Below are 72,089 nucleotides of genomic sequence, written 5' to 3'. Positions count from 1 at the left end.
CTCCCTCATAGTTAGTCCTTGGAGTTGAATTTGTTATTTGATACTTATAGAAAACTGAATGACTACAACTTGTCGTTACATCCATATTACGTGATTTAAGGGGTGGATTTAAATCACAAGTTCATACGAATGCAATTGTTTAAGCCATTCATTTCATCACATGAAGTTAATCCAATGGGTTAAACATGTTCCATTTACATTTAATGATTTAAGGGATTGAAATCACAAGCTTGCAAGACTATGAATAAGATTTCGAACCTTCATTGGATCACCTATAATTGATCGAATGAGTTTCACATTTCATTGCGTTTTCACTGGTTGAATTAAGAAATTGAAATCGCAAGTTTGAATGAAAGGGATTGCGATTAAAGCATCCATTTGATCCCTTATTGTTAATGCAACAAGTTAAACAAATTGTTACGTTTATACTGAATGATTTGGGGATTGAAACAACGAGCTCGTATAAATGTTAATGAGATTTAAGTCATTCATTTGCTCCCTTATATTTAATAAAGTGGGATCATCGACTTGTCGTTTCATTCACATTGATTGGCTAAGGGGATTAAAATCAAAAATTTACGTAACTACAAATGGGATTTAAGGCATTCATTTGATCTTTTGTACTGAATTCAAAGATTTAAACTTGTTATTTCTACATCGAATGATTTAAACGATTGAAATCATAAGTTCGTTCGAATCCCAATGAGATTTAACCGTTCATTTACTCCCTTATAGTAAATCCAATGAGTTGAACTTGTTCTTTGATACTTATAGTTAATCGAATGAGTATGACTTGTTGTTACATCTATATTACGTTATTTAACGGGTGAATTTTAATCACAAGTCGATATGAACACAATTGTTGAAGCCATTCCTTTCATCATTTGAAATCCAACACATTAAACATGTTATCCAATCCCTTGCAGTTAATCCAACGAGTTTCAATCGTCCTTACATCTACATTGATTGATTAAAGAAATGGAAATCATAGGTTCACGTGAATTGGAATGGAACTTAAGCCATTTATTTCATCACTTATAGCAAATCCAACGAGTTAAACTGGTCACATTTATATTTAATGATTTAAGGGATTGAAATCATAAGTTTGTAAGACTGCGAATGAGATTTAAAACATTCATTTGATCACCTACAGTTAATCGAATGATTTTAACATTTTATTGCATTTGTACTGATTGATTTAAGAAATTGAAATCACAAGTTTGAATGAATACGGATGAAATTTAAGCATTCATTTCATCCCTTATAGTCAATGCAATGAGTTAAACATGTTGTTACGTTTATACTGAATGAGTAAAGGGATTGAAACAACAAGTTCGTATAAATATAAATGAGATTTAAATCATTCATTTGCTCTCTTATAGTTAATCAAGTGGGACCAGCTTCTTGTATCATTCACATTGATTGGCTAAGGGGATTAAAATCACAAATTTACGTAACTACAAATGGGATTTGAGGCATTCATTTGATCTTTTTTACAGAATTCAAAGATTTAAACTTTTTATTTCTACATCGAATGATTTAAACGATTGAAATCATAAGTTCGTTCGAATGCCAATGAGATTTAACCGTTAATTTACTCCCTTAGAGTAAATCCAATGAGTTGAACTTGTTCTTTGATACTTATAGTTAATCGAATGAGTATGACTTGTTGTTACATGCATATTTCGTTATTTAACTGGTGGATTTAAGTCACAAGTCAATATGAACACAATTGTTGAAGTCAATCCTTTCATCATTTGAAATCCAACACATTAAACAAGTTATTCGATCCCTCACAGTTAATCCAATGAGTTTCAATCGTCCTTAAATCTACATTGATTGATTAAATGAATGGAAATCATAGGTTCACGTGAATAGGAATGGAACTTAAGAAAATTTTTTTCATCACTTATAGCAAATCCAACGAGTTAAACTGGTTACATTTATATTTAATGATTTAAGGGATTGAAATCATAAGTTTGTAAGACTGCGAATAAGATTTAAAACATTCATTTAATCACCTACAGTAAATCGAATGATTTTAACATTTTATAGCATTTGTACTGATTGATTTAGGAAATTGAAATCCTAAGTTTCATTGAATACGAATGAGATTTAAGCATTCATTTCATCCCTTATATTCAATGCAATGAGTTAAACATGCTGTTACGTTTATACTGAATGAATAAAGGGATTGAAACAACAAGTTCGCATAAATATGAACCAGATTTAAGTCATTCATTTGCTTCCTGATAGTTGATCAAGTGGGACCAGCTTGTTGTCTCATTCTCATTCATTGGCTTAGGGGATTAAAATCACAAATTTACGTGACTACAGTTGGGTTTAATACATTCATTTGATCTTTTGTACTGAATTCAAAGATTTAAACTTGTTATTTCTATATCGAACGATTTTAATGATTGAAATCATAAGTTCGTTTGAACGCCAGTAAGATTTAACCGTTCATTTACTCCTTCATAGTTAGTCTAATGAGTTGAATTTGTTATTTGATATTTATAGAAAACCAAATGACTACAACTTGTTGTTACATCCATATTACATTATTTAAGGGGTGGATTTAAATCACAAGTTCATATGAACGCAATTGTTTAAGCCATTCATTTCATCACATGAAGTTAATCCAACGGGTTGAACATCTTCCATTTACATTTAATGATTTAAGGGATTGCAATCACAAGCTCACAAGACTATGAATAAGATTTCGAACCTTTATTTGATCACCTATAATTGATCGAATGAGTTTCACATTTCATTGCGTTTGCACTGGTTGATTTAAGAAAATGAAATCGCAAGTTTGAATGAAAGGGATTGCGATTAAAGCGTCCATTTGATCCCTTATTATTAATGCAACGAGTTAAACAAGTTGTTATGTTTATACTGAATGATTTTGGGGATTGAAACAACGAGCTCGTATAAATGTTAATGAGATTTAAGTCATTAATTTGCTCCCGTATAGTTAATAAAGTGGGATCATCGACTTGTCGTTTCATTCACATTGATTGGCTAAGGGGATTAAAATCAAAAATTTACGTAACTACAAATGGGATTTAAGGCATTCATTTGATCTTTTGTACTGAATTCAAAGATTTAAACTTGTTATTTCTACATCGAATGATTTAAACGATTGAAATCTTAAGTTTGTTCGAATGCCAATGAGATTTAACCATTCATTTACTTCCTTATAGTAAATCCAATGAGTTGAACTTGTTCTTTGATACTTATAGTTAATCGAATGAGTATGACTTGTTGTTACATCTATATTACGTTATTTAACGGGTGAATTTAAGTCACAAGTCGATATGAACACAATTGTTGAAGTCATTCCTTTCATCATTTGAAATCGAACACATTAAACATGTTATCCGATCCCTTGCAGTTAATGCAACGAGTTTCAATCGTCCTTACATCTACATTGATTGATTAGAGGAATGAAAATCATAGGTTCACGTGAATAGGAATGGAACTTAAGCCATTTATTTCATCACTTATAGCAAATCCAACGAGTTAAACTGGTTACATTTATATTTAATGATTTAAGGGATTGAAATCATAAGTTTGTAAGACTGCGAATGAGATTTAAAACATTCATTTGATCACCTACAGTTAATCGAATGATTTTAACATTTTATTGCATTTGTACTGATTGATTTAAGAAATTGAAATCCCAAGTTTGAATGAATAACAAGTGAAACACATTACACATATAATAACAAGTGAAACACATTAGATTAAATATAAGGGAGCAAATTAACGACTTGAATCTTATTCATTCTCATACAAACTTGTGAATTCGATCAAATAAATCATTCAAAATGGATGTATTAACAAGTTAAAAACATTCAATTAAATATGTGTAATCAAATGAATCGCTTAAATCCCACTCGTGTTTATACGAACAACTGATTTCAATCGCTTATATCGTGTAGTACAGATGTAAGGTCAAGTTGAATTCTTTCGTTTAAGTACTAGGGATGAAACTAATGCATAGATTCCATTTTTAACTATATTAACTGGTGATTTCAATCATTTAAATCGTTCTTTATAGAAGTAATAAACAGTGAAACACATTAGGTTAACTATAAGAGATCAATTGAATGACTTAATCACAAACTTATGCATGAATGTGCTTAAACATGCATGTTGAATGATTTAGTGAAATGAAATCACAAGCTTGTACACATGTAATAACAAGTGAAACACATTAGATTAAATATAGGGGAGCAAATTAACGACTTGAATCTTATTCATTCTCATACAATCTTGTGAATTCGATCAAATAAATCATTCAAAATGGATGTATTAACAAGTTAAAAACATTCAATTGAATATGTGTGATCAAATGAATCGGTTAAATCTCACTCGTGTTTATACGAACAATTGATTTCAATCGCTTATATCGCGTACTACAGATGTAACGACAAGTTGAATTCTTTCGATTAAGTACTAGGGATGAAACTAATGCAAAGATTCCATTTTTAACTACATGAACTGGTGATTTCAATCATTTAAATCGTTCTTTATAGAAGTAATAAACAGCGAAACACATTAGGTTAACTATAAGAGATCAATTGAATGACTTGATCACAAACTTATGCGTGAATGTGCTTAAACATGCTTGTTGAATGATTTAGTGAAATGAAATCACAAGCTTGTATGTACGTAAAAGACATTTAAGTTATTTACTTGTTGTATTTCAGTTAATATAACGTGTTTCGTTTGTTATTACATCTATAACGAATGACTTAAATGGTTGAAACTAAAAGTTTGTTCGAAAAAATGAGATTCACATCATTCGTTTGATCGCATATCGTTAGCCTAATGCGTTTCACTTGTTACTACATGTACAATGATTGATTTTGTTGATCAAAATCACAAGTTCAAATGGATGTAAATGGGATCTACGCATTAGTTTGATCTCTTGTAGTCAGTCCAATGAGTTGAACTTGTAGTTACATCAATAGTAAGGATCTAATGAATTGAAATCACAAGTTTGTATCAATGCGAGTGGGGTTTAAGCGATTCATCTGAGCACGCATATTTTATTGATTGTGATTAACTTGTTGCCACGTCCACATTGACTGATTTAGTGGATTCAAATCACAAGTTTGCATGAAAATGAACGAAATTCAAGTGGTTTGTTTGCTCTTTTATAGTTAATCTAATGTGTTTCACTTGTTATTACATGTATAAGTAATGATTTAAATTATTGAAATCACCAATTCATATGGACACAAAGCTGATGTATACATTAGTTTGATGCTCGTAGTTAGTCAAATAAGCAGAACTTTTTGTTTCATTGAATTAAGTAAAAGGGGTCAAACAAAAGAATAGATCCCACTTGTATCCATATGAACTTATGATTTCAATCATTTAAATCATTCATTACACATCTAATAACAAGTGAAACACATTAGATTAAATATAGGGGAGCAAATTAACGACTTGAATCTTATTCATTTTCATACAAACTTGTGATTTCGATCAAATAAATCATTCAAAACGAATGTACTAACAAGTTAAAAACATTCAATTAAATATGTGTGATCAAATGAATCGCTTAAATCCCACTCGTGTTTATACGAACAACTGATTTCAATCGCTTATATCGCGTACTATAGATGTAACGACAAGTTGAATTCTTTCGATTAAGTTCTAGGGATGAAACTAATGCGAATATTCCATTTTTAACTATATGAACTGGTGATTTCAATCATTTAAATCGATCTTTATAGAAGTAATAAACAGTGAAACACATTAGGTTAACTATAAGGGATCAATTGAATGACTTGAATCACAAACTAATGCGTGAATGTGCTTAAACATGCATGTTGAATGATTTAAAGGAATGAAATTACAAGCTTGTATGAACATAAATGACATTTAAGTTATTTACTTGCTGTATTTCAGTTAATATAACGTGTTTCACTTGTTATTACATCTATAACGATGATTTAAATTGTTCAAACTAAAAGTTTGTACGAAAAAATGAGATTCACGACTTTCGTTTGATCGCTTATCATTAGCCTAATGCGTTTCACTTGTTATTACATGTACAATGATTGATTTTGTTGATTGAAATCGCAAGTTCAAATGGATGCAAATGGGATCTACGCATTAGTTTGATCTCTTGTAGTTAATCCAATGAGTTGAACTTGTAGTTACATGAATAGTAAGGATCTAATGAATTGAAATCACAAGTTTGTAAAAATGCGAGTGAGATTTAAGCGATTCATTTGAGCACGCATATTTCATTGAATGTAATTAACTTGTTGCTAGATCCACGTTGACAGATTTAGTGTATTTAAATCACAAGTTTGCATGAAAATGAACAAAATTCAAGTGGTTCAGTTGCTCTTTTATAGTTAATCTCATGTGTTTCACTTGTTATTACATGTATAAGAAATGATTTAAATGATTGAAATCACCAATTCAGATGGACACAAATCTGATGTATACATTAGTTTGGTGCTTGTAGTTAGTCCAATAAGCAGAACTTTTTGTTCGTTTCAATACGAGAACTGATTGAATTAAGTAAAATGGGTCAAACAAAAGCATAGATCCCACTTGTATCCATATGAACTTGTGATTTCAATCATTTAAATCGTTCGTTACACATATAATAACAAGTGAAACACATTAGATTAAATATAGGGGAGCAAATTAACGACTTGAATCTTATTCATTCTCATACAAACTTGTGAATTCGATCAAATAAATCATTCAAAATGGATGTATTAACAAGTTAAAAACATTCAATTAAGTATGTGTGATCAAATGAATCGCTTAAATTCCACTCGTGTTTATACGAACAACTGATTTCAATCGCTTATATTGCGTACTACAGATGTAACGACAAGTTGAATTCTTTCGATTAAGTACTAGGGACGAAACTAATGCATAGATTCCATTTTTAACTATATGAACTGGTGATTTCAATCATTTAAATCGTTCTTTATAGAAGTAATAAACAGCGAAACACATTAGGTTAACTATAAGAGATCAATTGAATGACTTGAACACAAACTTATGCGTGAATGTGCTTAAACATGCATGTTGAATGATTTAGTGAAATGAAATCACAAGCTTGTATGTACGTAAAAGACGTTTAAGTTATTTACTTGTTGTATTTCAGTTAATATAACGTGTTTCGCTTGTTATTACATCTATAACGAATGACTTAAATAGTTCAAACTAAAAGTTTGTACGAAAAAATGAGATTCACATCATTCGTTTGATCGCTTATCATTTGCCTAATGCGTTTCACTTGTTATTACATGTACAATGATTGATTTTGTTGATTGAAATCACAAGTTCAAATGGATGCAAATGGGATCTACGCATTAGTTTGATCTCTTGTAGTCAATCCAATGAGTTGAACTTGTAGTTACATCAATTGTAAGGATCTAATGAATTGAAATCACAAGTTTGTATCAACGCGAGTGGGATTTAAGCGATTCATCTGAGCACGCATATTTCATTGATTGTGATTATTTTGTTGCCACATCCATGTTGACTGATTTAGTGGATTTAAATCACAAGTTTGCATGAAAATGAACGAAATTCAAGTGGTTCATTAGCTCTTTTATTGTTAATATAATGTGTTTCACTTGTTATTACATGTATAAGTAATGATTTAAATGATTGAAATCACCAACTCATGTGGACACAAATCTGATGTATACATTAGTTTGATGCTTGTAGTTAGTCAAATAAGCAGAACTTTTTGTTCCATTGAATTAAGTGAAAGGGGTCAAACAAAAGAATAGATCCCACTTGTATGCATATGAACTTGTGATTTCAATCATTTAAATCATTCATTACACATCTAATAACAAGTGAAACACATTAGATTAAATATAGGGGAGCAAATTAATGACTTGAATCTTATTCATTCTTATACAAACTTGTGATTTCGATCAAATAAATCATTCAAAATGGATGTACTAACAAGTTAAAAACATTCAATTAAATATGTGTGATCAAATGAATCGCTTAAATCCCACTCGTGTTTATACGAACAACTGATTTCAATCGCTTATATCGCGTATTATAGATGTAACGACAAGTTGAATTCTTTCGATTAAGTACTAGAGATGAAACTAATGCATAGATTCTATTTTTAACTATATGAACTGGTGATTTCAATCATTTAAATCGATCTTTAAAGAAGTAATAAACAGTGAAACACATTAGGTTAACTATAAAGGATCAATTGAATGACTTGAATTGACAAACTAATGCATGAATGTGCTTAAACATGCATGTTGAATGATTTAAATGAATGAAATTACAAGCTTGTATGAACATAAATGACATTTAAGTTATTTACTTGATGTATTTCATTTAATATAACGTGTTTCACTTGTTATTACATCTATAACGAATGATTTAAATTGTTCAAACTAAAAGTTTGTGCGAAAAAATGAGATTCACGTCATTCGTTTGATCACTTATCATTAGCCTAATGCGTTTCACTTGTTATTATATGTACAATGATTGATTTTGTTGATTGAAATCGCAAGTTCAAATGGATGCAAATGGGATCTACGCATTAGTTTGATCTCTTGTAGTCAATCCAATGAGTTGAACTTGTAGTTACATCAATAGTAAGGATCTAATGAATTGAAATCACAAGTTTGTAAAAATACGAGTGAGATTTAAGCGATTCATCTGAGCACGCATATTTCATTGAATGTAATTAACTTGTTGCTAGATCCACGTTCACTGATTTAGTGTATTTAAATCACAAGTTTGCGTGAAAATGAACAAAATTCAAGTGGTTCATTTGCTCTTTTATAGTTAATCTAATGTGTTTCACTTGTTATTACATGTATAAGAAATGATTTAAATGATTGAAATCACCAATTCAGATGGACACAAATCTGATGTATACGTTAGTTTGGTGCTTGTAGTTAGTCCAATAAGCAGAACTTTTTGTTCGTTTCAATACGAGAACTCATTGAATTAAGTAAAAGGGGTCAAACAAAAGCATAGATCCCACTTGTATCCATATGAACTTGTGAATTCTTTCATTTAAATCGTTCGTTACACATATAATAACAAGTGAAACACATTAGATTAAATATAGGGGAGCAAATTAACGACTTGAATCTTATTCATTCTCATACAAACTTGTGAATTCGATCAAATAAATCATTCAAAATGGATGTATTAACAAGTTTAAAACATTCAATTAAATATGTGTGATCAAATGAATCGCTTAAATCTCACTCGTGTTTATACGAACAACTGATTTCAATCGCTTATATCGCGTACTACAGATGTAACGACAAGTTGAATTCTTTCGATTAAGTACTGGGGATGAAACTAATGCATAGATTCCATTTTTAACTATATGAACTGGTGATTTCAATCATTTAAATCGTTCTTTATAGAAGTAATAAACAGCGAAACACATTAGGTTAACTATAAGAGATCAATTGGATGACTTAATCACAAACTTATGCGTGAATGTGCTTAAACATGCTTGTTGAATGATTTAGTGAAATGAAATCACAAGCTTGTATGTACGTAAAAGACGTTTAAGTTATTTACTTGTTGTATTTCAGTTAATATAACGTGTTTCGCTTGTTATTACATCTATAACGAATGACTTAAATAGTTCAAACTAAAAGTTTGTACGAAAAAATGAGATTCACATCATTCATTTGATCGCTTATCATTTGCCTAATGCGTTTCACTTGTTATTACATGTACAATGATTGATTTTGTTGATTGAAATCACAAGTTCAAATGGATGCAAATGGGATCTACGCATTAGTTTGATCTCTTGTAGTCAATCCAATGAGTTGAACTTGTAGTTACATCAATAGTAAGGATCTAATGAATTGAAATCACAAGTTTGTATCAATGCGAGTGGGATTTAAGCGATTCATCTGAGCACGCATATTTCATTGATTGTGATTATCTTGTTGCCACATCCACGTTGACTGATTTAGTTGATTTAAATCACAAGTTTGCATGAAAATGAACGAAATTCAAGTGGTTCGTTTGCTCTTTTATAGTTAATCTAATGTGTTTCACTTGTTATTACATGTATAAGTAATGATTTAAATGATTGAAATCACCAACTCATATGGACACAAATCTGATGTATACATTAGTTTGATGCTCGTAGTTAGTCAAATAAGCAGAACTTTTTGTTTCATTGAATTAAGTGAAAGGGGTCAAACAAAAGAATAGATCCCACTTGTATCCATATGAACTTGTGATTTCAATCATTTAAATCATTCATTACACATGTAATAACAAGTGAAACACATTAGATTAAATATAGGAGAGCAAATTAACGACTTGAATCTTATTCATTCTCATACAAACTTGTGATTTCAATCAAATAAATCATTCAAAACGGATGTACTAACAAGTTAAAAACATTCAATTAAATATGTGTGATCAAATGAATCGCTTAAATCACACTCGTGTTTATACGAACAACTGATTTCAATCGCTTATATCGCGTACTATAGATGTAACGACAAGTTGAATTCTTTCGATTAAGTACTAGGGATGAAACTAATGCGTAGATTCCATTTTTAACTATATGAACTGGTGATTTCAACCATTTAAATCGATCTTTATAGAAGTAATAAACAGTGAAACACATTAGGTTAACTATAAGGGATCAATTGAATGACTTGAATCACAAACTAATGCGTGAATGTGCTTAAACATGCATGTTGAATGATTTAAAGGAATGAAATTACAAGCTTGTATGAACATAAATGACATTTAAGTTATTTACTTGCTGTATTTCAGTTAATATAACGTGTTTCACTTGTTATTACATCTATAACGATGATTTAAATTGTTCAAACTAAAAGTTTGTACGAAAAAATGAGATTCACGTCTTTCGTTCGATCGCTTATCATTAGCCTAATGCGTTTCACTTGTTATTACATGTACAATGATTGAAACTTTGTTACCACTTAGAAAGGTATATTAGTCATAACGATTTGCATATATAAACCGACAAGTTTCATTATTATCGAATCCTCAAATCTTCTTTTTGAAGTTCTTTTTGTTGTCCCTACAAAAAAATTCTTTTTGTATTAATTATGATTCATGAGCATTTTTGTCGTGACAAAATAGCGCAAGAAAATTCACACATGGGGGGGCGGCGTATACAACAAGCTTTGGTACTCTATAGGGTGAAAATTTATAATTATGGTTTTCAATATATTTCTAGCGCTCACCTATGTTCCTCTGGGTTACAAACTCCTGATGCCATATCAATTTGAGAACATTACAAGATATTACTATGTTCATTTTCATACCATATTTAGAGGGTAACATAAAAACACCATATTTTTGTTCAAGGAAATATGTGGTTGTGGACATGATTTATATATCTAACAATCAAATGCAGGAAATAATCACCTCACATTTGTTTGAAACAGTACCCTTTGAGCATTGAACTCTTGACCTTCCTCAACTCGGTTACCATACATCTATTTCTCTGTAACCCATGTGAAAAAAAAGCACCATTTTTGTTCAAGGAAACATGTATATGGTTTGTGGACACTATTTATGACAATCAAATGCTGGAAATAATCACATCTGTTTGTTTGAAAATTACCCGTTGAGCATTGAACACTTGACCTTCCTCAACTCGGTTACCATAAATCCATTTCTCTGTAAGCCATGTGAAAAGAGCTGGCCCTTCTGCAAACAATGTTGGAGGCACATGGTAGCTCGAGGAGGAAGGTGGAGGGGAGGACGATGGAAAAGGTGGTGGTGGTAGAGGAGCCCTCTTTGCTTGCCAATCGCCCCTTGTTTTCCAGCAGCAACACTGTCGTCCTCAATTTTTTTGCAGGATACCACTCAAATTCAACTCCAATTTCTCAGATGAGCATCACAAGGATGGGCGACTCCGATAGGATCACGTTTGGTCACCGGAACAAACTCAGGTGGCCGGAATTGTAGGAAATCACCAGAATCCCTTTTGCTCTGATTCCAAGTTGAGATTTTGGTGACTGTTACACCAATTTTACAATTAACTATGGCACACAAAAGATTACGTGGTTCGGCATATTAGCCTACATACACGAGAGAAGAGAAAAGTTCTTTTTATTGAGAACTTGAATCAATCAGAGACACAATTTACCAAACATCAACTGCAGCTGTACTTAAAAAATGAGTTAAATCCAGTGGTGGAAAGAGAAAAATCGCTCGTTTAGAAATACTCATATGTAGAGTATATATATATATATATATATATATATATATATATAAATATAAAGATGTCTTTAAAAACGGAAAATTAATTTAAGTCCACACGTGACTCCACCACTGTTTAAATCGGACGTTGGTGGAAAAGCAATTCAATTTATAAACCAATACATTAGCACTAGGTGTCATATGCTATTTCTTTTTAATATTATTCTTAAATGGTTTTGAAGGCTTTGTTACTATGGGTGAGCGTCGGGCCAGGCAGGCCCAGTAAGAACGGGCAGGATCGGGCCCAACAACACAAAATTTGGGCCCAGGCCCTGGCCAGATGTCCGAGTATTGGGTCCGGGCTCGCCCTGGCCTAGCCCAGTGGCAATAAAAAAATGTTTTTAAATTATAATTTTCTAAATATAAATTATATTTTAAATATAAAATATATATATTATTGATTAAAAAATAGTATTTACAGGCTCGGTCGACCCCTGTTGGGCCGACCTTGGCCACCATTGGTTCCGGACCCGGGCCCGGGCCGGGTACCGGGCAGAAGAAGGTTTGAAGTTTACAGGCACGCATGATTCAAAGCATGTTTTCACTCCAAAAAGGCAAAGAAGGGACGCAGTTTTAGAAGAACACGCGTATCAGCACCATAATGACCACGACCATCGACGGGTGAAATGACTGGTTTGAGCTCAAGGGGTCGTCGGGCGAAGGAAAAGAAAACCGCCATGGTGCATTAAAATTTTGGCCGGAGACGGCGACCGGCAAAACTAAGAGCAGCAGCAATGGAACTGACACGTCTGTCATCGTTTCTCCATCTTCACAGAGAGCTAGAGAGACAGGGAGAGACAGAGAGCGCCCGGACTCGAAGCAACGTGCTTGTGGTCTACATGTAAGGCCGTCTACCGAATCGGTGCTTTTGTTTCATTCATTCATATCCAGGACGAGGATAGGACAACACACATTTAAAAAAAAAGTAAATAAAAAAAAATGAAAGGCCCGGGGAAACGGGGGATGGTGGATGAGGGTGGCGTTCTAATAAGAAGCCCATGGTAAGTACTAGTAGCCAGGCTGAGTGACTCACATCACCTATCGCCATCAACCTCAACAGCAAAAGCAGCACACCCTTTCTCAAAGTGGTAGCTCTTAATTTACTCTGACAGGGTGTGACGTAATAAGGAAGGAGGAAGGTTTGAAGTTTACGGGCACCTAAGTCTACATAATCCAAAGCACGTTTTCACCGAAAGAAGGCACGCGGTACACGGTTTTACAAGCATTAGCAAGCAACAACGTCTCTCATATTGACTCATTTATAACTCTTGTTTAGCATCACTTCAGCACCAAATGGTCTGTGTGGGCAGTTGCCCACAGAGGCCCATTTGTGGCTTCACACCTGTCCCTTGCACTTAATCCAAATCTCATATGAAATGGAGTAAGAAAGCAAGATTTTGTCTCACTTACCTTTGTCAAAGAGACTCAACACGCTGAAACAAAAATAATGTTCGAGCACTTGAACTCAATGCTTTGGTGCCAAATGACTAAAATGCCTCACATAAGAAAGAGTCAATACTGCCTCCCATAAGGATAAATGTGGAAAGGTGAAACTTAATTGCCTTTTAAGCAAACAAAAATGCCTCCCCCCACAGAACCACATCAGAGCATGTAATTATGAGTCCGCCACTAATTTCAATAGTTTAACTCCAAAGGGTTATTGGGCGTGGATGATCCATGAATGGGCCCCAAAGAATATGGTAGATTCATATAATACTAATGGTCCATGAATATACTCCAAAGTGTTTTATGAATATTCTCTATTCATTAGGGCAGGTCTACGGAATATTCACTCCGTGTCACTATTGTCAAATGATTCCTAACATCAACAACAGTTTAATGGTTGACTAGTCTATATAACAGTTACAACTATTGTTTTGACATTGTAAACGGTGAGGCTTTTTAACTATAATATGATAAGCTTGAACAAAAAGGAAGAAAAGTGAGAAAAATACCATCGCAGTGCTCGTATATGGGTACGGATACCTGTCGCTCATCTTCGTCTGTCTCAATTTAATTAAACAATTAATTTAATTAATTCTATTCTCGTTAGAAGAAACAATGGAACATAATTGATTTGGTGGATATGCTTAAGCGAGTAACCTGGATGATGAACCATATGGCACAGCACAAAGTGTTGGCTGTAGCCAAGAGCGAGGCCAGCTCTAGGTTGCCCAGCTCCGGCAACCCAGCATGGCGGCGCACAAGGTGGGCATTAATGGACCAGAGCTCAAGTCTTGAGCCCTTGCAGAAGGTGAGTAGCGCAGCTCCACCCAACCCTATGAAGGTCCCAATCACCTTCGCCTGGCTTGCTCGGCTCCTCCTTTGAAGCTTCTCCAATTTGTTTCATATATATATATATATATATATATTGGTGGAGCTACAATTTTTGGACTAATAGGAGCACCATTTTAAAAGCTCTAATGTCTTAAGAGGCACTAATATATAAAAAAGAATTGAGAGAACTTATATAAAAGTAAAGGAAATTTGGTGGGCTGGTATGGGAAACTGCCCACACCAACCCCATATAACTCTGTTACTAATATACCCACTAGGTCTTATATGTTGGATTTGATGGGAATTGCTTGGCACTTGAGGAGATCTAACAATGGTGATTAAGTTGAAAAATAGAAACCCAGTTCTTGTGTCGTGAGACTATAATACTCCTCAATGGAGGAAACAAATGAGTTTTCTTAATTGAGTTTTTGTCACTTTTGAGGGGTATTTTAGTCTCTTAAACATATAACTAGGTTTCCATTTTTTTCAATTTAATCTCCTCCACTATCATCTTAAAATCAATTCCCCAGATAATTCCCATAAAAAATCTGTCATGTGGCAAAAAATTGAAATTCCATTGCTAAAACGCAGTCAGCACGGAAGTAATATTAGTATCGGTTTATAATGCAGCAATTCATAGCTTACAATGCAACAATTAATTTGCGGTATTTATAGCTACCATTTGTTGTGCCTTTAGTGACAGCTTTTTTTAATTTTAAGCATTTGGCAACCATACAACATCGGGCAGATTTGAAGCTTCCTATATATGTGCGCATCCAAGTAAGTGTGTGTGTGTAAGAGAGAGAGAGAGAGAGAGAGCCGATAAAATGGGAATTCATAGCAAAATTTGAGAACAATAAGTCCCCTAAGTACAAGAACAAACTGCAAAAACATAAATAAAAGATGAAATATAAAAGACAATCGCATAGTAAAGCGAAATAAGAGAGGTGGAGAGAGAGTTGATAGATGGAGCAGCACAGTCACCTAGCCGCAGACGGAGGACGGCGCTGTAGCCGAATAGCAAAATGGACATCCCTCTGTACAAGACGAGCCACAGCATCTGACGATGAGAAGGTGCTCCTAAAGACCCTCTTGTTGCACTCCTTCCAAATATGCCACTAAGAGGAAATGAGCCACAACCTCCAGACTCGCCCCCAAGAAGTAAACAAGTGGGGGGGAGGAGAAAAGAGAAAAATAAGACGAATGGAGGGTCGGTCTGAAAGGCTGGTAACAAGGAAAGACCATGCAAAGGCGAGAACACTAAAGAAGAAAGGACAAAAAGTAAAAAGATGGACCCGAGACTCAGCCGCGGTGAGAGAAACAGGACACTGGTTAGCTACACTGATGCCAAGACATTGTAAGTCGTCAAAAGTGTTGATGTGGCCAGTAATAAAAAGCTAGACAAAAGCAATGGCATGAGAAGAAAGGGATGGGGACCAAAGGGACCGGGGTGGGAGCGACGCAATAGAAGAACTAAAGGAGGCCAGGTAGCAAGAATAAAAAGTGAATTCCTGAGAAGGTGAAAGAGGCCAAGATGGAGGTGCAAATGAAGGGAGGTCAACAAGCCGGAGGAAAAGGGGAAGGGCAGAAAGCAGGTCACTCCAAAAGTGGGAGCGAGAGGTGTGGGAGATGGAACTATTCCAAACACTAGGGGAATGCAGGTCAAATTTGGAACAAATGAATAGGGTGATAGGAGAATGCTTAGTTGCTAGACATCACCACCAAGAACACAGGAAGGACTCACATGCCCGACTAAGGTTGGTAACCCCAGCACCCCTAAGAAGACGTGGAAGGGCAACCATATCCCAATGCGCAAGGCAATCCGAAGAACGATCACCATCCCAGATAAATTTACAAATAATTATATCAAACTTTCTCATAACAACCAAAGGAGGTCGAAAGTCCACCAAAGCATGGATGAGGACAGACAAAAAACAAGTTTAGCAAGAGTAATACGACCAGAGAGAGAAAGAAGCTTTCTTTGCCAACACTGAAGGCGATTCACAAGCTTTTGTTCCACTCCATTCCAAAAAGAGAGAGCAGGAGGCACCAGCGTAATCTGAACACCTAAGTAGTCCATGAGCAGGCAGGTCAGCTACCTTACACCCAAAGCAAGCTTTCGCAAGAAGCACCGTGGCTGCATCCACGTGAATGAGAGAAATGTGGCATTTAGAGGAATTAACAGAAAGACCCGAGATGAACTCAAAAACCAAAAAGATGAACTAAGTTCTCACAATTTGTTGGCGGGAAGCAATGCCAAACATGAGAAAGTCGTCAACATACTGAAGGGTGGAGAAGGCCTGTAAGTGGGGGAGTGAATGTGACGTAAAGAAGTTAACAATCGCAGCATGATGAAATAACGCAGAAAAGTACTTGACAACTAAGTTGAAAAGCAAAGGCGATAACGGATAACCCTGACGGAGGCCTCGACCGAGACAGAAGAAATCACCACACATCTCATTGAAGGAGACATCAAGCTGGGCCCTAGTGACAAGCGAAAGGATCCACTGCTAAAACGTTTGACCAAAAGCAAGGCGGGTGAGCAGGTCAGAAAGGAACTCCCAACTAGCCGAATCAAAAGCCTTAGAGATGTCCAACTTAATGATGAAGAAAAGAATGATGAAGGAAGGAAGACGTAGACAACATAGAGAGTGAACAACCTCATTGGCTAGGACAACCGTGTCCTACAAACGGCAACCCTTGATGAATGCAATTTGGAAGGGGTTAATGATAGTAGGCATAATAGGTGCAAGCCACAAGAAAAGAAATTTAGCAATAATCTTGTAAGGTGTGCCTAAAATGGAGATTGGGCAAAAGTGGTTGATGTCCTTAGGGTTAGGACACTTAGGCATCAAGACGCAGGTGGCTCGATTAAATTCCTTAAGAAAGATGAAGTTGGAGGCAAATTCATCATAAAATGCAAACACATCAGTGCTACAAGCCTCCCAAAAGGTGCAAAAAAATTGAACGGGGAAACCATCAAAGCCAGGCACCTTACCAGAGCCGAGGGCCCAAACAACATTCTTGATTTCTTGGTACATGAAGGGCTGCGCAAGAGAGATAGCATACGAGACAGAGAGGGAGGAGAGGTGAAAGTCTGGCAGTGGGGCACGAAAGCAAAGAGGCTTACAGTAGAGCCGGAAGAATGTCATCACCATGAAAAACCTTGTGCCCAATAACCATGGATTGGAACAACGTTTGACGGTGCCTTTGAGATGCGGCTAAATGAAAGAATCTAGAATTATGGTCTCCATACGAAAGCCAATCCAATCTAGAACGCTGCTGCCAGTGGATGGACTCCCTAATCTGCTACTCTTGATCCATGCACTAAAGACAAAGGAGGCGGGAAGACTGATCCGCAGAAAGATTGTCAGAAGAAGAATGGAGGGACAAGATCTCCTCATCCCAACCGGTCACCTCAGAAAACTTGCCGCTCCAGAAAATATGCTTTTAGGCAAAAACCTCCCTCCTGATGGAGTGTAACTTCTAGGAGAGCCTGAAAGCAGCCCACCTACCATTGATGGTGCAAGCCCACCATTTAGGGACACAGTCACAAAGGACTCATCTCGGAGTCACCAAAGCTCAAAACGGAACCTGGCGCGCTAGATACGAGCCCTACCCCGAAGAAGGGAAAGGAGCAGTGGAGCATGATTAGACAAGTGCCTCGGCCCAATAACCAAGGCGGATGAAGGAAAGGTAGAGAACAACTCAGGTGAGATCAAGACCCAGTCCAACCTACGAAGAATCGAAGGATTCCTATTGTTGGACCAAGTAAACTTGTCATTACTCAAGGGCACGTCAAAAAGACCGAACTCATCAATGAAGGAGCGAAAAGCAGACATAGACGGACCATAAGAGATAGGGGATGAAGAGTTGGCAGGGCTAAGCAAACAATTGAAGACCCCTACCAAAAGCCAAGGTGAGGAAACAAGCTGACGAGCATGATGTAGTTCATCCCAAAGTTGGTCACACAAGGCCCCAACGCAAGGGCCATAGACCACAGTAACTAAGATCGGGCCATTGGGCCAGAGACCATTGAGAATGACTGAGATAGAGTATTTACCAATATGCACCACAACCCCCGTAAGAGGCAGAGTCCAGGCCAACAAGATGCCGCCAGCAGCAGTATTAGTCGAAAGAAACCCAAATGACGGTTGACGCAACAAAGTACGAACGCAGGCGTGAGAAATCACAGACAATTTGGTCTCCTCACGATAAGCAAAGAAGGTCCATGCTGATGTACCCAAGAAGAGAGAGAGAGAGAGAGGAGACATTTAAATTCATTCACTAGAATTACATCGCAATGATCTAGCTTCTAAAACCAATTTATCATCATATTCTAGTATGTACTTTTGAAAAATGTCATTCTTTCAGTTAAGGTGAATGCATCTATTATTTGTGTACATTAACTTAGTTGATGTATGGGACTGGACCCATGCTAGTTCCACAGTATTGAAACACATCCATAGAGCTTGATCAGAGAGAGTGGTTATTACAGAAATCCAAAATCACATTAATTTAGTGTAGACCTTCCTGTCAGTGCCTGGGACAATTGGACCTAATAAGTGACATGAACCATTCTATCATTCTTTTACTAAAATGTAGACAAGAGAGTTTTTTCATGTGGCTGAAATGACATGCAAACTCAATGCAATATGCTGACCATTAATGGTCAAGGTTGTATACTCATTTCGGCGATGTATAAAGCAGCCCTGAACCCCAAGGGTAGGAGAAAAGCGGAACGGACTTTGACCTTTTTCAAGGTATCTCCTTCTCTCATTTCGGCCATATGTTTGCTTGATTTAATGTCACTATAAGTCTCAGGGCAAGTTTGATGGCTAGCATCAGTTATCCATGGTAACAAAATCCCATCCATAAGCAATTTGTTTTAAATTAATAGAGCATCTATTCGTGGTTTGATTCAATGTCGTGAATTGGCTATGGAACCAAATGGGTACATCAGCCAATTTTGTGATATGTTTATTATGATGATCTTATACAATTTGATCTATGGATTCAGCTAATTGTGAAAAATGTCTCAGACTTATGGAATCAAACAGCTAAGAATAGCTAATATTAAATTTTTTTCTGCATCCGATTTTTTCAAAACAGTATCATTGATCAAATATCTGATTCTAAATCAATGTCTCCACCTTGAATATTACTTCAAAGTTCGAACAGTAAAACAGGAACTACCCACTTCAAGTTCATCAATCGTGATTTTATTATCATCATTGAAATTGATTTCTTCATCAATGCCTTGTTCTCTGACCAGCTGAATCAGGGGATTAGTATTTTCCTTTTGAAGCATTAAAAAAAATCATAATAATAAGAACAAAGGGCTGAAATAAAAAACAAGTATGAATGGAAAGGATTTTTTACCAAACATTGACTGCACGCACAAACAAGAAAAGAAGTTACGGAGATCCTAAAAAAAAAGGTCAAAATAAGCCCTTTTGCAAAACAGGTACCATAGTAAGTTCCTCAATTCTTTGCGAAGAGAGCTAATTTCCTTTTAGGGTGTGTGAATGAGACGATGCAACCGGATATTTTTAGAAATTTTTTGAAGATTGTTGTGATATATTTGTCAATTCACTTCTTTATATATTGGTTTGAAAAATAAAAAATGACATGTTCAGTGCAAATTATTCTGTACATCAAGCATATTTAGGTGTTTATTGGGTTGGATATGTCCCAACTTCAAAAATAATAAAAATAATAAAACATCCCTCTAACGCCTCACCATTATAAAATGCATCACAAATCATCAAGCCATCAAGGTAGAGAGAATGAAATGGACAATGTGAGAGAGAGAGAGAAAGTAAGAAACAAAGAAAAAATAGAGAGGGACAAAAATAAATAATTAAAATAAAGATAACCGAGATTAATCAAATAAAAAGGGAAAGAGAGGTAGTAACAATAAAGAGAGATTATAAAAGGGAGAGATTAAAAAAATAAAGAGAGATTATAAAAGAGAGGGAGATATTAACAACAGAGATATTAATAAAATAAAATGAGAAAGAAATTAACAAAAGAGAGATTTCAAGAGAATGGCTAATGAAAGAAAAAGAGAAAGAGGGAAGTAAAAAGAGAAAGAGAAGTTAAAATGAGAGAAGCAGAGGTTAAAATAAAAGAAGAATTTGAAAATGAGTGGGAGAGTAATGTTAGCGAGAGAGAGAGAGAGAGAGAGAAATGAAGAGAGAAATAAAAAGAGGAGAGATCAAGAAGATAAATGAAATTATGAGAAGAGTGATTTAAAAGAGAGAGTCAGAGAATGAAATACATTTTAAAATATAGAAAAACAATTTAAAAAGAGCGAAAAAGAGATAGGTAAAAATAAAGACAGAAACATAGAAAGAGGGACAGGAAAAAGAGAAAAATAGAGAAATAAATACAAAAAGAAGCAAAGGGAACTTGCATTGGTCATGCTTTTAGAGCTTTAAGAAAGATGCTTACCTCCGAAAAGGTCTAGACCTTCATTAGCTTGGTATAAAGTAAAGAGGGAGAAGTTCAAATATAAGATAGAAACGTTAAAAATGAGAGAAAAATGAGTTGAAACAAAAAACAAGTTAAAAAAATGAAAAGTCAAGTTAAAAAGATAAAAAGATAGGTTAAAAAGGAAGGGAAAAAAATTAATAAAAAAATAAATACGTGGAGAATACTTGCTTTCAATAGAAGAGATAAGAGAAATCTAAAAGAAAAGAGATTTACATACCTTGAAAATAATAGATTAAAAGAGAGGTGATACCTTGGCCGTCCAGGTAAAAGGGGAATCTTTGACGGTGGCTTCAATGGATTAGAGATGAGTTCCTCAAGTCCTCATCATGCACTTCCAAGGTCTCCTTATAGGGTGTGTGAATGAGACGATGCAACCGGATATTTTTAGAAATTTTTCAAAGACTGTTGTGATATATTTGTCAATTCACTTCTTTTAATATTGATTAGCTAAGAGTGGTAAAGCCATGTCTGTAGATTTGGAGATTAATCACGAACGAGTAGGCGTTAAAAGCTTTCTAATTGACGTACATGTTGCGATCAAATTATGTATATATATAAACTTTATTCTTAAGTGTGCCTAGAACCTAACGAAGTCCGGATCACAAGTTAGTCTAAGTCCGCCCGGTTATATTGTGAATATGGTCAAGAATATGCTTTGCTTTTAGTTAGTTCAAATTGATTTGTTTTTGTCGGACTTAATCTGTATTAAATAAATACAAAAAGGTAAAATGGCTCAAATGGCAAGTTTGCCATTCTCAATTTGGCCGCCCCATTCCATTGAACACCTTAATTTCCCACATGAGAATTCAGAACAATCATTATCAGTTGTTTAATTATACATATAATTGGATGAATTAATATGATCTGCTGACTGAAAAGATTTTTTTTTTCAAATTAAGTCGAAGTTGTATAGTATAATTTCATTCCATATAGCCCCATAGATCGAATGTATGTACAAGAAAGGTAAAGCTATGATGGGTATATATATACACAAATAATAGATACATTCTCACCTTAACTGAAAAAATGACATTTTTCAAAAGTACATACTAGAATATGATGATAAATTGGTTTTAGAGGCCAGATCATTGCGATGGAATTCTAGTGAATGCATTTAGATTAGTATATCTCCTCTCTCTCTCTCTCTCTCTCTCTCTCTCTCTCTCTCTCTCTTACACACACACACACACACACGTGTTTGGATGCACACATATATGGGAAGCTTCAAATCTGCTCAATGTTGTATAAATGGTAGCTATAAATACTGCAAACTATTTGTTGCATTATAAGCCATGAATTCTGCGTTCCATCTAATAGCCTGCTGGAAATTTCATCTTTCTCCATTAATCGATCCGAACCCAATCGCAAATAAGTCCACTTTCCTAGCTCAGCCAACACTTTGTGCTGTGCCATATGGTTCATCATCCAGGTAATGGATTACTATTCCCTTAAGCATATCCATCAAAGCAATTATGTTCCATTTTTTTCTTCTAACAAGAAAAGAATTAATTAAACTAATTGTTTGATTAAATTGATCTCTAATGAAAAGTGAAGATGAGCGAGAGGTACCCGCACCCATACACAAGCACTGCATTGGCTGCAATTGCAGATGCAGATGCATCTCTCTCAGTATTGGCTGCAATGCATGTGCACTGGACGGCTGCAATCAGATTGAGTGACGCAGTGCTTGTGTAAGGGTGCGGGTACCTCTGGCTCATCTTCGCCTCTCATTAGAGATCAATTTAATAAAAAAATTAAGTTAATTAATTATATTCTTGTTAGAAGAATCAATGGAACATAATTGATTTGGTGGATATGCTTAAGGGAGTAGGAATCCATTACCTAGACCATGAACCATATGGCACAGCACAAAGTGTTTCCTGTAGCCAAGAGCGAGCCCAGTGCTAGGTTGCCCAGCTCCGACAACCCTGCATGCTGGCGCACCAGGTGGGTGTGAATGGACCAGAGCTGGAGTCTAAGGCAATTTATGTGGGCAATCCAATGGTCTCAGTGACAAATCTGAATATATTTAAGCAAATTCATTATATTTACCGTCACCAATGCTTGGAATCTTGCTTTTTTTAAGAAGGCTACATAAATTTTATTTTTTTAATAAAAAATTACAAACTATTTTAGTTTCTTTATGCAAATATATATCCTGATAAAATCAGGATGTTTTAAAGTAAAATGAAAATTCCTTGGCACCTAGAAGTGAGATAGAGAGAGAGGGTACTAGAGTACAAAAATATTGTAATTTCATTCCCATTATTGTTATTATTCCTGAGAATAGAGTCTTATTGTTGGCCAGTACTAGCTTGCTAGGACTTGAAGAAATGGCGCTCTGGTGTTTTACCTTATGCAAGCAGGCATCAAAATTCTTGCCCACCACGGTGAAAAGCAATGAATGGATAAATGGGTTGAGCAAGTGTGTTTGTGTTTTGGGTAGGTGAGAAATTTAACACGGGCAGATCCAAGGGGGGGCCCCTCCTGGGCCTTGGCCCCACTTCAATTTTTTTTTTAAATTTACCTGCTAATTTTATAAAAATTTACTTATCGTATATAATAATTTTGAAAAATGATATTTTAGCCCATGTCAAAATTTAAAAAAATTAATTTGGCTCTCTTCATTAAAATTTTCTGGCTCCACCCCTTACTACAACCATAATGTTATGAGAGTTTGAATTTTATGAAAGATTTCTTCGATCAGTATCTTGCTGCATGGATGGTGACATTTGAATATGTAACTTACATTATCATTCTCTACAGGGCAACACTGAATCAAATTTTCTACAAAATCTCAATGAAAATGACTTCAGCGACGTTCGTTTGTGCAATGGCCAACCTGCTACCTGCCTTCACCTTCATGCTCGCAGCCATGTTTCGGTGGCTTTTCACTTAATTCCTTATCTTTACCATCTTGTTCTTCTTTTTTTCTTTCATTCATGCCAATAAGGTTCTCTCTTGAATTCAATTAATTATTGGATAACTTCAAATCATCCTGGTTCATGGTTTCTTTTAAGTGTACGGATATATATATTTTTTTTGGCTGATTCGCAACCTGTTCAGCTGAGCCACTTGAATGGCCGGTTCATTAGTCCACCCTCCATAAAATTTAGAATCAATAAAAGAGCGTAGATTGAATGCACGGTCTTGACAAAGCATAAAAATAGATTATGTTCTTCTGTTCAGCATATATGATGGCCCTCTAATTATGGGGGAGTCGTTGGCCCTCATTTGATGGTTGTGACTGTAAATTGGCGACCCATTGCAGACAGGCTCTTTAATATTTTAATGAAAAAGTGTCAAAAAGTGTCCCCCCCTTCCCCTCTTCATTTTTCTTGCCTCAGAGGTTTAATTCTATGTCAGAACCTAGGTGTGTACGTTACACCCTTCAATTTGAGTGTCATGATTCCACCTTTAACGGTTTAAGAGAATAGTGCCCACAGGAATCGAAATGCAACATACATTATATATGTCCGTCTGTCCGACCAGCTGTGCTATGATGCCCTTTGAGGCAGCTTGTAATGTTTAATTTCTTCAGATGGATATTAATGAAAAATGAGGCCGCCTTGAAAATGATTCTGATCTCTAGCAGCGTTGTGAAAAGTGGCTTGAATCGATCGATTCGTATCAAATTAATGGCAGTCCAAACTGATTCAATTCAGTACGTTGGCCAATACAGAGATGCCATGTATGTGTCACACAGTATTATTTATCTTTTATTTTGTTGTCATTGATCCTACATGGTTGTAACTCTAAATAACAGGACCAATTTATTTAACTATGCCCTAAAAATTCTAAATAAGTTGAGGAAAGTCAATCAAGTTCCAATTAGTTGTGCTTCCATTCTCTCTTCATTTTAAAGTTCTTTATATGTTTTTATAAAATGATTCCTGCTTTACAAGAGTTGTTGTTACCACTGTTCTTCCATATGTTTTTGTTTGCCTTTGTCAACCACTCCCCATCAGCTATTAGCTCTTCTGTTTAAAACTTTCAAAAAAAGATAAAATGACAATTTCGCTCTTTGAAAAACAAAAAACAGTTTTACAAGAGGAAAGTTAGATTAGGAATCCTCTACTTCAAACTCAATTTGGCACTTAAAAAAAAACATGTTTGTTATTGAAAATATGTAGTTACTGTACCTTTATATACCATATTTGATGGGAATGATACCACTTGTCGATTCTAAGTACATCAAATGGTGGAGATTATGTTGAAAATATGGAAATAAAGTATTTTTTTCAAAATACTCAAATACTTCTCAAAAGAAGCAAGTGTTCTTTAATTATTGAAAAACAGACGTACATATCTGATACATATATGCATATAATTGGAAGCAGTCTCATATTTTAACCATTGCTTCAATAATTTCTACAGATAAATTCATTGTAGTCCAAATGGGTTTTTGAAAAAGTCACACTGTCCTTGAGGAGTTTAATGCGATGGATAGAGCAGGGCTATGTAGGCATTTCGAGCTCCTATAGGATCAACTCCAAGTGCTGCAAAAAGAGGGACACTAATACACAAGTTGAAACATAACGATAGCATCATCCAAGATAGTAGTGAAAGCAATTGCATGATTTCCTACAAAGATCAGAGAAGGGTGGATCTAGGGACAGAGCCAAGGGGGTAACCCCACCTCAAATTGTTTTTTTAAAAAAATTACATGTAAATTTTAGAAAATTTCACTTGTCCTACATTAAAATTTTGAAAAATGATATTTCAGCCCCTATCAAAATTTAGAAACTTTAATTCTGTCCTCCTTATGAAAATTTTCAGGCTCCACCCTTGGGTGGAACGGTTCTCAAGCCTGGCGATAGGATGAAATACTTTTCCTACTAACCCTCAAAAAATCATACTCTTTACAAGTTAATAATGAGCGTGGTTTTTATGATTACAACAATATAAATGCTATGATTTTGTACTTTTACGTATCTACGTACTACAAGTTGCATATAAGGAAGGGTGGAGGCAGGGTCCTTGGCCCATTCAAATTTAAAAAAATTCAAAAATTTATATGTAAATTTCAATTCCATGCAACATATATAAAAAAAGTTGAAAATTTCTATTTCAACCCTTATTAAAATTTTTGAAACTATAGTTTAGCTCCTGCAACGAAAATTTCCCAACTCCACTCCTACTTATATGAGTTAGATTTCAGTACATGAAAGCAACTCTACTCCTGAGCTCATGGATTCTTTACTGAATCTGCCACTGCATATAGAATCCAGTTGAGTGTGTAAGCAATACACGAGATATATGCTCCCAAACAATTATATCAGAAGATGGTCAACTTGGGAGTGAAGATCTGGATCCCCAAGGAGCCGCCTGTCAAAGGGACCTGCACCAACCAATGAGGAGTTAGAAGAACACTTATAAGCCTATATATACTTTACTTAGGCCGAAGCAGTCTTTCCATCTTCCAATTCTTCCTTGAAGAAGAAGAAGAAAAGCTTGCTGTAGTAGTACTAGTAAAAGGAGGAGAAGCTGACAAACTGTAGTAATGGAGTGGAAGGGGCGATGCCGGCAGTGGCCATGGTGGTGGTGCATGTGGCATTGGCCGGAATGAACATCCACTACAAGCTGGCAGTAGACTGAGGGATGAGCCACCTCGTGCTCATCGCTTACCGCTACATTTTTTGCTCTGCCTTTATTTGCCCTATTGCCTTCTTATTAGAAAGGTACGCTCATACATGTAAAATGGATTTCAAATCCTTGCTAGTGTTTAAACTGCCGATCTCCCAAAACACACCTTTTTATGCAGTCTTGAATCTTATATATTAAATGCAACCATAGTGTTTAGTTAAAATATAGACATGATTATGAATAATACTGATTTAATATATAGATATGAATTAAACGTGCTATAATTTAAGTTGTTTCATGAAAATTGTTGAATCTTTTTACTGCAAAAGTTTTGACGTTGCCAGAACAGTACATTATTTATCGTTTAAAGAATAAACCTGAACTTGAAAATGATTCATGACTTAATATATGATTCCTATGATGCACGCAGGGAGGGCAGGATGAAGCTGACTAGGATTGTACTTCTATATAGAAATGCAGTGGACTTTTTGGGTAAAAGAGAGAGAGAGAGAGCAAGAATGTGTGTGTGTGTGTACGCATGCGTGTTTAGGCCTCTCTTTCATGGCTTTGTTTGTTTCACTTCGGATTTGAAATATGCAGTGATCTTACGTTTATGAATTTAAGGTTCCCCCACCCCCACCCTCCCAAACCTGTGGTTTTTAACATGTACATGAATTTAAAATTCAGCTACCATGATCCTGAGTAAGCTTGGGCATCGGTTATGCCCAGGTCTAGTAGAGCCTGGGCCCGGGTCTGCCCGATTCGGTCTGATTTATTTTTCATATTATTTTTATTTAATAATATATATATATATTATTAAAAATATATTTTATATTCAAAAAAATATTTTTATATTTTAAAAAATGTTTTTTTTATTTTAACCGGGCTAGGCCCAGGTTCCGGTTTTAGGCCTGGGGCTTGGCTCGGGCTCAGGTTTCGGGCGTCAGGCCGGACTGAGCCGGCCCGATGCCCATGCTTAATCCTCAGTTTGTTTAAACTGAGGAACTTCCAAAATACACCCTTTTTATACAGCCTCGGATTCCAGATCTGTCAAATGCAAGCATAGTGATAGTGTCCTCAACTTGCTCAACGACTTTGTCCTTAGTTTCCTCAACCACAGGAATGCTCCGTTATTTACGCATTAGAATGCAGTCATGAAAGACTATGCTCCAAAAATATATTTTTCATGTTGTCAAATGCCATCTTAAATTATTCTCCATTCCTATTTGATAGATTTTACTTAATTTCTTCTCGGCTTCCTTATAACAGACATTCTGAAATTTCAACTTTATTATAAATAATAACTATAGGTATTTACGTTTTTAATTTACAGCATATATAATACAAGCATACAACCAGGGTTGGAGCCAGGGGGGTTGCATGTGCCTTGGCCCCAACTGATTTTTTTTTTTAATTTAAGTGTAAAGTTTAGAAGATTTTACTTGTCTTACATAAATATTTTGAAAAATGATATTTCGGCTTCTGTCAAAATTTAGAAACTTTAATTTGACCCAACCTCATGAGATGGTGATATATGAAGATGTATATATAATGTATGGTCATATATTATATTATTTGGTTCAAGTTATATGTAATATATGGTTCCAATAAAATAAAGTTACCAAGATGCAGAATGGAAATTTGAAATGATATGCAGTAAGCAGAAACACCTTGTGGTTTCAGTGTGCTTGATGCTAGATTGATCATCTTAGGACTGTACACTATGCTGTGGGGCAAAGGAAAAAAGGAGAAGGAACTTGTCCAGCTTCTGGCACACAGGTCTGCTGGAGAAGCAACTAAACTGGATTCAGATAGTAATTAAGTCAGGAGAATACAGCTCCCACAGACAGTTTTTCCATGCACTTAGAAAGAGTACAACATTAAGCATTAGCATGTAAGAAAAGTGTTGAAAAACAAGAGTCGTAAATGAGCCAATATCTTGTTTGCTTCTCAAAAGACTGAAATACTTCTCAAAAGAAGCAAGTGTTCTTTAATTATTAAAAAACAGATCTACATATCTGATACATATATGCGTATAATTGGAAGCAATCTCATATTATAACCATTGCTTCACCGATAAATTCATTGCAGCCCAAATGGGGTAAAAAAAAGTCGCAGTATCCTTGAGGAGGTTAGTGCGACGGATAGAGCAGGGGCTATGTAGGCTAGCTTCTTCATTTTGAGCTCCTATAGAATCAACTCCTTGTGCTGCAAAAGGAGGGACACCGATACACAAGTTGAAACATAGCGAGAGCATCATGCGAGATAGTACTGAAAGCAAGTGCATGATTTCCTACAGAGATCAGAGAAGGATGGATCCAGGGGTGGAGCCAAGGGGGGCCGGCATGGGCCCTATCCCCACCTAAAAAAAAAAAAATCACATGTAAATTTTAGAAAATTTCACATGTCATATATAAAAATTTTGAAAAATGATATTTCGGCCCCTTAAATTCTACAAATCAAACCTACAGCGGCTGCACCAACCTCGACTCTAGGGATCAAAATGGCACTAAATATGATTAACAAATTACATTTGAATATTGTACACTATATACAGAGCCTTCATCACCTCAGTGCAGCAGCCTGTCCACCCGACAGAGCGCACTAATCCTTCAATGGCATGAGACCAACCATGCAAAGATCAAAACGCGAGGTATCTCCAGCAGTCAGCCTTCATTTGGACATGAAATTAGTTAATGGAAAATTAATCATCGTCAGACAAGTATACAAGAGCAGCAGGATTTGCAGCCGATGGATAGGATGGCACCGGCATTACAGGTCTCAGATTCAGGCTTGTGCATGGCATCTGGAGTTCTCCAACACTTGGAAGGGGCACAAAGGAAGGTCCACTACGGCTATTTAATATTGGGTGTGTGTGATAAGCTGCAGAACCATATGGACCATTTCCAGATTGCTGGAACGGTGCTAGGGTGGAAATATTTCCTACAGCAAAAGAATAAGAGCTTGCCATTTTAATCATTTATTGCGCACCTTCAGTTTAATTTTTTTAATTTTAGATATGAACAAACACGGAAATAGAATGCATAAACCTGACCACATATTTAGAGTAAAGAAAACAGATCAAAAGTTTTCTAATGACCTGCCAGCACCATCGCTAAAAAGTTATTCACTAATAGCTCTTGAACTTCGTAGGTGAAACTTTCTTTTTATTGACGGGTCATTTTCATGCCGTCAGTAAACCTCATGTTCTTGTAGTGGTATATTTGTCATTTTGCCTGGTAGGTTGAATTGGGATTCAGATACCAGCAGTTAATTAGGAGTAATTAGGAGGTGGGACAGAACTGGTTTGATACATTAAGCCATGGGAATACATTTTAAATGGTGATCGGGTTAAGTATACTTATTACTGGTGACCTAAACCCCCAAAATACCACTTAACAAGAAAAAATGGAATCTCTCTCTATAAGAACAAAAAAGTAACTATGATCAGACGAAATCGATGTATGGGGCTCGAGAGGGCTCGAGCAAAAAAAAGGGGAGAACACTTTCCATAAGAACAAAATTAACAAGGGAATTAACACATGGCCTTTGACCGAGTTCTTGTATGATTTGTTGTTAATAAAAAAAAAGAAGGAATACATTTACTATAACCAATGTTTTTAATAAGGCGACATAAGTTTTATTTTTTTAAGAAAAAAATTACAAACTATTTTAGTTTCTTTATGCAAACATATATATCCTGATAAAATCATGATGTTTTAGAAAGAAAAATGAAAATTCCTTGGAACGAGAGAGGGTAACTAGAGTACAAAAATGTTGTAATTCCGTTCCCATTATTGTTGTTGTTATTCCTGAGAATAGAATCTTATTGTTGGCCTGTATTAGTTAACTAGGACTTGAAGACATAGCACTCTGGTGTTTCTCCTTATGCGGGCATCTAAATTCTTACCCACCTCGGTAAAAAGCAAAGAATGGATGAAAGGAGTGAGCAAGTGTGCAATGAGTAGGTGAGGAATTAAACAGGGGCGGAGCCAAGGGGGGCCCTCATGGGCCTTGACCCCACCTCAAAAAAAAAAATTTAGATTTACGTATAAAATTTTACTTGTCGTATATTAAAATTTTGAAAAAACGATATTTCAGCCCGTGTGAAGAGAAAATGAGTTAAATCCAGTGGTGGAGAGAGAAAAATCACTCATATAGAAATACTCATATGTAAATCAGCAAGATATATATATATATATATATATATATATATATATATATATATATATATATATATATATATATATATATATGTCCTTTAAAAAAAATTAATTTAAGTCAGACAAGTGGTTCCGCCACGGTTTAAACCGGAGGCTGGTGAAAAATCAATTCAATTCACAAACCAATATATTAGCACCAGGTGTCATACGTTGTTTAGGCTTTGTTATTAGAGGTGGGCATCGGGTCGGGCCGGGTCGAGCCCAACAACCCGAAATTCGGGCCTGTTCCCGTATCGGGCCCGGGCATGTTATTCAGGTATAGGGTCTGGGCCGGTCCTGACATGGCCCATCTCGGTTATAATAAAAAAAAATTATAAATTATTTTTTGAATCGAAATTGTATTTTAAATAATAAATATATATTATTAAATTAAAAATGTATGTTTTTAATATTATGGATCTAGCCCCATCGGGCTGACCCAGGCCGGCCCATTGGGGTTCGTTCTTACTTCAGCACCAATGGGTCTGTGTGGGCAGTTGCCCACATAGGCCAATTTGTGGCGTCCCACCTGTCCCTTGCACTTAATCCGAATTTCATATGAAACGGAGTAAGAAAGCAAGACTTTGTCTCACTTACCATTGTCAAAGAGAGACCACACGCTGAAACAAATTTAGTGTTCGATGCACGGGTGCCAAATGACTAAAATGCCTCAGATAAGCAAGAGTCGATACTGCCTCATATAAGGATAAATGTGGAAAGGTGAAAACTAATACTATGAATTGTTGGCTAAAATTTGAAAGTACATCCAAATCAATGAAATTGGGCAACTGTGCAAAAAAAATCCTATGCACAGAAAGTGAACAAAAAGTGCATGGAAATTAAGAAGGCTCTCTTGTCCTTTTTTTTAGCTAGCAAATTAGAGTTAGGCAGAACCCCCCCCCCCCCCCCCCCCAATTTATGCCAACATGGTGGCACCCATTGCAATAAGAATTGGTCCAAATCAGCATGAATTGGCGAAAAAAACTCAATCAGATGCAAGGGTCAAGTCCAAGAGTCCAAAAAATCCACCAATTTTTTGTAGAAGCCTGACTTGAGAGTCAATCAGCCAATCCAGAAAGAATCACCCATCATTTAGCCCAACTCCATAGATGCACTTACAACAGAAATTATAGTAGTAAGTTATTACGACAGAAGTAATACAAACATCAAATCATCCCATATCTTATAGAACATAACCTTTCCCGGCGTTTATTAAGTGCACTCTCCTGGCACCCCACCAGCATTGGCCATGTGCTGGTTTGGGAGGGACTTGAGTTTGGCCACCATTTAATATATGCCAATAAAAATAGCAGAAAGCACTATCTCCATTTGCGCAAGCTACATGTTGCTGCTGCCTGCAGCATATTGCCATTCGCAAAGCAAGTTTGTCCGCTTGTTAGAGTAACTAATGCATCGATCAAAGAGTTTAATACCTACCACTATAATGTTAAAAAAACAAGTCACTCAAGCATGCTGGAGTACTTTTAGCTATTTACCATGTCATGACTTGTTAATGAAGTAAATGTGAAACAATGTTTGGAATCAATACTTTGATCTTACGCAATTTAGTTACAACTTGATGATCTAACAAGCATCTTACTCATAACATGCATTTTATGATATTGATAAAAAAAAAAAAAAGAACATTACATACCTAAACAGATGCTTGCACTTGGTTTCATCTCTCTGCCCCTAATTGAAGTTCTTTCTTCACTTTCTTTCTCCTTCCTTTTATTTCTTTCCTGCCTAGAACGTGAAAGAGAAATGCAGGAGAAATATTGCACTCTAATATGGTTAACTATCTCCTAAGTAGGGTTTCTCTGTACAAAAATATCAAAACAGGTGGATTCTTCATGACACACCTTTTTATCTCATCACATTTCAACAGCTCAACCAACTAAAATCCTGTCAAAGAGAACAAAAGTACAAGCATTACTTTTCAAGAGAAAACCAGACCGTAACAAACATGTCAGTCAAAGGAGTTACCTCTCCTAAGGTGGTTGGGATGTTCTAGTATACTGATTTGCCGAAAGAGAACTACATGGAGAAGTAAACTTGTAGCAGTCAGTTCAGCAGATCCTATTCAAATCAGTACGTGAACTCCAACAACCAAAACCATGAAGAAAAAAAATTCCATGCAATTAAAACAGCTACCCAGTGCACAACACCATAGGCATAAATGTTAATCACGTCTTCACGTTCAATTGTTGGCTAAAGATGATATAGTAAATTCAAGTGTTGGTCAAACTGGTGCCCCCATCATCAAGTTCACACCTGAGAAGTTTGATAGTGGCAAAGGACGTCCCACCTTGTGGTCGATGTCCATGAAGTTGAAGCCGATCGAATGGACTAAACCTTCTAAGTGTTATCACCCCAAATTTTTCAAAAAAAAATGCCATTATTTTATTATTTGGATTTAAAGCAAATTTGTGACTATTCAATCCAAAATGAATTTGTAAACTAAGTTTAGATCCAAATCTAGCGTTTCAAACTCAAAATAAAAAATCAAGTTCAAAAAGACAAGGTCTCGTGCTATAAGCGTCACGCGCACGTGCACAGATCTTTCTCTTGTTTTATACTTTATCCTCGCACCAAAATATGTTTATGAAGCTTTGAACACGTCAGTGGCTAATTGAATCAAATCTAGATTCAAAACGAGCCCGGAGTAGCTCAAAATGGAGTCAGTTGCCCATTTTCAACAATAAAACCTTTTGTTTTACATTTTAAATAAAAATATTTTATGCTTCCTATATAAATAACAATTTTTATAATATTAGATTTTATCTAAATTTAAAAAAAAAATGATGAGGGAAGGAGCATGCGCCTGGAAGTGTGAGCGCTCGAGTAAGTGCTCGCTTGAGCGAGCGCTCGCAAGCGAGCGCCCGCTCACGCGCAGCGCTTGTGGCGTGTCGCACATTGACATGCTCTGCGCGTGGCATGCACCCTCCCCCTTCATTTTCATGCCTAAAACCACCCCTTGGAGGGTAGTTTTGGTATTCTAGGGTGGGCATTAGCCCTGCCCACACCCCAAAATGGTGTTTGTAGGTTTAATGGTCAATCCCACTTAGTCAAAACCTATTTTTCTGAAAAATTTTGAAAATAATTCAAAATTATTTGAAATTCAGATGAAAATGTTGTGAAATTCAAAAAAATTCAAATTTCGATTTTTGGCTCCAAAACTATAAAAACCCTCATTTCCCCCCCCCCCCCCCCCCCTTTTGGGCATGTGCTAGCCCTTGGAGAAGCTCTAGTACATTTTCACTTGAGGACTTAGAGATTTAGCTCTTTCCTCCATTTTCTTCTTCTTCTTTCCTTCTCATTCTTCTTCTGCTTCTCCTATTTGGAGCAAGGTTCATCAAACTACAAACTTTCAAGGGAGCACGAAGATCTCTTGGAGGCCTCCTCTTCATCATCTTAGAACTTCATTCAAGGTGAGGCTAAGATCATTCCAAAGAAAGGGTGATCATTTTTTCCTCAAATTATTCTCTATAGAGGTATGTAACTAACATCCTTCTCCATTCCTTTCATTCGTTGGCTATTCTTAAGTGCACCGAGAGCATGAGAAGGTGAAGTGATATTTCATTTTATGCTTAAATCATGTTATCTTATTTCTTGAATATACTCTTGTTTTGCTTCTCCTATTTTCTCTTCCTCATTTTCCGTGGTCATATGAGATAGCTCTCAATCTCTATTTTAGAGTCAAGGGGCTATGTTCAAGTGCGCCGGGAGCATGAGAAGATGAGATAATATCTCATTTCATAGTTAAGTCATACTCTCTTCTTTCCTTGAATATTTCTTACATATTATCCATGCATAGTTGTTCAGTTTTTCCTTCTTATATACGATAGTTATCAAAACAAAAATCTTAGATGTATGTTATGGTACGAATGCCCTTAGATGAATGTTATGGTAGGAATGAATCATTTTCCTTTCCAATCATATAGGATCAATGCATTTATGTATTTACACTCACTTGATATCACTTATGATCACAAGCACCTCTTCAACAGAATTTAAGCAAGATGAGATGAAGCTCTAGCTATGTAGTAACCGAATTAGAAAAAAACTCAAACTTACTTAAAATCTTAAGAGAACACTAAAATGATTTCAAAATGATTTCTCAAGCTTGCCACATGATATTTACAATGATTTCCCAATTCTAGTTTTCCCTAAAATAGTTCACATTCTCAAGTAATTGTTCAAGAACCTTTTTAAAAGTTTGAAGTATCAAACTTTCAATATTTTTCTACACTGCATATAAAATAGAAAAGATGTTCAAGCGAAAGTGAAATGCATCAATAATAAACATAGCCTTTGGGTGGATTATCCCTGGTCAAGGTGCCGGAAACGGTCGATCTCCGTACCAACGAGCGAGCCCTTTTCTCTCATTTTCAAAACAAAACTTCATTTTTTTGGAGCACTCCAAAAACCAAAACCAAAGAAATTTGGGGATGCGAACACTAAGGTGCCCAGCTATGAAACTGAAAAGGTGCTGTTGGATGATATAGAGAGTCCTGTGGTCAATGATTTGATCTCAAATATAGAAGTTTGGGTTGCCTACACTCAGGGGAATCTTAAGAATTTTGAGAATATTGGAAGCTCCTCAGTGGTGTGGTGTTGGGTTGCTTGTCTCCTTGCCAACATCGAGGCTAGTGAAAGAAACAATTATCATGGAGTTAGCCTTGGGGAGGATGTTTCCAAAAGACATAGCAATGGCTTTAGTATGACTCTATGCAGCTGCCAAATGATGGTTCAATCATGTGCTATACTTAGTGTCATCGTTGACGGCTGGCCCCCAACTACCTCAATACACCTGGACACTGAACCTATTTTGATATGTTTCAAAAAAGCGTTGGCTGATGCTGAAATTGAGACTGAGTTAATGGGATATTTGGAGGAACATAACAAATCACCTAGAGATGGTTTAGATGCTTATGTTGCCATGGTAAAAGACAGGTATGTGCTAGAAGTAGCAGAGGGTGTTCATGGGAAAATTTCTACAGAACAACAGCTTCATTCCACAAGGAGGGACACATGCTTTACTAGCCTAGGGACCATCCCTACTGTAGTGAAATCTTGGAGAAGTTCTAATGCATGATAGAATTTGATGGAAGTAGCATCAAGGCCTTTGGCTCCACAAGTGAATCCTCAAACATCAATAATGACATATGGCTATATTCACGTGCATATGGCAGACCAATGATTGAATACTATGAGGGAACCAAACCGGCACCTTATGTACAAGGTAGCTTGTTACAACCACCAACGTTAGGGGCATGCCACACTGCCTCCATATCTGTAGGATATATTTCCTTTTGGGGTAATGGAAAAGCATTCCCATATAAGCCCTATTGTGTTGGCGAAGAGGCCTTGTTCCTTATCTACATGGGATCAAGTGATGGACTGTTGAATGCTGATCATGACAAGTTTTAACTTGGATGCAGACTGACATACAAAAGAGTATTGCAAGAAACCAGATTGAAGGATTGTAACCAAATCCGTAAGGGTGTAAATATAGACATGATTGAACTCTTGCAGTTGAATTGGCAATTCCTTTTCACTCTAGTTGAGGTTAAGAAACCTGAGGCCGAGATGGCAGCAACTCATAATGCAGAACACCTAGGTAGAGTGAACATAGTTTCCCCTTTTCACCAGATGGAAAAGAAAGACATTGAGCCCCGTAGTGTTTTCAACATTACTTTCCTGGCCCTGAATTTTGTGGAGATGTGAAACTACATCAAGGCTGAGGCCCATAATTTTACTAACTATGATACTCAAAGCAGGCCATGTGAAGAAACTATGAAAGATATGGTGGAGGGTGGGACTGAGAGCCTCTAGGATTGGGTCCATGGGACTGACCTGGTATCAACTATAAAGGTAGTCGGCTGTTGTAATTAGGGGGCAGCACATCCATTAGAAGGCCATTGCTCTGGGAGGAAGGAACCCTAATCTAGGATTAGGGTTTGAGTGGGTGAGTTTGAGGAGTTTATGAGTGTGCTGTATCTTCTTGCATCTAACCTTGTAAGCCAGAGGCTAACACTAGTGCACTTCAAGAAATAATGTTATAGCAAAACCAAGGACAATAGAAGCAATCTAATGTAGAAATCTACTGCTTTACATGATCAGATTTTTCACTTCATTTTTCCAATATTTAACTTAAAGACTCAATAAAGATGAACTTCCATTAGATGAGAAATGGTTTCCAGTATGATGTTCTGGCTCAAAAAGTAAGAAACCAACAGATAACAAAGTGGCCCTTGACCTGTAATACTGAAGTACATGGAAGAACTGGTCAGAAACTTGTTAAGACTTAAGACCGATAAGACTCATTTAGAAGGATTTGCTTAGGACATTCTCTCAAAGGATGTAAAACTAGAATTATTAAGGGCCAAATATTCAAGCTGACAAACTGCATTATATTTAGTCTGATTCAAGAACAACCCAGGCATAAAGCATATCCCCATTTACCATCCATTGTTAAACATGGAAGGATGAGATTCTTAGAGTGTGATAATGTCTCATGAATGGAAGTGGAAGCTAAAAAATGAATGGTTACCCCTTCTTTCCGAAAAGGATATGATAATCTCCATGCCTGGCATGAAGTGTTTATGTGCAAAGTGTGAAAAAAGTCGGACAACAATACACTTTAAACACTATATTGTCTCAAATTTTCAAGACCCATTAACAGACCCTTTAATAGTGAAGAGTGCTAACCCTATGAACAAGCAAACAGTTAAAATACTTATTGAACAAAAGCATGGATAGCAGAAAAAAGGCCAAGACCAGCTATCTACTTTGCTATCTATAAAATTGTGGTAACCATAAGTGAAATTGGACGCATGAAGGAAATTTATGGCAAGTAAGAAATGTGCATTTCATGTGGAGAGGAAACTTCCGAGAATCTCGTGGTACCCAAAAGTTATAAAATTATAAATTTGGCAACTAATAATGGTATATGGTGCTTGCTGGATCTTCACCCCTTTTCTGAAGGATTTTACTGTCATCTTTGTTATTAGGAGAACTCAAACCACCAGAAATGATATAAAGCTTAAAGGAAATTTAGTCTTGAAAAGATCCTAATGTTTTGTTGCCATGCAAGGCTAATAAAACTCGCTGGTTCGGAATCATGTTGAACTCTTATCAAATTTAAATACCTGTTTTTGCAAACTAGCTGTACACCAGGACACAGCTTAACATCTTGCAGGTGTAGACCTTTATGGAGGAGAAACGTTTTTTCCGTTAACTAGGGGGTAGGGGCCTTGATCAAGAAAACAAGAAAGGCATACACGAGTATGAATTGGGTTCACGTTAGCTTTTGTTTGGACTATATCTACCATGTGTGAATTAACTAGACCAGATATGGTCCAAGCAACTGGTCCTGCCTGATAGTACCACCTCCACCTTATTGGGTAAGCTATAAAACATCATATCACAGAAACTTGAAAATTTTATCACACAATAAAGCGATATATGTTTAATGGCATAATAAAATAAAAGCATGAATATTTTGGTGACAGATACAGGGAAAGATCTGTACCATTTTCATAGTGGAGGCAAACAAATTTAACTGACTTTATTACCATATATATATATATATATATATATATGTTCAAGGTACCCCATTTTTTTTTCATTGAGCATGAAGTTTATAGTTAACAAATTTTCGATTGGCTTTGAGGTCATTAGTGACCTGAGTCGTGTACGACTGTCCTATTTAACTGGACCAGATTCACCCAAATTCAACCACTAATTTTAACTTTTATATAATGAGATCCGTGGGGCACATGCTCGCTCCACAGGGCCCCCACCTACCTACACTGTTTTGCTTATTAGTGCTCCTCGACCAAAAAATTTATGGCTGACAGCAAGCTAAGGTAAGCTCAAAAGAGAACCATGAATGGGCAAAACATGTGTTCCTGCCTGAACAAACAACCTGTCTTACACAGCACCAGATCTGGATCAGATCCTTCATTCTCGGCATGCAGCACAGCCACGTTCTCTAATACCGACGCAGCTCTAAACCCTATCTTAGTTCTCCTTCCACTCACTTGAACATCTCCAACTAGTTGGAGTTCAACTTTTCCGATGACATAAAGGTCGAAACTGATATTAAGTAGATTTGATTTTAGTTAACATTCAAATTCAATTGGACTTGTGTCCAACATGGTCACCGAACTACAATATCCACATATATTATCCAGCTAGGTTTCCATGGACTACACCTTACTCTGATAAATTCCAATGGCTCTCCTCATTGTATTCGGTGACTGCTAGTTAGAGAGAACCATGAATGCTTTGTAATCCACCAGCAAATTGATCAACAGCATCTTTTTCTTCCTTTCTGCTCTCTTCTGGCCTTCCTCCCGGAGGCTTTGGGTGCACACCATCCAAACCTGCTTTGGCTCCTTCTCCAGCCACTGACTTTTGTGTTGGAAGCCTACCAAGCCCCTCAATCTCTTTCCCTTTGCCCCACAACACAGTGTACAGGCCCATGATGATCAATCCGGTGCCCAACACACTATAGTCAATTAATCAAGATTATGATACAGTCAGTGTAAAACTCTAGGTGTTGAATATTGGTGATAAAAAGTAAGTTCCAGCAGTCTAATAATTGTGTAGTTTGTTGTGCCTACTTATAGGAGGCCGCAGTCAATCTTCATCAAATAAAGGAGTAGAGATGATAAGCACAAAGTTTTGGCTCAAATACTTATTTCTGATAGCTAGGGATGTTAATGTATCTCATTTTTATTGGATATCTGACCGAACCATTTCAAAAAATCGGATGTGGAAAAAAATTTATATCCGATTAAAAGTCAGATCAGATTCAGATTTAAGAAATGACAACATATGGAAGGATTTAGATTCAGATATACATAAATACTCAATTGGATTTGGGCTGGATTTACTATATCGAATGTTCTTATATTTTGAAAATCAGCCGGATTCGGTTCAAAAATTTGGATTTGGATTCAAAAATGACTTTTCCTTCATTATTATTTGAATCTGTATACATGCATATATGAAAAAGTAGATACAGTTAAGAGTATATCCGATTTGAATCTGAACATCCCTACTGACAGTGATTTTCTCATGTAACGATTCACAGTTTACCTTCCCAAATGAAGAGGCTCCTCAATCAATATGGATCCAAACAGGGTGACAATGATGAGAGGCAAGGGGGTAAACACAGAGACAAACAAATGTCCTCTCTTTTGGATGCCCCATAGCATGACTAACAGCACCATCCCTGATATCACAACCCCCAGCGAGCCCATCCACAAAATTAAGTAGAAAATATATGTAAATGGCCTAATTATGAATGGGTTCTTGCCTCAATGCATTCCCGGGGGAGGGGTGGTAACCAAGCTATGGTTTCGAGTATGAGAGCATGGTGTGGGTTACTTCAGCACCGTACCACCTGGTACCTGGCCCAATGTAAATATAGATTGAGTTTTTGTGCATGCAACAAGTATGTATGCGGGAGGTGTTTTGGTCGTTGCACACTCATATACATAATTTTTGTCGCAAATACACCAGCTTCTGTATAAATAGGTGGTTGTGATTAGATGAAGTTCAAGATGGAGAGAGGATTTCTGCTCATATATATATATATATATATATATATATATATATATATATATATATATATATATATATATATATATATAGATATATATATATACAATTTTTCTAAATAAAATTTCCATTTAATGAGAGGCCAAAGTAGAGAATTAGATGAGAAAAAAGCGGAAAGAAGGCATACCACGTAGAGGGCAGTGAAGAGATTAACATCCCAATGGAGCTTCCATGCAGATGCATCTCTCTCAGTAATGGCTGCAATGCATGTGCACTGGACGGCTGCAATCAGATTGAGTAACGTAGTGCTCGTATACGGGTCTGGGTACCTCTCGCTCCTCTTCCCCTGTCATTAGAGATCAGTTTAATTAAATAATTAATTTACTTAATTCTATTTTTGTTAGAAGAAAAAATGGAACATAATTGATTGATATGCTTGAGGGAGTAGTAAATCATTACATGGATGATGAACCATATGGCACAGCACAAAGTGTTTGCTGTAGCCAAGAGCGATCCCAGCGCTAGGTTGCCCACATTACATGGATGATGAACCATATGGCACAGCACAAAGTGTTTGCTGTAGCCAAGAGCGATCCCAGCGCTAGGTTGCCCAGCTCTGGCGACCCAGCCTGCCGGCACACCAGGTGGGCATGAATGGGCCAGAGCTGGAGTCTTGTGCCCTTTGCAGAAGGTGAGCACTGCAGCTCCACCCATCCCTATGAAGGTACCAATCACCTTCACCTGGCTTGCTCGGCTCTTCATTTGTAGCTTCTCCAATCTGTTTCAAATCATGGCCCCTTAACAATGAAGGTTATATATATATATATACATATATAAGATTCCACCCATGATAGCTTTACCTTACTTATGCATACATTCGATCGAGCAGGCTATATGAAATGAAAATATACTATACAACTTTTCACATCAGCAATTATACCGTACAACTTCGACTTAATTTGAAAAATATTTTTTTTCAGGCAGCAGATCATATTAATTCATCCAATTATATGTGTAATTAAACAACTGATAATGATTGTTCCAAATTCTCATGTGGTTAATTAAGGTGTTCACCTGAATAGGACGGCCAAAATGAAGGTGAAGGCAGGGAGCAAATTGGAAATTGCAACAGCAAGCATTGCAGAACCCATATTGACTGAGGCGATGTACAGATTCTGGTTCAGTGTTGCCCTGCACAATTCCCTCACATTATAACAAATTCATGTGGTCAGATGATATTTTAAAAAAGTAAGGCGTGCACATTCATGAAACAGTTTAACAAGTGTTTTATGAATATGCTTCATTTTTTCAGGGCACATCTTTGAGACAGTATCAATGTATGTGTTACTGTTGCTAAACTGCTCCTTAAAACACGTTATTATAATAACATGTGTTCCAAGAGCAAATCCATGTTGTGTTTGTCAAGAAACTTCTTAAAGATGGCTCGATTGAATAAAGATGGGAAAGACATGGGCCCGAGCTCCACAAAGAACGATGGAACTCATGAGCTCAATTGAATAAACTCAAGTCAAGGGGAGTGTGAACCAAGTGTAAAACAAATCAACGTATTTTTTTTTCAACTCCCCAATTGGGTTGCTTGAATGGTGTGGGTCTAAAGGCTCAGTGGGTGGAGGACACAAAAAGGAAAAAAAAAAGGATGGTAAATGTGAAGAGTAACAGCTCAGAGGAGCACTATTCACTAACACGAAAAGCAGCACTATTACTCTCTCTCTCTCTCTCTCTATCTCTCTCTCTCTCTCTGTATCAGTAAGGTACCAAGTGATGAATACCGCAACTGTGTGGTGTGTTATAGCCTCAGTTTGATTCTTGAAGGGTATTATTTTAATGGTATTGAGCATTAGTGTGGATATTCAGATTTGGGGTGTTATTGTGAGGCCAAGTAGGTCGGTTCTTGTCCCCCTCTCTTTTCCCCTCCTCTCTCTCTCTCTCTCTCTCTACATAAGGTATGTATGTGGCTCACCCAAAAAGGGAACAGCATAAAGCCTGGCCAAGAACAACCCAGCTCATGGTCGCCTGAATCTTCCTAAATTAAACAATCACATCAACCATTAAAGAAATTGTAGGTGCATAATTCTGACGATTGGAGCAGAAATCAAGCTTTCATATATATATATATATATATATATATATATAAACCAAACTGTTGGGTCAAGAATAAAAACTAGGCGTTAATCTTGATGTTTATGTTTTCTTTTTTTTTTTTGCAATTTAATTGCACTGTATGATCTAAGAATAGGTTGAAGCAAAACATATGTTAAGTTGATCATTTGTTAGATGGTAAGTATGTTTTTATGATAAGAAAAAAATGAATGGCCCTCATAACATCAGCATTTTGATAATAAATAAAATCTACATTTTTCCTAAAACAACTTAAATCAAAGTATGTTTTTATAAATATATTAATATGTTTATATTTTATTTAAAAATCATTCTTAGCAAAAAAAATAAAGGGTCTGGTTATCCCTGACCTAAGCGTCTAGTTTCTGCTAATCTCTCTCTCTCTCTCTCTCTCTATATATATATATATATATATATATGTATATATATATATATATATACAGAAAGCGACAGAGAGAAGTCAGGGATAAAGACCAGACCAATAATTTTTTTATGAAAATGTATTTTAAATAGAATATGCACATCCTAAAATTTCTGTAAATACTAATTTATCATAAAAGAAGTCTTAATTTAAGTTGTTTTTCAAAAAAATGTTTTTCTGCTAGTAAAATTTTGATGTTATAAAGGTAATTGATTTTTCAATTACTACGAAAGCACAATTTGACTCAAAAAATAATTAACTTAATATGTCTATTTCATTAAAGCCTTCTTTAGATTATATCATTGTGATTGGTTTGTGCAAAAAAACTCTAAACCATCTATTTTCAAGACTTTAGTTTTAGTTTTGTCCCTGCCCTAGTTGTCTGGGATTTATTAATATATATATATATATAAATATATATATATATATATATATATATTGTGTGCACCTAATAATTTATGCGTGTGCACATGCAAGCATTGTAGCTGAGCCAGACGTATAAGCGAGGAGTGCATATGTGATCTCTCTTCACTTTCCAAAACCTCTATATGTGAACACAAAGTTGTTAGTGCCCTTAGAGAGAGAGAGAGCTGATTCAAATGGACTCTCACTTTTTTGCGAAGAAAGCTAATTTCTTTTTAGGGTGTGTGAATGAGACGACGCATTAAGCATATCAGGTTACTTATTTTATCTAAAGAATAAATTCGCTTTCCGCATTAAGCAGGAATTCTAATTGGACAGTAATACCTTTCTACATTCACAGTCTAACTTCTTCACCTGGTTTTTCACTTTTTATTCTTGCCTTTCTTGGTAAAAGGAAATGAGAAACTTCACATTGACATTGGAGAATTTAATAATAGACTTCCTCTTTTCTCCAGTCCTCGTATTCATAGTAACAAATTGGAAAAGAAGAAGAAATAGGTTATGATTCTTTGACACGGAAAATAATTGTTCTGTTCCAACAATTAGATGGACAATCTGCAATGGGTTTTTTGTGGTTGTAGGAATAGAAATTTAGGATACTTTTAATCCAATAAAAAGGGTAGTTTTGGAGTAAAAGAGCAAGTAGAATTCGACAAGGGAAAGTGCACAATCAATCGTTTAAGCACAATCAATTCTTGGTATGGAAAATGGCAAATCAATTAAAACGAACTGAGCTAAACTGGCTTTTCAGTAGATTGTTTCATTTGATCCAATTCAAGGGTCCAGGTGACAAGAAGATAGGACTAATCGTGTAACATATAAAACAACCAAAAAAAATGTAAATTTCAAATAGGCGAATTATGAACTTAACCACCCAAAAAACAAAACTTCAATCATCAAATAGAACAGAACAAACATAAGGGGTAACGCCGTTTGCCATGGCACCGAGCACAGCAATGGTGTTCTCGTAGAGGAAAAGATTGATATTTCGAACCATTTCAAGTCATAAGATCATCGCACACTTTAACACCATAACGGGAAGGGGTTTCTCCGGCGTCCACGCTGCTAGGTGGAAGAGAGAGAGACACAGAGAGAGGGCTAGGTGGAACAGAGACACAGAAGCAAACCGACAGAGAGAGATTCTTGATTTCCGCCATCTGTTCATGGATGTTCACAAACCACCTTCCTGGTGACATCGACCGCTGCTTGCCGTTGGCCGGAAGACAACCCCTTCCGAGTGACATCAACAGACTGAAGAGAACCCCATTGCGGCTTACATCAACAGCTATTTGCCGTTGATAGGAAAGAACCCCATTTCTGAGGAAATAAATGGGCGAAGGGACTAATCGTTGGGGCAAGGGACGATCCGGCCTCCATAGCTGCAAAAGGGGGAGCTATGGAGTGATGGAACTCTGGGTGATGAACATTGGTGATAAAATGTAATCTCTGGCAGTCTAATAGTTGTGACCTTTGTTGTGCCTACTTATTGGAAGCTGCAGTCAATCTTCATCAAAGAAATAAAGGAGTAGAGTTGATAAGCACAAAGTTTTGGCTCAAATACTTATTTCTTTCTGAGGATGTTAATATATCATTTGAATTGGATATCTGACCAAACAGTTCCAAAAGAATCGAATGTGGAACAAATTTTATATCCAATTAAAAATCAGATCAAATTCATATTTTAGAAATGACAACATCTGGAAGGATTTAGATTCAGACATACATCAATATCCAATCGGATTTGGGTTGGATTTACTATATTGAATGTTCATATATTTTGGAAATCATGAACAGCATCATGAATGCTTTGTAATCCACCAGCAAATTGATTAACAGCGTCTTTTTCTTCCTTTCTGCTGCACAATTCTGGCCTTCCACCCGGAGGCTCTGGGTACACACCGTCCAAACCTGCTTTGGCTCCTTTTCCGGCCGCCCGTTTTGCATTTGAAGCCTATGAAGCTCCTCAATTTCTTTCCCTTTGCCCCACAACACAGCCAATTAATCAAGGTTATGATACAGTCATTGTAAAACTCTGCCGCACTCAATGTTCATTAAATAAAGGATTGTAGAGATGGTAAGCATAAAATTTTGGCTCAAAAACTTATATATCTCATTTGAATTGGATATCTGTTCTAAAAATCGGATATGAAAATAAATATACAGTGGGATTTGGGTTGGATTTACTATATCGAATGTTCTTATATTTTGGAAATTAACCGGATTCAGTTCAAAAATTTGGATTTGGATTCAAAAGTGGCTTTTCCTTCATTCTCGTTCGAATCCTAATACATGAATATTTGAAAAAGGAGATACAGTTAAGAGTATATCCCATTTGAATCTGATATGTTGACATCCCTACTGATAGTGATTTTCTCGTGTAACAATCCACAGTTTACCTTCCCAAATCAAGAGGAGGCCCCTCAAGCAATACGGATCCAAACAGGGTGAGGATGATAAGAGACAAGGGGTTAAACACAGATACAAACAAAGGTGCTCTCTTATTGATGCCCCATGGCATAAGTAGCAACACCATCCCTAATATTACAACCCCTGCAAGCCCATCCACAAAATTAAGCAGAAAATATATGAAAATGACCTAATTATAAATGACACAAAGGAGGAAAAGAGGTAAACCATTTAGAGGGCAGTGAAGTGGAGAGTTTAACATCCCAACGGCGCTTCCATGCAGATGCATCTCTCTCAGTAATGGCTGCAATGCATGTGTACTGGATGGCTGCAATCAGATTGAGTATCGCAGTGCTCGTATATGGGTGCGGGTCATCTTTTCCTGTCGTTATAGATTAATTTAATTAAACAACTAAGTTAATTAATTCTATTCTTGTTAGAAGAAAGAAATGGAACGTAATTGATTTGGTGGATACGCTTTAGGGAGTAGTAATTCATTGCCTGGATTATGAACCATATGGCACAACACAAAGTGTTGGCTGTAGCCAAGAGCGTGAATGGACCAGAGCTGTGCAGATGGTGAGTAGCGCAGCTCCACCCATCCCTATGAAGGTCCCAATCACCTTCGCCTGTCTTGGTCGGCTCCTCATTTGTAGCTTTTCCAATTTGTTTCAAATCATGACCCCTTAACAATGAGGCAAGATCATTGTGCCTCTAAAACCAATTTATCATCATATTCTAGTATGTACTTTTGAAAAATGCCATTTTTTCAGTTAAGGTGAATGTATCTAGTGTGTGTATATATATATATATATATATATATATATATATATATATATATCGATCATAGCTTTACCTTTCTCGTACATACATTCAATCTAGGGGCTATATGAAATGAAAATATACTATACAACTTTTCACATCAGAAATTATTCCATAGAACTTCAACTTAATTTGGAAAAAAAAATTCGGCCTTCAGATCATATTAATTCATCCAACTATATGTATAAATAAACAATTGATAATGATTGTCCCAAATTCTCGTGGAAAATTAAGGTGTTCCCCGGCCAAAACGAAGGTGAAGGCGGGGGGGGGGAGCAAATTGGAAATTGCAACAGCAAGCGTCGCCGAACCCATCTTGTCTGAGGCGATGTACAGATTCTGGTTCAGAAATTGATAATGATTGTCCCAAATTCTCATGTGGAAAATTAAGGTGTCCCCCGCCCAAAATGAAGGTGAAGGCAGGGAGCAAATTGGAAATTGCAGCAGCAAGCGTCGCCGAACCCATCTTGACTGAGGGGACGTACATATTCTGGTTCAGTGTTGCCCTGCAAAATTCCATCACATTATAAAAAATTTGTGTGGTCAGGGACAAAATCTAGGAGTTTTATTCTTGATGTTTGTGTTGTTCTTTTTTTTGCAATTTAATTGCACTGATATGATCTCAACAATAGGTTGATGAAAAACATATGTTAAGTTGATCATTTGTTAGACAGTAAGTATTTTTTTATAATAAGAAAAAAATGAATGGCCCTCATAACAACAACATTTTGATAATAAATAAAATCTACATTTTTCCTAAAACTACTTAAATCCAAGCATGTTCTAATAAATGTATTAATATTTTATTTAAAAATCATTTTTAGCGAAAAATTAAAATGTTTGGTTATCCCTGACCTAAGCATCCAGTTTCTGCTAATCAACTAAAAGTAATTGATTTTTCAATTACTAGGAAAGCACTATTTGACTCAAAAGAATAATTAACTTAATATGTGTATTTCATTAAAGCCTTCTTTAGATCATATCAATATGTTTGCTTTGTTTGTGATTAAGGACAAAGAAACCAGCCGGTGATTGCCAAAGGAACTAGAGAAGAAGATTTGAATGCTCTCAAGACTAGACCAAAGCCAGTATTTTTTTCTGATCGTTTCAGGGCAGCAACTTCAGAAGTTTGGCTTAGTCGACTTTGGGCATCCGTCTGCTAAGATCATTGAGTTTTTGTCGTCCAAGGGTAGCATAAAATTAATGACAAAAACGTCTACTTTTTCAATTTGTCAAAGTTGTCAATTGAAAAAAGCAACGCATTTGCCATTTCTTCCCCTAGATGATGAATATTATGAACCTTTTGAGAAAGTACATTGTGATCTTTGTGGACCAGCACCTCTTGATTCTTGTCTACAATTTCGATATTATGCTCTTTTTGTTTATCAACATTCTAGATATTCCTGGATCTATCAATTAAAAACAAAGTCTGATTTTAATACAAAGTTTATGGAATTTCATAAAATCGTGGCAATGCAATTCGGAAGATCTGTAAAAAAATTTTGAAGTGATGAGGGTGGAGAATTTAATAGTGCTGCATTTCTCTTATTCAAGAGAACATGGAATCAACATGTGAAGGCTTGTCTAAAACACTCAAACAGAATGGGTTGGTGGAGCGGAAACACAGGTCAATCACTGACTTGGATTAACTCTCCTTTTTCACAGTATCTTACCCGCAAATTATTGGGTAGAGACTTTTTCAATGGCTGTGTGGCTCATAAATCGGCTACCGATGTCCACGCTGCAAATGTAATGCACATATGAAAGCTTATTTCTAAAACCACCAGATTATTCGTGTCTACGGACCTTCGGGTATAGGTGTTTTTCCTACATTAAGAGTTACAACAAAGGATATTGTTGCCTCTATCCCCTGACAAATCATGTTTATATTTCAAGACACGTTGTGTTTGATGAACATTGCTTTCCTTTCAATCAAGGGTCTACTAGAGCATCACTAGATTATCGCCTTGCTCATGATCTTGTGTCATTTTCTTCTACCGATACTCAAACTAAAACATCAGCTTCTTCTGTCGTGAACCCTCATGATCTTGCTCGACTTCATAACAGTGAACTTGAACCACATCCGACCAATTCTTATCCCCAATCATTAGCCATCATGCCTTTAACCCCCTTCCCATCAGACCCACCTACCCCAACCTCACCATCTCCTCCCTCGTCTTCACCATTCCCTCTCTCGCCTTCTCCAATACCACCTCCTCCTTTACATGATCCTTCTACTAGAAGTTCTCATCCTATGGCTACACATTCTCAACATGGTATTGTTAAACCCAATACCAAATATCTCTTAACTACCTATGTTCCCACCAAACCAAAACATTATACTATTGCTCTAAAGTACCCTGGTTAGAGAAAAGCTATGACAGACGAAATGGCAGCTTTGATCGCTAATAAGACATGGACTTTGGTTCCTAGAGCCCCTCCATGCACATTATTGGCTGCCGATAGATTTACAAAACAAAATTGAACAGTGCTAGTCAGGTTGACAGACTTAAAGCGCGGTTGGTCGCACATGGCTATACACAAGTTGAAGGCGTGGATTTTCTTGAAACTTTCTCTCCAGTTCTTAAACCAGCAACTATTCAGATCATTCTTTCCATTGCTCTCATGAATAGCTGGCCTCTTAAACAACTGGATGTTAAGAATGCATTCTTAAATGGTTATTTGACTGAAACTATTTTTATTGAGTAGCCTCCTGGATTCAAAGATACACACTTTCCTCATCATTTTTGCAAGTTAAATTGGGCACTATATGGCCTTAAACAGTTCCCAAGAGCTTGGTATGATCGTTTTGCCTAGTTTTTATTTTCTCACAATTTTCAAGCTAGCTCCACTGATCCCTCGCTGTTTGTTCGCCTCCAAGATTCAACAGTTACTATACTTTTATTATATGTGGATGATATTATTTTTACTGGCAGCTGTTCATTTTTTCTTGCCTCCTTCCAAGATCATTGCATACCTTTGCTATGAACGATCTTGGAGAATTACATTATTTTTTAGGCATTCAAGTTCAACACAATACCTTCGGTCTGTTTTTCAACCAACATCGCTATGCTGCGGAGGTTATCACATGAGCACAAATACAATCTTGTAGGGAAACTGCTACAACAATGGTCGCTAATGCCTCTACCAACACCGATCTTGAAGCAGCGTGTCCAAATCCTACATTTGTTTTGGTTGTTTTATATGATACATGATTAAACCTATCTTCTTGTCGCCTGGACCCTTGAATTGGATCAAATGAAAATTGTCATCTGCGGAAAGCTTGTAGACAGGAAGGTTTTAAGAAAAAAAGATCGTTTCTCCTAAGTGAACATTAAAAAAAAAAAAAGTTTAGGTTCACCTCAGGAATATTTAAGCTCGTTTAAATATGTTTGTTATTATATGATCAAATGAACCGTTGGGAACTACATTCTTAGGGCACAGTGTTGTCAGTATTGTTTTTATATAAACTTTATTCTTAAGTGTTCCTACAACCTAACGAAGACATCTGGGTCACAAATTAGACTAAGTCTGCCCGGTTACATTGTGAATATGTTTTGCTTTTAGTTGGGTCAAATTCATTCCTTCTTGTCGGATTTAATCTATATTTAAATAAATACAAAAAGATAAAATGGGTCAAATGGCGAGTACATGTGGTAGGTGTTCATATATGTACTTATATATATATATAGGCATATGTGGAATCTAAAGAATAAATTCACTCTCCGCATTAAGCAGAAATTCTAATTGGACAGTAATAACTTCTCTACATTCACATCCAATTCCTTCACCTGGTTTTTCACGTTCTATTCTTGCCTTTCTTGGTAAAAGTAAATGAGAAACTTCACATTGACATTGGAGAATTTAATAATAGACTTCCTCTTTTCTCCGGTCCTCATATTCATAATAACAAATTGGAAAAGAACAAGAAATAGGCTCCGATTCTTTTACACGAAAAATAATTGTCATCTACGGAAAGCTTGTAAAGGATGTTCATTCCTGCAACTATTACATGCACCACCACCATGCACAGCACTGCCTTCATCCCCTCCCTCCTATCCCTTCCACTTACCTCCATTAATGGCCACCACCGTCACTACTGATCTCCCTCTCTAAATCTACCAAGATTTTTGCATCTTGTTTGCCTAAGTCCACGAGAGAACTTCACATTGACGTGAGGTATGCTCTTCTTCAAGCATACCTCTCCAAAACCTTGGAGGCAGGAAGGTTTAACCATGAAGTTTTTAAGAAAAAAAAATGGTTTCTCCCAAGTGAACATTAAAAAAAAAGAGTTTAGATTCACCTCAAGAATATTTATAACTGAAGGTGGATCTAGGGGTGGAGCTAAGCGGGGCCGCATGGGCCCTAGCCCTACCTTAAAAAAAAAATCTAAATTTACATGTAAAATTTAGAAAACTTTACTTGTCCAACATAAAAATTTTGAAAAATGGTATTTCGGCTCCTGTTAAAATTTAAAAACTTTAATTCGGCCTATATTCTTAAGAGTTAATTAGATCATATCTATAAGCTAGTCAAAAAAATACATTAAAGTAATATGTTTTAAATGGTGATCGGGTTAATTCATACGCATACCTCTCCAATAAAAAGGCAAGAGGGCAGAGGAGGGTGGCCCCGAAAATGTAGCGGTAGGCGATGAGGACTTGGAGGCTCATCCCTCGGTCTGCGGAGATCTTGTAGAGGATGGTTATCCCCGGTACCGCCGCTTGGGCCACCACCATGCACAGCACCACCTTCGTCCATCCCACCCTTCTCCTTCTCAACTATAATAATTTTCATTATTATTTGATTTGCTCTCTTCAGGCTGCTGATCACTCGCGTATTTCTCCTCCATAATATATATTTGACAACTCTCTCTCTTTCCTTGAATTAGTCCTTTTGCTTCTGCTTCTTTTCACCAACGATATTGCATAGAAAAGAAGATGCAAACAGGCTGAAGCTGCCAATCTCAAAATCAGCACTGAAATGAGATGAAAGATATGTCATACGGGGTTATATTTATAGATCATAGAGAAACAGGTGGTGAGTAATGTTTTTCTTACCTTTCCTAGGAGAGTAAGCAATAGAAGTTGCAAAACGTCACCAGTCCTATAAGCGTTAGTATCGATGTGTATCGGTTTTGCTAACCTATACGGCAGTCCAAGCCGGCCAATTTTGTGACATGTTTATTATGATTATCTTATAGAATTTGATCTATGGAGTCAGTTAATTTGTGAAAAATGTCTGAGACATATGTAAAAAGGAAAAGATAGACTCAAATAAGTTAAGCTAAGTTATGCCTTTTATATAACATAATAAAAAGCAAAACCGGTTCGTGAGAGCTCCGATTCACCGTGTTGCGATACGGTTTGGGTGCCGATGCCGACAACTTGGTGCGTGGCAACAGACCCACTTATGTGTAAAGTGCAGTGCAGCTCTACGTGATTGGAAGCAGCACGTGTCCTACAGAGGGTCCACCATCAACGTATACTAGCCTTGCATGGAAAAGCACTTCACAATGTTCACATCACACTTGGCCTTCTTAGTGGGAAAGGGCATGGGCATTAGTTTTTCACTGTCAACAGTAAGTGCAGTCATTTCAAAAAAGAAAAATTCTAAATATATAAAATTTCATTAATACATTTCTTTTTGAAAATTCTAACTTTGAGGAGGTGTAACACATTCAGCAGTAACACGGTCCACCTTATAAGGAATTTGGGTTTAAATCTTGATGTGGTCGTTTGCCACATCTCAATATTTTTCTTTTTATCATAATGGGTTACAAAGCAAGCTTTGTCAAACTTTGATTATAGTGAGAGGATGGTGGAATAATTTTTTTTGAATATAAATTGTATTTTAAATAATAAAAATATATAATGAAATTTTAAATATAATAAAAAATAGTTTTTTTAATATTAACGGGCCGGGTCGGGCCCAATTTTTCAGGCCCAGACTGAGGCCTGTTACGAGCCGGGTACCAAGCCCCTACCGGCCCAATGCCCACTTCTACTACAAACGGTGATACTGCAACACAGGAGCGGAGCTAGGATTTTTTTTAGGGACGGGCCAAACCATCCGTGGGTCATGCCAGGAGCGACGGTAAGGCCAAGAGGAGCGACGGGTCGGGCCAAACTAAAAAAATTTGATTTTTTACATATAAATTTTTTTTTTTTCTGGGCTCACCCGGGCGGCCCCCCCACTCCCTCCGCCCCTACTGCAACACTTTAGTTGATAAGCGTATCATGAGTGCACCGAGGTCTGAAAAGCAACCCTATACCTAAGAGTAAAAGGACGGGCGAGGGCTTCAATTTAAGACAAATTTCAAGTAGTAGATAATCATGTCATAAATAAAAAGCATATATTCCTTTTGATTGTATTGCTTTTGATTGTGGATCTAGATATTTCACTATGGTCACCTTTAACTAAGCTTGCATATTATCGCCCATGATAGATTTGGTAGTTCCCTTCACTTTCCACACCTTCCTTACCTTTGTCATTATATATGGTTTTAGTATCTTGCGGTACGACCACTGATAGATGGCCACATCGAATATGAGAAACTTAAACTTTAGCTAGGTCCAGGTCCACCACCGGAGATAGCATCAATGGACCTCCAACAATGAACTTTTGAACTTGAAGAAGAAAAAGAAATTTTTTTTTTTTTTGAATTCTTGGACTCTTGCTATATAATTTTTTTTACTGTTGCTATTAGTTATAATTTTTTAGTAATGTTTAGCCTAAAAAAAAAATTCCCCTTTGGGTCCTCGAGTAGATGACATGACAAAGGAATGTGATTTTTTCGTAATTCCATTTGGCCCGTACTTTACCAGAGGATATTTTAGAGATTAAATCCATGGCCCTCAAACCTCAGATATCTTAGATCAGTGAGGGGTAATCAAATGCACTATAACATTGTGAAAGTTTGGTTTTATGTGCATGATTGTGAAGAATTACGAGTGATTTAAAAGGGGGTTTACTTAAGTGATTGCCTGTCATGGTTCTTATTCTTTTGGGGATTGGAACCTAAGGTGCTCAAGAAACTGGGTTGAGATCCATCAAATTGGAGGCTCGAGCTTAGTGTAGGGATATGTGTTTACCCTAAGGTGGTAGATTGTACCACCTTAAAAGTTTAGTCTGATATAGTAAGATTATGAACAATCTTAAGAGACTTATGAGACGGCTATTTAAATAATTATCTTAATTTCTAGTTTTTTTTTTTATTAAAACTAAATTACCTTAAGGTGGTAGATTGTACCACCTTAAAAGTTTAGTCTCATATATAAGATTATGAAGAATCTTAAGAGACTTATGAGACAACTATTTAAATAATGATTATCCTAATTTCTAGCCGTTTTTGTATTGGAACTAAATCTAGCATGAAGTATGTTGAGATCCATCGAACAAGGAGCCCGTGCCCGATACCAGAGTTGGCTGGGTTGTTACATGCATCCTCATCATCTGTTCTGTAATGCATTATTTTCTTTGTGCAAGTGAAGGTTTCCTGGCACTTTCTTATTTTAATGCTTGTTAACACTTGATTTTCTTTAGTGAAATTTGGAAAATGCAATGTAACATGTTCTTCCTACGTCAAATTCTCTTGCAGATGCCTTCTCCACAGAAAATCATTTATTAACAAAGTATTTCACCACGTTCCTTGCCATATATTCCTTGACAACTGGCATCTTCTCATGGAATATAATTGACTTCCAATGTGTTTGATGGTGAAAGTAAAGTTCATGACATGGGAGGTGAATTTTCATTTTTTTATGTTCATTTGGTCAACAAATAAAGACTTAAGTTAGAAAAATGGAGATGAGGTTTGAAAAATAGCAATTATTCCAAAACTTTCGCTAAATTGGAAACATGTTCTAGAATATCACATCTTCTTGATGTCAGCATCAAGATGGGTAAGAATTGAGGTGTTGGCAAAGCACAATTAAGTTAAAAATATCTACCCACAAGTTTATTGTCCATTTGCAAATTCAAATTTCTAAAGAAGGAGAATTATTTTTGTGGAAGTGCACAAAATGTCTTTCATACCAAGGTAATAAGAAAAATGTCTACTCACTAGATGATTTTCTTATTTCTTTTTTCAAATTTTGCCATCACAGTAGATGTTCTCTCCCATTATATCTAAGTTATTAAAACACTAGAAAGCAATGTTTCCGGATCTACCCCAATCTTTAAGCCATATTCGTAAAACATGGTTTTCATATTTCTATTTTAATATTACCCCTGGAGTTCTAAAATTAGTTGCTTCTTTCACGGTCAAAAGACCGGACCCCTTGAACAAACGATACCTTTTAAACTTGCAATTATTTTTAAAGAATAAAACAAAAGATGGACAAAAAAAGGTTAACAATAAAATGTCATTAAAATCAGCCTTTTTTAAATATTTAAATATTCTAACTAAGCCTGTCATTCACATCTTGTTTTTAAATATTTTAACAAATTTCTTATTTTTAATATTTTTTATTTTTACGAGAGATTAATTTTTAGATTCTCTTTACCGATTCCCAACAGATTCAACTGAATTGGGAGCCTCACCGATACAGCTTTAAACCGACTCCGACAAGAGTGCTTGACAGTCTTGTATATAAATCATATACTGCTACCTTTAGATGTGAAGAAAAAAAAATAGGGAAGCAATACCGGATGCAAAAGCAGGAGACGGACACTTTGAAAAATATCACACTAGCATAAATCATAAGATTTAGAGAAGAACGAGGATGTCGAAGGATTGGATTCAAATCCGATACAGCAATTACCATATCCTGTCTTTTTTATGTTGCATAAGTTGATTTGGAAATGGATTGGTATACAATTAATATAAAAGTTATTAAAAACCAAATTCAGATTTCTGCATTCGGATCTCCTCAAATGTCTGATATGTATCGTATTGAGTTAGAAAAGCTCCATACAACACCCGCTCCTGATTACTAATAGGATGCTAATTTTCTTTCCGGATCTAATTGTATCAAGTCTGACAAATAGATGAAATACTGAAGCTCGAACCCTCAACTCTAAACCTAGATCAGATATCGAATTATATATGAAAACAGAGATCCTTCTCATAGGGAGGGGGTTGGCCAAATATAAAATTTAGCTATTAAATTTTTTTCAAAATTTTGGCTTAGAATTAAATAAGGGTTGACCCCCGTTAAAAATTTTCAAAATTTTTATTCACTGGTCACATGGTTGCCTGGTACTTGGGTTGGCTATCACGCAATGTGGTTCTTTAGACAGAACCACCATCCAGGTAGATATGCACACAAAGGAACAAGAACAAACTCGTATCTGTGTCCATACGAAAACCACAAAATCTCAACGTAAGAAAAAGAACGAGTCCTCTATTAGCTGATTCCTGAAATTCTACAGCAGTGGCTGCAACAACCTCGACTCCAGGGATCAAAATTGCACTATATATCATTAAGAAATTACATTTGAATATTGTACACTATATACATAGCCATCATCCTCTCAGTGCTTTAGCCTGTCCACCCAATAGAGCTCACTAATCCTTCAATGGCACGAGACCAATCATGCAAAGACCAGAATGCTAGGTATCTCCAACAGTCAGCCTTCATTTGGACATGAAATTAGTCAATGGAAAATTAATCAATGTCAGACAAATATACAAGAACAGCAGGATTTGCAGCCGATGGCTGGAATGGCACTGGCATTACAGGTTTCAGATTCAGGCTTGTGCATGGCACCTGGAGGTCTCCGACTCTCCAACACTTGGAGGGGCCACAATGAAGGTCCACTACCATTACCAAATGGACCGATTCCAGATTGCTGGAACAGTGCCAGGGTGGAAATATTTCCTGAAGCAAAAGAAACCTGCTAAGAGTTTTAAGAATAAAATCCACAAAGCATGTAAATTGCTAACTAAGATGATTATGTTGGTAACATGAAGTGTCACAACCAAGTTACCAACTGCTTGGAACTGCTTAAGCACAAGGATGCATGACTTATGTAGCTCATATAACAAATGTATGCTCATTTGACAAAGTTCACAAACAAACCAAGATAAACAGAAGCAAAATGAACATAAAATGCCTATGATTATGGCATACAAGTTCATGCATGCTTTTCACAAAAAAAAAAAGCTGAAACAATTAGACTATAAAATGCAAAAGTAAACGACAAAATGATGCATGCACAACATTAGGCCTTCATAATTACCTGGCTGCACAACCATATGTTGTGCTCTAGGATCAAGAAACTTGAAAGCTACTGCAAGAAAGCGGTTAAGCATGACCTTCATCATGTTATCCTCCAGTGTCCTTTTAGTTGGTGAGTATCTCGACTCTGCATCTTGGAGCAGCTTCGCACACTTCTATTTTACTTCATCAATTTTTTTATCACGTTCTGCAGGAAGACGTACTTCCTAATTGAAAAGAAAAACTAAAGACATAAGATAAACCAAAAGAGTGAAACATAAGAACTTAGGTTTAAGTCACGGACCACGTCTTCATAGAACTTCTTGGTTTGCTCCTCTTCATTGTACATTCTGGCTATCTCGTGGTAGAGCGGGTCAAGACAATTCATGACAGGGGCATGAAAAATTGGAGTAGCAGTCTGGAGTTTTGCTCACCAGACTCTGAACCTATAGTTCTTCCCCTTATATTTGCTGAAGCAATGGATTGGCTAGCCACAGGGGGCAGCAGTGGTGTAGCAGGCAACAAGACAGAGCGGTAGGAACAACACACTCAACATCATGTGGTTGCTGGAGAGAAACTCTCATATGAGGAAAGAGAATCCAACATGGCCACTGCATGCCCACTTTCTCTTGTCGATTCTGCAGATGAGGACCTCTCATCAGGATTTGCAGACGAAACCTGAACCTATTCAGCTGATACATGAAAGGTACCAAGTGGTTGCTGTACTGGACCCCTGGCATGAGAAGGAGACTCCAAAACAAGACCATGATCATGTTCTCTCATTGTTTCTGCACATGTGAGTCCTCGACTAGAATCCATACAGGATGATGGCTCAACAACTTGCTTAGTCGATGAAGGCAAAGCATCAAGTGGCTGCAGTACTGGAGCACTAGCCTCTGGAAAAGGCTCCAATCCAGTGATTCCATGATCAAATTCCCTCGCTACCTCTACAGAAGTAGATCTTTCATCAGAACTGGCAGAGCATGTCTGACCAACCTGCCTAGCTGATGAAGGGAAAGCATCCAGTGACGGGGTGAAACTCTATCCTGAGAAAGTGAACCCAATTCAGTATATCCTTCCATTTCCGCAAATGTAGGACTTTCAAGATCCATTCTGGAAACATGAACCTGTACAGCTGATGAAGAAGCGGCATCAAGTGGTTGCTGTACTGAAACTCATGCCTGAGGAAGAATATCCCGTTCAATAACTTCATTGTCATGATTACTTTTTGTTCCGGGAGGTGCAGACTTTTCACCAGGATCCACAGAAGACACCTGAATATGCAATTCAGCAACAGTAAGGATCAGCATTTGAAGCAAGACCCAATACTAAACATGCTTGACTAGCACAACAAAGGGACTGAGGCAGGATCAGATCAAAGCGACATTTCTTAGAAGGCCTAAAAGGTTTCATAATAGAACTTACCAACTTTGATTAAAGATGAATAAGTATGTTAAGTCAGGGAGCTTAAATAGTTTAAACTAACACACAAGCATTCAGCTATACATCCTAGTGAGACTAACTATGAAATGCATGTTAAGTGGCTCAAAATAAATAATGATATAGTGCATATTGAGAACCACAAGCAAAACAACTTACAGAATTTAGGATGCAAAAAAGACTCGATATGCATATACGTAGTACGAAACTCACCTGCTCATGTCAAAGCTCTGATCTCAACCTATCAGACATTTGAGAAGTTGAACCACTTTTCTGCTGTAATGAACCAGCTGTTGTTCCATTCTGATCTTCAATTCTAGAATAAATCCATGTTTCAATCATTCCACGAACACTGTTTGGCTCTGACTCCATTGGAGTGACATGATTTTCCTTCATGAGTATATTAGACTTCATTGGTCTCATGACAGCATCTGTTTGGTTGTCCTGCTTGGTCGATTCAAGCGCATCTATAGACCCAAAGATTGATGTATTTTTAACTGCTTTTGAACCTATCAACGTGTTTTTGTTAAGAAATAGGATTTCTAAGTTAGTTGTTACCTCTTAGATAGGTATTACCTTAGAATTTAGTTTATTTTTCCTTTTTTGTTTTATTTTTATTTCTTATTTTTTATTTTTTATTTTTTTATTTGTTTAACTGAGCTAGCCGTTGGCAGTTCCAACGGCTCTATTAAGAGTCGTTGGAACCAGCCCAATGGCTAGTTCAGCCCCTTCCTCCTTATTCTTTCTTGTATAAATATTTGTAACAGTCTCTTGCAATAGTAAGCTGTGTTTTACAACCTTCATGTATTCAATTGAATGAGATTTATTCTTCTCCACTTCGCCTTAGTGCCTTTTATTGCTATATGCTTCTTTTGTAACTGTTATAGTCAACTTTTACATGGTATCAGAGTCATTGGGCTGCTTATTGAAGCCTTATTAGAGACTGTTATTATTATTTTGAGTTGCTGGTCTGTTGAAGGAATTTTTTTTGTTGCTGATCATCATCTATTGAAGACTATTGCTGTAGCTGCTCACCAACTGTTTGGTGAAACTTTCAAAAGGATTTCTTCTTGACTTTCTTGGAGATTATTATTTAAAATATTGCTCTCATGGAGGACTCCAAAGTTTCAATCGAAGGAGGAAGTTATCATGCTCCATATAAGTTTGATGGAACCAATTACACGCTATGGGTAAAATGCTTGCAAATGCATATAAAAAAAATATTTATGGGGCTTCATAAGAAGTACGTCTATCCCTCCTTCTCTTAAGTTACCAAAGTAGAAAATGGGATTGAGAAAGAATTAGATGGGGATGAAAGACAAAATGCCATGAATGAATATTCTAAAAAATTGGACGATTGGGAAGCCAAGAATTCTAGGATTAAAGAATGGATATAAGAAAGTATTGAACCTAGGATTGCCCAAAATTTTATGTATTATAAAAAAGCTAGTGAAGTTTTGGAATATTCAAGGGAATGTTTACCCAAAAAGATATGGCCCAAAAGTATTTTTTGATTCAAAAAACCCAAAGTATCAAACAATGAGTGAAAAATGTGAGAGAATATTTTATGAAAATCTCTAGTGTGTGGAATGAGTTAGATCAACCTAATCCCAAACTAGGGATGGATTGCAAGTGCCATGAAATTAGAAGAAATGAAGTCGATGAATTTAAGCTTTTTCAATTTCTTCAAGGATTACGACCTGAATTTGTACAAATAAGGTCAGTCCTTCTTTCCTTAGCCTCTCTTCCACCCATCCATGAACACCTTACAATGTTAAGTGGAGAAGAAACTAGAATGAAATTATCCAAAGAAATGGATAAGGATAGTGTTCTTATTTCAAAACAAGAAGAAAAAAAAGTCTTAGCCGCCTCTAGACTCGAAAACAACATCAAATCTTTTAGACCTCCTCACTTTGAACATCAAAATAAAGGAGAATATAAAGTTGTTTGCCACTTTTGTCATGAACCGGGTCACATAAGACCTAGTTGTCCAAAGTTAAACAACAATGAAGGACAATCATAAAACTATGGAGGAAATTTTCTCAAAAGAGGAGTTTCATATCCTCAAGGAGGGCAACACAACTGGAATTTCATATCCTCAAGGTGGATAATGCAATACTAGACAATTTGATCAAAAAAAGGCTGCAAATGTTGCAAATGAAAGATGTGATCTTTCATCAATCTTCACAACGTTGAATCAAATCATGACGGCCCTTCAACCCATGATCAAGAAGTCAAATTCCGAAGCACTAGCAACAACGGCATCCACCTCCAAAACTCCTGGTATGTTTTCTCGGCTTTTAAACTCTGGTGCATCTTTTCATATGACATCAAATATATCATCTTTGACCAATTTTGAACAAACAAGAAAAGAAATCAATTGTAGTTACCGCTGATGGAACATCTTTGAGTGTTAAAGGGATTGGGAATTTTGAAAAAAATTTGGAAAACAAAAATTTTTTGTTTCAAAAGTTATGTCCCTAGATTTAATCTTAACTTACTTTCTGTATCACAAATCTCATATCTTGGTTTTGACATAGTTTTGTCATCAAATAAATGTTTGGTGTATGATCACCAAACCAGAAGATTGATTGAATAAAGTTTTAGAAAAGGGAACCTTTACTACATGGACAATTTATGTATCCCGAAAGAAAAGTTTTGTCACTATGTTGAAAATGTGGGCATCAATGTTTGGCACCAAAGATTAGGTCATCCAAACATTAGAAAATTGTCTATGATAAGTCCTACCAAGGATATTTGTATTGAGAACTTTAAATATAATGATTGCATACATGAAAAAATGAAATTATTATCTTTTGGACAGAGAAGTTCCTTTTGAGCTTGTTCATTCCTATGTATGGGGACCATCTCCTATCATTTCAAAAGGAGGCTATCATATTATGTGATATTTGTTTATGATTTCACTAGGTATTGTTAGATATATTTCCTAAGATACAAATCTGAAGTTTTTGAGAAGTTCAAAAATTTTCACAATTTGGTACAAACATGCATTTGTAAAAGCATAAAAAATCCAAGTTCCACTTTATATTTGAAACTAACAACTCATCCAACAATTTTAATGGCGGAAGCATGCATAAATATGTCATTTATCATAGTCCAACATGGAACAGACTCCAGCTTCTCCCGGCAAGGTTTCTATTTTCAGATTTAAAAGCACAGATTTTAAAAATCATTGAACGGATAAGGACAAAACTCAAAAAAGAAAAACTGACGAGCAATTGCTACTGCCAATACCTGGACTTCTTCGAGCTCTCAATTCCACAAATAGCGTTATCATTGCCACAGCTCTCCAATGTCTCTTCACATCTATCTCTCTTGTTGCCAAATAGAAAAACACGTACCAAGACTAGCAGCCGCAATGTGGGATTTCTCGCCCGAATGCCCAGTTTCTGGGAAGTCTTTCTTCAGGCTTATAGTATCAGAGAATACTCTAACAGTAAGGACATCACAACTTTTGCAACTATGTCTTAGAGTAGATTCTTGCAAGTTATTACCATCATATAACTGCAAATCTGCCTGAGTTGAATCCCTCTGAGGACTCAGCATGGCATCTAAGCCTCCCTTTGAAGTATGAGAGTCTAATAAGTTCTTATTCGTCTGGGAACTATGTGAATCAGCAGCAACAATTTGGGACCTCTCACCAGAATTTTTAGCTTCCGCACCAGTAGAATTTGAAAGGACTGCATCTGTAAAGACATCAGAGAGACTTTGAATCATGATTAAAAAAGCTAAACCATGTGAATAGCAAGATATTTACCATCATATTGTGCCTCATCAACAAGTGAATTTCTCTCAGGACTTTCCATGATGCCTATGCTTGGTATTTTATCATTCTCACAGGGGAGAGCCATTTGAAGATGGATTCGTGGAAGCTTATGATCTGAACAACATAAAAAAAATCAATGTTCATTCTTGAAAGTTGAAACAAATAGTGGAACCTATAAACATATGTTGTACACAATGAGTTACCAAAAAATATGTTATCCCTATGAGAGTCTTGATCTCTACAAGCAAACACACTCTGGGAGAAATCAATAACTTCCTGAGAATAGACGCCCAACCTTTGCAGTGTTCTGACAACACATAGCTCTCTTCACTTACTGATGGATGTGGGTCACCTTTAGCATTATGAATACCAGCTTACAGTTCTGCACTTTCACTGTCATTCTAAAGACTATTTTCTGTCACTGGGATGGACTTCATTATAATTTTACCACTGCGTAATCTGCAAAAATTTCCATTTTCCTCATCTCCCTTAACATAACTGCCTGCAGGGGCCATGTTCCCGTGACCGACATTTGCACTCTTCACTTCATCATAAGCAACACTTTCATTACACCCATCTCTGATCATGTGAGAAGATTGACCTATACCAGCAATTGGAGACAAGCTAACATCCCATCTTCTAATGAAATGTGATTAAAAGCTCATAGCAATGGAAAACGGATAACATAGACAAACACATGTGTGTGTGTGTGTGCACGAGATAGGGAGTGAGAGAGCTGTGTCTGTTCCCTTTGCTCAAGAAGGGATGCATGGTGGGTGGCACTCTCTCTCTCCCTCTCACACACACACACACACACACATGCACAACAATCAAAAGTGTGTTGTGCCACCTGCTTGGGCACTAGGTAGCCACATTTCCAACTAGTCTGGGCCACCTAGGCAATGCCGTAAAGTTTGTTCTTTTTCCTCCTTTTTCTACTTTTATTTTAAAATTTTATTACGTTTTTCTTCTTATCCTTAGTCCTCCTCCTGTCCTTCTCCCCTATCATTTACTGTTTTGCACATACCTAGCTGCCACTAGCACTTTGGACCATAGTCACAAAAAACACGTTATTTTCTCTTTGCAAATGTCGGTCACGGGAACATGGACCCTGGAGGCAATTATGTTAAGGGAGATGAGGAAAATGGAAATTTTTGCAGATTACGCAGTGGTAAAATTATAGTGAAGTCCATCCCAGTGACAGAAATTAGTCTTCAGAATGACAGTGAAAGTGCAGACTGTAAGTTGATATTCAAAATGCTAAAGGTGACCCACATTCATCAGTAAGTGAAGAGAGCTATGTGTTGTCAAAGCACTGCAAAGGTTGGGCGTCTAATTCTCATGAAGTAATTGATTTTTTCCAGAGTGCGTTTGCTTGTAGAGATCAAGATTCTCATAGGGATAACATATTTTTTGGTAACTCATTGTGTCCTGTATCTGTTTATATGTTCCATTGTTTGTTTCAACTTTCAAGAATGAACAATGATCTTTTTGTTGTTGTTCATAACTTCATATCATAATGTGAGAAAATAAAATGTCTTTTAAATAAAATGCCAAGAAAATAAAACGCATTCTTTACTCTTTTTTTTCATTTTTTCATTTTTTAATGTCACAGTTTTTTTTTTCATTTTCTATTTTTTATTTGTTGCAAATCTACTTATCTTTTGATGTTTGTGGCATTATTTCTCACTTATTTTATTTTTTCCTATTTTTAATTGTTTTAATTTAAAAAATACCATTTGTTCCAGTATTTTTCAAGCCCACCGTATTATACCCAAGAAAAAACTCGCCGTTAGAACTCTAAGATGTTATTTGTGACTATGATCTCGACTATGAAGCAACATCTGATTGATATCATAGGGAGGCATACAAACAAGCAGACCAAAACTAGCTTTGCAAAAAATTGACTAGTTATTCACTTTTATGGGTTTGCAATTTCCAATTGAGTTGACATTTCCTTCTAAGTATATCCAAGTTAGTGCATAATTAGCACTAATAGGGTGTAATCATATTCTAGAACACACACACACATACATAAATACATATATAATTGGTACCTCTCAAACAAATTAGATCAGCGACAAAAAACAGGCAGCCCAAGTTATATACTTAAACTTATCTTTAATTCAATTTGGATATGTGAATGTGTTTATCATGGCTTATCTATTAGAAAACATATTTTAGTTAAAATTGATTTTATTGAAAAATTTTTACCATCATTTACTGGTGTTATAAGAGCCATTGGTTTTTTATAACTCAGAAAACACATTTAAAGTTGAAAATTACCAACTTAAAATGCCTTCGCACTAAATTAATCTTAAGATAAATTTACAAGCACAGTTTACACAAAAAATGTTCAGCTTATGTATTTTAACTGTGTTTCCACTCTTTGTTCTGCTTCAACTGCTTTAAATCAACATGGCCTTCAGGCATGAAGTCCTCAAAAATCTAACAGCACAAGAGCTTCAAAAAGAAAATCTCAGTAAAAGCAAGAAAAGAATAATCAGGAATGATGCTGTTTGAAAAATGAAAGGTCAAGAAAGCGAACGAGCTTAACTGTGTGTTCCATAACCGCCTCCCATTCCTCTGAGATTATTCATTTGCATGAAGCCTCTTCCCTGCTAAGAAGCTAAGTTACGGATCTACCATATCAAACTGATCATTTTATGAAGATTAGCCCATTCTGCAAACTGATCATTCCCATTGATCCCATATGGTTAGAAGGTACACATTAACCATGGCAGACCGCGTGAAACCATTTCCAGTTGTTGGCTTACGTTAAGCGACGAATTAATGAAGCTCTCTTCCCATTTCCCCATCTAGTACAGAGAAAAGCACACTTCTACTTGAAAGCCCTAACAGGAACACGTGGCAGGACCTCCATCTACACTTCAGAGTTTCCACCAACTAGACGGCAGTTGTAGTGAATTCCAGCTTTCTTTGAAGCAAAAGTAACCATGAAACTAGAACCCTAACCGTAAACAGAATCTGTATATCAAGTAGAAGTGTCACCCACTTCGGTATCTATGAACGGGAAACCTCCAATGCCACCCCCTGGCGCTAAATAAACGGCTGCTTATCCAAAACGAATAGGACATGCAGAAAGAAACGAACAATGAGTCGCTTCTATCGCTTCTAACCTCTCATAGCACCAACGACATAACAATAAAAGCATTACCCATTAGTTCCGCAAAGAGAAAAGCAGACCCACACACCAAAAATGAAAATAAGCTAAATGCAGCACCACGTTCATCAAACTAGAACCACAAAGCAACTAGGGTTTCTCCCATTACATGTATAAATGACAAGAACAACAGTAGATTTTACCAGAATTGCTATCATAATCTTCGTATCGTTGGCAATGTGATCGAAGAATTGCAGCGCCCCGGATTGCCTGTGTTTTTGAGAGCCAAATGCTTGGTCGTCGGGAGGGCGTGAGGACTTCCTATTGCCGGACGGCAATCTCCTTGCCCTTCCCTTTTGCGTCCACCATCTCCGCTTCCTCTCCCTCTCGGAGAGAGTCGGAAATGGAGGCATGAGCAGGCCAATGATTATTTATACCGCGTTATTTACAGAAAATGCTCTTTTGTCTCTTTTCATCTCACGTAGGGTCCGCTTTAGTGGGGAAGGAATTTGACCATTTGAGGGTAAAAATGTCCCAAATGAATGGGGAGAACTGGCTCTGCATGTCCACCGCCCATCTTGATGACGTGGACGGTTCTGATTATTTCCTTTCCTGTGAAAACTGTGAATACCTTTTCTCTTTATGTGATCACTCCTCAGTCCTCACTCCCAACTTCGAAACCGCCCTACCATTAACGGAAGTATTTTAGTTTTTAACGTTAAATTGCTGCGCCTGATTTAACGACACCATATTTTTTTGAAGGAAAAATAATCATGTCGCCCTAAGTTTAATTTTCTTTTCCACTACATGAAGAGTATCTGTCCCATCTTCTGCCACCAAATGTAAAATAACTTTTTTCTTTAACTGCTTTTTCAGACTTGAGATGTTCAATGTTGTCTTTCCTGAAAATCTTATGTTCTATCATTCCAAATTTTATTTCAGAGTTAATTTTTCGCATTTATTCCTCACTTATGGAAGCATAGGCATCTTCCCGAAGTTGCGGAAGCTTTATTTAAGATTTTATGACAAAACTTCCTGTATATTATTATAGTTGCACATTTCATTAGTTACATTTGCATGTGTATTTTGGGTGTGAAAAGGCTTTAGGCATCTACCAAAGTATAGATTTAAGAGCTCTTGATTATTTATCTTGTCCATGACGTAAACCTTCAGAAAATTATCTTCTTGTGTTAACTAATGTTTGTTTATCCGATATTTATATGGTCAACATAACCATAGATATGTGATCTTAAAAAAATATAAAATATTTCATAACTCACATGTTTTATGAAATTGTGTTCCCCCACACACTCGGGAGAAATTGCATGCCCATGACCTTGTATTGCCTCGACTAGCTTCGGACCATGATCTTACTTCTAAGTTATACTGTGTACATTTAGAGAATTAATGGACAAATCACCATTCTACATGTATACACTAACAATTATACGATCACTGCAAACAACTATGGTCGATGAATTATATGTTTGAAATCATATTTGCACTCTCAAGTTCAACTTAAGGTCTTGGCAAGTTCAAATACTTTTTGCGGTTAGAAGTTGCAATGTGACATACATGGGTATTCCTAAACCAAGGGCAAATTTACACTTGATAATACTCTACACATATGGGACCAGTTATGAAACATCACGGTACATTTTCTGTAGCATAAGAATTTTGTTTACATCGAAGGCAGGAAATTTGCTAAAATTAACAATGCCTCCAGATATTTCATGGTAACTAGGCCAAATTGTTCAGTTCTCATAGTGTGCCAATTCAAGCACGATGAAAAAAAACCATACTTCAAATGCTGACTTCAAGTTTTAACATCCTTGAAGTTTTAACATAATATTGACACTGATATTATACTTTCACAAAAAAGTGTGACTCAACTATAAATGTTTGGTTGCGTAGACTATGTTCGTAGTCCCACTATTCAGCTTCATGATGCTTTAACATGTGAGGTCAAAGCCATGGCATGGCGTAGCGAGAATTTTTTTGGCTAAGGGACATTGTTGTAAAAATTTTCATTTCTCATGGGGCATAACTAAATGATTATAAGACACCTATATAAAAAAATAACTTTTTTGTTGTTTAACACGGATCAACAATGTTTATTAACAGGATTTAACAGCCTTTTTGCTTAACAAGACTGAGTCAAGGGTGAGTCAAGCAGGGAGTCAGGCCGAGTCAAAAGCTAGTCGAGTCAACCTTGACTCGGGGCCAGGTTTTCTAACTATACATATTGACTCGGGCGATTTCCGAGCTCGTTGAGTCAGGCAACTATGCATGAAATTCATTTTTTTCTTCACTGTGGAAGAGGAATTTGGATTTACCTTGGTTCACGGCCCTGCAGTACATCATTCATTTCCTTCAAGGACATCGAGATTGCAACCAGTACATTACCTCAAACATGTATGTTTTGTCTCTGTCACCTCAACAACATGGTTTCTTCTCTTCAACATGCAGTTGAGTAACATTGTTGACAATCTAAACTTCTCCTCATTTTTTTGGCTCCCGATCTTTCTCAAACACAAACAACCTCTTCCTTCCATTTTGCTCAACTACCATCATTCCCTCACAATATGGATGAGCGCAATGTTTTGGATGAAAAATCCACGGAAGTGTTTGGATGACACTTGAGCTTAAGAAAACATATTTTTGATAAGAGCCGCTTTCAAACGAAGAGTGAACGACCAAATAGCCACTTTTCCCTAAGTTATTCAAAACAAAAAAGAAAATGTGTTTTAGGTGTGTTACCCAATAAAGAGCTAGTTCTTAAAAACTTATTAAAAAACTTACCTTTCGCAAGAGCTAGTTTCTACAAAACTATGTTCTTGAGGGCGTCATCAAAACGCCCATTAATCATTTTTAGGGGGTTCCAAAACACCTATAAACCCAGTTTCGATGTCGTCTACATGCCCTCAAAGTGGGTTTGAAACACAAACCCCATTTCACAAGTAAATTATTGAGACAAACTTTACCATTGTAGAACTGAAACATTTTATATCGCAATAGCTTTTCCATTACAAACTGAGTCACTTCCAAATGTCATACTTTAACATCCAAGTGTTGAAACTGTTAGTGCTATAGTTATTACCCAAGGTGTACGTTGTTACTTTTTTATTGTTCTCGTAGAAAAGATTAAAAGTGAAAGGTAGAAAAGATGAGTGACATGGATATAGTAAAATTAATGCCTCAAATAGCAAGACAGTAGGCCAAATCAAATTAGAGTCCATTTACAAAAAAGAAAACCTGTAGCCTTTCCTTTCTAAGCAACCGTCGAAACAATGTGGTGCCTAGAGGGATTGCTAGAGTGTTGCAAGTCTTTTAACAATTTAGCAGTGGTGACGAGCCCAGTAGGGAGCCTAGAAGTTACCTTGTGAGGGAATCCTGCTACTAGTTGGCGAACCAGAAAGAAGTTGGTAAAAATAGTTTTAACAGCCTTTTTGCATAACACGAGAACTTCCCTGTTGAAGATAATTGAAAGAGAGAGTGAGAGAGAGAGATTTGTGGACACTAGGCGTTTTAATCTTGATGTTTATGTTTTTTTTGCAATTTAATTGCACTGATATGATCTCAAGAATAGGTTGATCCAAAACATATGTTAAGTTGATCATTTGTTAGGCTTTGTTAGGCTGCAAGTATGTTTTTATAATAAGAAAAAAATGAATGGCCCTCATAACAGCAACATTTTGACAATAAATAAAATCTACATTTTCCTAAAACAACTTAAATCAAAGCATGATTTTATAAATATATTAATATGTTTACATTTTATATAAAAATCATTTTTAGCAAAAAAATAGGTTTGGTTATCCCTGACCTAAGCATCTACTTTCTACTAATCTCTCCCTCTCCCTCTCTCAATCTCTCTCTCTCTCTCTCTCTCTCTCTATATATATATATATATATATATATATATATATATATATATATATATACATATTAAGAGAGAGAGAGAGAGATATGACGACTGAATTTTTCATTAAAATGTATTTAAACAAAATATGGACATCCTAACATTTCTGTAAATACTAATTAGTCATAAAGGAAGTCTTAATATAAGTTGTTATTCAAAAAAATATTAGTTTTTCTACTAGTAAAATTTTGATGTTATAAAAGTAATTGATTTTTCAATTACTATGAAAGCACCATTTGACTCAAAAGAATAATTAACTTAATATGCATATTTCATTAAAGCCTTCTTTACATCATATCAATATGGTTGGTGCAAAAGTTCTAAACCATCTATTTTGAGGGGTTTAGTTTTAGCTTAATCCCTGCCCTAGTTTTCTCGGATTTACAAATTACCATATATATATATATATATATATATATATATATATATATGTGTGTGTGTGTGTGTGTAGAGAGAGAGAGAGAGAGAGAGAGAGAGCCGATAAAATGGGAATATATAACAAAATTTGGGGACAAGAGGTCCCCTAAATACAAAAACAATCCGCAAAAAACAAAAATAATGCAAAAAACGCAAGCAGGAAGAACAAATATACAATACAATGCACAGAAAAATAGGAGATAAGAGGAAAGACGAAATGGCACAGTCACCCAACCACAGTCAGGCGGGGACGCTTTAACCGAATGGCGAACTGGATATCCCCTTGCACAAGACGAGCCACAGAATCTGGTGAAGAGAAGGTGCCCCTCAAGACCCTGTTGTTGCGCTCCACCCAAATGCGCCACCAAGCTGAAATGAGCCACGGCCTCCAGACATGACCCCAGGAAGCAGTCAGGTGGGGGGAAGGACAAAAGAGGAAGAAAAGACGAATGGATGGTGGGTTTGAAAGATTACTAACAAGGGAAGGCCAAGTAGAAGCAAGGACACTAGAGAAAAAATGGCAAGAAGTAAAAAGGTGGACCCGAGACTCAGTCGCAACAAGACATAGGGGACGCTGGTTAGCCAAACTGATGTCAAGGTGCTGTAGGTGATCAAAAGTGTTGATATGGCCAGTCAGAAGAAGCCAGACAAAAGCAATGGCTCGAGGAGATGGGCCAGGAGACCAAAGAGACCGGGGGAGGAGTGACGCGACAGAAGGACCAAAGGAGGCCAGGTAGCAAGAAGAAAAAGTGAACTCACGGGTAGTGAAAGGGGCCAGGTAGCAAGAAGAAAAAGTGAACTCACAGGTAGTGAAAGGGGCCAGGATGGGGACGTGGACGATGAGAGGTCAGCAAGGCATAGGAAAAGAGGAAGGACAGAAAGCATGTCAGACCAAAAGTGAGAGGGGGAGGTGTGAGAGATAGAACTATGCCAGACGCTAGGGGAAGGCATGTTGAATTTTGAACTAATGAATTGGGTGATGGGAGAATGTTCAGTTGTTAACTGCCACCACCAAGAACACATGGAAGACTCGCAAGCCCGACTGAGGTTGGTAACCCCAGCACCCCCAAGAAGACGCGGAAAGACAACTACATTCTAATGCGCAAGGCGATCTGAAGGTCGATCACCATCCCAAACAAACTTACGAATAAGCTTATCAAACCTACGCAAAACAGCCACAGGAGGCCGAAAGACAGACAAAGCATGGAGAGGAACCGACGCAAGGCAGTGCTTAGCCAGAGTAATCCGACCTGGAAGAGAAAGCAGCTTTCCCTGCCAACACTGAAGGCGATCCGTAAGCTTATGCTCCACCCCATCCCAAAAAGAGGGAGCAGGAGGCGACAACGTAATCTGAAGCCCCAGATAGTCCATGGGCAGGCTAGTAGCCTTACACCCAAAGCGAGCTTCCGCGAGAAGTACCGTGGTCGGATCCGCATGAATGAGGGAGAGGTGACACTTGGTGGAATTGATAGAAAGACCTGAGATGAGCTCAAAGACCCGAAGGATGAGCCACGTTCTCACAATCTGCTGGCGGGAAGCACTGTCGAACAGGAAAAAATCATCAGCATACTGAAGGGTGGAGAAGGACGGTAAGTGGGGGAGCGAATGGGGTGTGAGGAAGCCAACGACCGTTGCGTGATGGAAAAGCGCAGAAAAGCTCTCAGCAACCAAATTGAAAAGTAAGGGCGATAACGGGCAACCTTGACGGAGGCCACGCTCGAGACAGAAGAAATCACCACACTTCCCATTGAAGGAGACCGCAAGCTGGGTCCCAGTGACAAGCGACATGATCCACTGCCTAAACGAAGGACCAAACGCAAGACGGGCGAGGAGGTCAGAAAGGAACTCCCAACTAACCGAGTCAAAAGCCTTAGAGATGTCCAACTTCAGGATGAATGAAGGTAGCCGTAGACAGTAAAGGGAGTGAACAACCTCATTGGCTAGGACAACCACGTCCTGCAGACGCCGACCCTTGACGAAAGCAACCTGGAAGGGGTTAATGACTGAAGGCATGACAGGCGCAAGCTGCAAAGAGAGCAACTTAGCAATAATCTTGTAAGGCGTGCCTAGGATGGAGATCGGGCGAAAGTGGGTGACGTCCATAGGGTTAGGGCGCTTAGGCACCAGGACGCAGGTAACTTGATTGAATTCCTTTAGGAAAACAAAATTGGAGGCGAACTCATCACAAAACGCAAACACATCCGCGCTACAAACCTCCCAAAAAGTACGAAAAAATTCGACTGGGAAACCATCAATGTCGGGCGCCTTACCAGAGCCAAGGGCTCAGACCGCGTTCTTGATCTCTTGGTGTTGGAAGGGCCACTCAAGAGCGATCACACAAGAGACAGAGAGAGAGGAGAGGTGAAAATCCGCCAGCGTGGCACGGAAGCGAAGAGGTTTAGAGTAGAAATCCTGGAAATGAGCGCTCAAGGTCGGGAGGATGTCATCACCAAGAAAAATCCTGCCCCCGATACCCATGGACTGGAGCAACGTCTGACGGCGCCTCTGAGAGGCGGCCAAGTGGAAGAATCTAGAGTTCTGGTCCCTGTGCGCGAGCCAATCCAGCCTAGAACGTTGCTGCCAATGGATAGACTCCCTAATCTGCCACTCCTGGGCAAGACACTG

At 36.8% G+C, this 72,089-nt stretch overlaps 2 protein-coding genes across 17 annotated transcripts; both read right to left on the bottom strand.

Annotated features, from left to right (window-relative positions):
* Window positions 1–39,098: 39,098 nt before the first annotated feature.
* LOC116266704 (WAT1-related protein At1g09380-like) lies at window positions 39,099–44,517 on the bottom strand. The gene is made up of 6 exons (XM_031648015.1): window positions 44,511–44,517; window positions 41,475–41,591; window positions 40,860–41,178; window positions 40,588–40,746; window positions 39,936–40,033; window positions 39,099–39,342 (listed from the first exon to the last, which is right to left on the bottom strand). Exons 2-6 carry the CDS (start codon window positions 41,549–41,551, stop codon window positions 39,099–39,101), a joined length of 897 nt encoding a protein of 298 aa, XP_031503875.1. The 5' UTR covers window positions 41,552–41,591; window positions 44,511–44,517.
* An 11,421-nt stretch (window positions 44,518–55,938) lies between these two features.
* On the bottom strand, window positions 55,939–65,540 carry LOC116266803 (uncharacterized). 16 transcript variants are annotated; one of them, XR_007575159.1, is made up of 7 exons: window positions 65,329–65,540; window positions 64,559–64,619; window positions 61,993–64,464; window positions 58,428–61,921; window positions 57,079–58,048; window positions 56,797–57,001; window positions 55,939–56,435 (listed from the first exon to the last, which is right to left on the bottom strand). XR_007575159.1 is itself a non-coding variant. In XM_031648190.2 (7 exons), the coding sequence occupies exons 1-4, from the start codon at window positions 65,536–65,538 to the stop codon at window positions 61,542–61,544; spliced, it is 774 nt and encodes a 257-aa protein (XP_031504050.1). In that variant the 5' UTR covers window positions 65,539–65,540; the 3' UTR covers window positions 55,939–56,435; window positions 56,797–57,001; window positions 57,079–58,048; window positions 61,470–61,541. The 16 variants fall into 16 exon arrangements, 1 of the variants encoding a protein (XP_031504050.1); XM_031648190.2 differs by having other exon boundaries at window positions 61,470–61,921; window positions 61,993–62,115; XR_004175429.2 differs by having other exon boundaries at window positions 57,079–57,820; window positions 57,902–58,048; window positions 61,993–65,540.
* Between the last annotated feature and the right edge of the window lie 6,549 nt (window positions 65,541–72,089).

This window comes from Nymphaea colorata, chromosome 13, assembly GCF_008831285.2.
Source record: "Nymphaea colorata isolate Beijing-Zhang1983 chromosome 13, ASM883128v2, whole genome shotgun sequence".
NCBI classification, from domain to species: domain Eukaryota; kingdom Viridiplantae; phylum Streptophyta; class Magnoliopsida; order Nymphaeales; family Nymphaeaceae; genus Nymphaea; species Nymphaea colorata.
The sequence above is the reverse complement of the archived record's forward strand: the minus strand, read 5'-3'. Positions and strand labels throughout refer to the sequence as shown.

Bases quoted from the DNA above. Each gene is read 5' to 3' on its own strand.
- LOC116266704 (XM_031648015.1), bottom strand. From the start codon at position 41,551: ATGGGTTCTGCAATGCTTGCTGTTGCAATTTCCAATTTGCTCCCTGCC. The intron at 40,034-40,587 runs GTATGCCTTCTT...GGCATCCAAAAG, and splicing joins TCTTCACTGCCCTCTACGTG to AGAGGACATTTGTTTGTCTC. The intron at 39,343-39,935 runs GTAAACTGTGAA...AATTGACTATAG, and splicing joins GAGCCTCTTCATTTGGGAAG to TGTGTTGGGCACCGGATTGA.
- LOC116266803 (XM_031648190.2), bottom strand. From the start codon at position 65,538: ATGCCTCCATTTCCGACTCTCTCCGAGAGGGAGAGGAAGCGGAGATGG. The intron at 64,620-65,328 runs GTAAAATCTACT...GCTTCTTAGCAG, and splicing joins AGATTATGATAGCAATTCTG to GGAAGAGGCTTCATGCAAAT. The intron at 62,116-64,558 runs GTTAAGCTCGTT...TATGTTGTTCAG, and splicing joins AGGCGGTTATGGAACACACA to ATCATAAGCTTCCACGAATC.